The sequence below is a fragment of the Hylaeus volcanicus genome, unplaced genomic scaffold, assembly GCF_026283585.1.
Source record: "Hylaeus volcanicus isolate JK05 unplaced genomic scaffold, UHH_iyHylVolc1.0_haploid 12182, whole genome shotgun sequence".
Classification (NCBI taxonomy): Eukaryota; Metazoa; Arthropoda; class Insecta; order Hymenoptera; family Colletidae; genus Hylaeus; species Hylaeus volcanicus.
In genome coordinates this window covers 46,475-118,563 of record NW_026533133.1, presented here as the reverse complement: position 1 = coordinate 118,563, position 72,089 = coordinate 46,475, and the positions used below count along the sequence as shown (strand labels likewise).

The window sequence follows — 72,089 nt, the reverse complement described above, 5'->3', positions numbered from 1 at the left end:
ATTAAAACGTATCTCGAGAAAAAATACCTCTATAACAATCAAAGTTCTGATCGATCAAGATGACAACAACAAAACATCACCTCAAGAAATTACTAACCATCTAGCTGAAACTTTTGCAAGAAATTGAAGCCACGAAAATCTTGAAGAAGGCTTTCGTATTCACAAACAGAAAACTGAAAATTAGATCAATCTGGACGGAACAGATTATGAAGACCAATTAATAATCAACTCACTCTCAAACAAACACGAAATTCCGCACCTGGCCCTGACAACATTCCCAACGAACTCCTTAAAAATCTACTTACATCAGGAACAAATTATTTATTGTCTGTATACAATCTAATTTGGACTCAAAAAGTATTCCCAAAAAGATGGCAAAGCGCAATAACCATCCCAATATTAAAACTAGAAAAAAACAAGCAAAAAGCTCAAAGCTACAGACCTATTTCATTAACTTGCACAATGTGCAAACTTGTTGAGAAAATGATAAATCATAGACTACGGTGGTACCTCAAAAGCAATAATATCCTGACTTCAGTACAAAGTGGTTTCCACAAATATCACTCTACTATGGATCACTTTATAAGTCTTGAAGCTAATATATGCAATTCATATACAGGATGTCCCAAAACTCGCGTAGGAGCAGGAAATGGGGGGTAGCTGAGACGATTCTGAACAACAATTTCCTTTGCAAAAATGTCGGATGGGGCTTCGTTAAGGAGATATTAACAGAAAACCTCGACCAATCAGAGCGCGCGTATATACCGTTGGTGCGGCCGTGGTAGCGAAGGCTACGCGCTAGGCGGCAGCGTCAATGTCCTTCGATGCACGTCGAGTCACTTGTTCGCGTACAAGTGTGGCCGCCTAGCGCGTAACCTTCGCTACCACGGCCGCTCCAACGGTATACGCGCGTTCTGATTGGTCGGGGTTTTCTTTTAATATCTCCTTAACGAAGCCCCATCCGACATTTTTGAAAAGAAAATTGTTGTTCAGAATCGTCTCAGCTACCCCCCATTTCCTGCTCCTACGCGAGTTTTGGGACACCCTGTATATCTAATGAAATCATGGGAGCTGTATGTATTGATATTGAAAAAGCATATGACATGGTATGGCGCACCAGAGTATTAAAAACCCTAAAGGTGATCGACATACACGGAAATACCTTCTATTTTATTAAAAACTTCTTGAGCAACAAAGAAATTCAAGTTAAATGCAACGGAGTGTTATCTAAACCTACAAAAATCATAAATGGAATACCTCAGGGATCAGGGATAAATACTCTTTTCCTAATTGAAATCAACGATATTATTAAATATATTCAACCACCGATTAAACCACTATTATTCGCAGACAACCTAGCAATACTATGTAGGCGGAAAATTCTAATACAATGATTGAACTACTCCAAGCTACCTTGAACAGGTTAAAAATATAGTCCAATAAATCTGGACTTAGAGTATCAACAAATAATACAAAGTACATTATATTCTCGAGGAAGAAAATTTATTTCCAATTACCAAAATTATACTATGGCGGAAAAGAACTTTTAAAAGTAAATAACATCAAAATATTAGGAGCCTTTTTCGATACTTAATTAACTTGGCAAACACATATTAAACATGTAAAAGATAAATGTTTGAGTAGACTAGATATGCTCGAATCAATAGCCTATACCAAATGGGGTGCTGACCTACTAATGAGAACTTATAAAGCCATGTAGAGTTTAATGCTTTCCACCTTGCGTGTGTGTGTGAGAGAGAATGTGGCGCCATCTGGAAAGATGGAAATGCTGGAGGAAGATGTGTGGTGCTGTGTGAAAATGAAAAGAGATATTTTGTATCAGAATTATTATAGTGATCTAAATATATACTCATATAATATTAAAACACATCAGTGAATTAACTTTTCCCACTAAGGAACAACAAGCCATTATTAGACCAGTAATTGACTACGGATATATAGTATACAGTTCAGCCAAGAAACAAACATTAAAACTCCTGGAAATAATACAAAATAAAGCACTAAAATTATGTATCGGAGCTTTCCACATAAGCCCCATAAACAGTATATGAAGCATAGGAAATCCCTATAACATTCAGAAGAATGCTACTTTGCGGTAGATATGCAGCATTCATAATAACTACTCTAAACAACCCAGCGTACCTAAATATCATTAGCAACAAACTAATGACTCTATACAAGCAAAAGCCAAGACTACCAAAACCCTTTTACGTAAGGCTGGATAACTTTCTCCAAGAACTGCAACTTAAATTTCCACGTATAGAACAGTGTAAAGAATATAAAATCCCACGTTGGAGCATATGCAATCCAGATATTGACCTCACCCTTCCAGCAAATAAAAAATCCGAAGTCAGCCCAATAGAGTTCAGAAGCCGTTTCTATGAGCTTAACCAATATTATATCAACTATGAACACATATACCGATGTGTGTGAAGTTAGCCCCTCACTATTCGAATTTTTGATTTTTTTAAATTGTGCTACAGTCAGTGTAAAAAGTATTCGTACAGCAATTAATTTCAACAAAAACGTTGTGTAATATCATTTATTAGCCAAATTTTCACAAATAAAAAGTACAGACACATTCTTTGATCTCTCTAGAAGAACTTTCATTACAAACAAAAATGCGATATCAATTTTTATGGTGAAAGTATTAACAAATATATTATATAAATATATATAAATTATAACAAATCTTAACATGGGCCGAAAATGTACGGAGACTACAGAAGAACAACGGAAAATTATTATAAATTTACATAACAAGTGTAAATCACTTAGTGAAATATCATCAATTGTTGATTGACCTCGGTCTACAATACAAGGGATCATTGACAGATATTGTTTACGAAAAACAGTAAAAAATAATCGTAGAGGAGGTCGCCCAAGGAAGATAAACGAGCACACTGGTCGATTAATAATTCGCAAAATAAAACAAAATCGTAAAATATCAGCTCCTAAAATCGCTGCCGAACTCAAAAATGATTTGCAAAGAGTCATCTTTACAGATGAGAATAAATTCGAAGTCTTTGGTTCGAATGGATCATCTAGAGTATGGAGGAAAAAAATATGCAATATGATCAACGAAATTTGCTAGCCACTCTGAAGCATGGCGGAGAGTCTGTTATGGACTGTGGATGTGTAAGTGCTCCTGGTGTTGGATCCCACCACTTTATTGATGGAATTATGGATCATAAAATGTACATAGATATTTTAAAAAATAATCTTCAACAAAGTGCTGAAAAAATGGGTTTAAGGGACAATTTCATCCTGCTACAAGATAATGATCCGAAACACACTGCTAAGAATAAGCGAGAATGGATCTTATATAACGTTCGAAAGCATTTAAAAACACCTCCACAGTCGCCAGATATAAATATTATCGAACACGTATGGGCCCACCTAAAACAAAAAATGCGATCTCATCATACTTCATCAAGAAATGATGCAAGAAATGCGCTTCTAGAAGAATGGAACAATATTCCCATTCGTGTACTCACTAATTTGGTGAATTCAATGCCGCGGCGGCTTCAAGCCATTATCAAAGCAAAAGGCAACCCTACTAAATATTAAAATAATTAAATGTATTCATTTACTGTCATTAAATATAAAATTTAATTATTTTTTGTTCATTAAACTGTAACTGTACGAATACTTATTACACGTATATTTTCGTCACTTTGTATATATTTGTTAATACTTTCACGATAAAAATTGATATTGCATTATTTTTGTAATGAAAATTCTTCTAGAGAGATCAAAGAATGTGTATATACTTTTTATTTGTAAAAATTTGGTTAATAAATGATGTTACACGACGTTTTTGGTGAAATTAATTGATGTACGAATACTTTTTACACTGACTGTACATTGTGCTACGTCTGTGCCTTATTGTGGCGTAAACCGCAACTCTGTAAGTCAAAGCGTACTCAAGAAAATGAAACAAAACAAACTTTTTGATAGCCCCGCACTTTTGGAATTTGGAGTTTTTCTTTTTTGTGTAGTATTGTGCTATATTTGTGCTGAATTTTGCCGCAAATAAGAGATCGATAACATCAATAACAATTAAGAAAAGAAATAAAACCAAAATTATACTAACCCCGCACTTTTGCCAAAACAAACTTTTTTTTCTATAGAAAGATGCATACTAACTTGTGCTACATTGTGTCATTGATAGAAACTCGATATCCCTATTCATGTTGCAAATGTTACAAGCCGGAGGGGGCGGCTGCGTAGCCGGGGCTTTTCTATTGGAATATGGTTTTGTTAATGACGCGGAGACGAACCTACGTATGGCTAACGTAGGGAGCTCCAGGAGGTTGGTTATTGAGGACGAACCCACGTATGGCTAATGTGGGGAGCCTCAGGAAGGTGATATGCGGACGAACCCGCGTATGGCTAACGCGGGGAGCCGCAGGAAATGTTAGTATTAGGCCTCGTAACAGTTTCTGATGTACCTCGAGCGGCAAAGGTACACCTTAGTGGCTACTGGACCGGGTATTATAATTGATCAACACTAATTAAAAATGATTATACATATATTCTGATATGCACCGGACTTACAATTGTTATAACAGTAATTGTCGCGGCGTACTCATGGTAATGTAAATTGTTACAAATATTAACTGTGTTAAAAGTATAGTTTCGATTCCGCAAAGCAAGAATCTAATCCTTCTCAGTTTTCACGAACGCGAGCAAACGGGGGACAACTACAACGATAAAATAATGCCTAACACTAGACTACGTACTGTATGGTTAAGATTTGCTCGGAGGGGACTTGAACCCAATTTCACTAAGTTTCCTCGTGTAGAAAATTCGTAAGAGCACGTACAGACTAATGGTACGTTAGCACGTACAGACGTGTACAGAACCCTTTCTGGACTTCGACTAGACCCGATATGCCTTCGTCGTCACCCTTTTTATACCCAAAAATCATAGGCCAGGGGTGGCGGGAAAGTACATTGCATGATTCCGAGATTTCCGAGGGACTACGCCCTAGCTTCGCATTGGTCTCGAATTCCTATGCCTACGTGAAGAATACCGGGTCCGACTCCAAATGAGGAAATTTAGAACGGGAACGTAACACAGGTAAAAAATGTGTTACGAGCCAGGGCGATAGCGACACCCGTGTGAGCCCAGCGAGTGGGATAGATTTGAGAATTGAACCAATACGATTAATTATTGTGTATCAATGGTGCCGAAGGCTGAGGATAGATTAGACAATGCAGACGACTCTGACGTGAAGTCAGATAGTTGCAGAAATCGGTATCTTCCAGTAAAGGGTAACCGTAGGGTAAGGTTCCAATTGTGAGATTGTTGGAAAAAGTGCAGCGACTCTGGCGCAAAGTCAGATAGCTAGCAGGAATCGGTATCTCCCAGTAAAGGGTAACCGCAGGATAGGTTAAGTTTAGGAGTTCGGGTTGAGTACACAATTACTAAATCGTATCGTTAAAATGTAACACGCGTCGTTAATAAAGCCTCGCAACTTGTTAATTTAATAGAATAATAACTCGAGCGGTAAAGTTATTATGTTGTGGGATCGTTACACTGGCTAGGATTGGTGATTTCAAAGTAAAGGTTTGATGATTGATCTTACAGACTTTTAAGTTTACACAAAGAGTATATATTCAAAAATAACTATACTAATTACATGTGTCCAGTGTCGTGTTGTCGCGGTTAGTGTATGAAGTTAAAATTACCTAAGTGTTGCGTGGTGTTGACGCACTGGCGATGCGGGGGTCGAGAGTACTTTTATGGCCGTAATAGATTTTAAAAACGTCTTCGCGGATCTATATGGTAACGATGATCGAAAGGAACTGAAGCCCGATTTCACTAGAGTACTATTCTACAGACGATCAATGTGTCTCTAACGAGTAACTTTTTCGTACTAGCCCCCGAGCAACGAAAATCGTGGGTTTATATACCCCTAAATGTTGGTGGGGATCCGTCGGTGATTTCCATATTTGGAAATCTGACGGTTAGGATTTTCGTGGCTCTGAGGTGAGCAGCTGCATTCCCTGGGAAAGGGTAGATAAGAAGTCTTCCCACGCAACGCAAGTCGAAGATGATGTTAAGAGTATGCAGCTGCAGGATGCACTCCAGGGAGACCGAGCTCCAAATTCCAGGAGGGTAGATAAAATAAAATTGATGACCGCGAGCTTCGGGAACAAACAGCGAGTTTCTGTATACGTAACAAATGTTGAATTTTAAGGAATAAAAAATTTAATATGCGCACAATTTGCGAACGGCGACAGATAATCGAATTTTGCAAGTTGTGCTAAATTGTGCTACTTAGAATACACGAGACACTTGCGTTAAAAATTGAGATTAACTCGAGGATCAATAAAAATTAACAAAAAAAGGTGGGGGGTGGTTAAAAATTTTTATATTTTCGAATTTTCTTTGATTGTCTCGGATTGTACTAGACTAGCACAACAACTTTTCCTAATTACAATATCTCACAAAGTTAATTTGGTTATTTAATTTTGGTTATTAGTTAACAAAGTTAGGAATCAGAATATTCGGCGAATATGTTAAAAACGTGTATTTCTCAACTGTAATGAATAATTGTATAATAAAATATATTTTGTATATCTAGTTTTAATATACAGTGGGTGTAGAAAGTATTCGTACACCGATCAATTTCCAAAAACACTATGTAAAATTTTATTTTATTAACTTATTTTTTATAAACAATGACATTCTACATATTCTCGGAAATCTCTAGAATAGATAGATTACAAAAAATAGGTATTTATGTGACTTGCGAAATTAACAAAAAAAAAGCAATTAATCAATAGAAATATTGAAGCAATAAGTATTCACACAACTGTTTAATTTTTAACTCCATTAAAAAAGAAGAAATTTACATTAATTTATAAGTCTGTAATACTTCCTTCGTGGGATTTCCTTTTGATTTTATAATTATTGTAACTCTTCTAAGCATTAAATTACCTAAATTGTTAGTTATTCGAAGTGGGATCTTTTTTCATTCCTCTGTTAGAGCCATTTTTAAACGTACTTTACTGGAAATTTGATGTTTTCTAATTCGTATGGAGCCATAAACTAATGTGTTTATGTTATAAACTCTACTGTAAATGGTTCGTCATAAGAATCGTACAATTACATATTGATTCTATACTTTTACCCACTTTTCGCATTTTTTTGTCAATTTCACAAATTATATTAACTAGTAAATGTTGTTTGGGCTATATCTATCTTAGAGATTTCTGAGAATATGTAAAATATCATTGATTATAAAAAAAGAAGTTAAGAAATTGCAATTTCACACAAAAATTTTTTGGGAAATTGGTCAGTGTACGAATACATTCCACACTCACTGTATGATACCGATAAATAATATATGTAGGATTGGTTCTGAGGATTGTGCAGAAGACAATAGGTGTTACAAACTAAAAATTTAGTACAAAAAAAAAATGGAGTCTAATATATCGGTAATATACTACATCCGCACACTTTTGAAATCAAGACGACATAATTGGGAACATATTTACTTGTAACAACTTATTATGTATCAACAACTGAAAAAAGATGCATGGTAAATATAATCCAAATTATATCGTGTTTTGTCTCATTTTATTCAGAAAGATGTCATAAATCTGTTGATAAAAGTTTCATACTTGCATTAGTATTGTTTCGTTCCGTGCTCTTTTGTTATTCACCGTCCTTTTCTACGTTCGAAGCTGCTGGCAAAGATCAAACAATGTAGGAACTCCATGATAAATGCACACTTTCAATACCGAGCTTGTGCATTTATCGAGGGACTACTGTACTTCGCTACACGCGAGCGCGTGCGAAAGCGAGTGCGAATTCTTAACGTCTGATTCATAACTCTGCCAACGCTGCGAAATTTGGCGATCTGACGAGATATTGTAATTAGGAAAAGTTGTTGTGCTAATCTAGCACAATCCGAGACAATCAAAGAAAATTCGAAAATATAAAAATTTTTAACCACCCCCCACCTTTTTTTGTTAATTTTTATTGACCCTCGAGCTAATCTCAATTTTTAACGCAAGTGTCTCGTGTATTGTAAGTAGCACAATTTAACACAACTTGCAAAATTCGATTATCTGTCGCCGTTCGCAAATTGTGCGCATATTAAATTTTTTATTCCTTAAAATTCAACATTTTTTATCTGCAAAATGAATAGGGATATCGAGTTTCTATCAATGGCACAATGTAGCACAAGTTAGTACGCATCTTTCTGTAGAAAAAAAGTTTGTTTTGGCAAAAGTGCGGGGGTAGTATAATTTCGGTTTTATTTCTTTTCTTAATTGTTATTGGTGTTATCGATCTCTTATTTACGGTACTATTCAGCACAAATATAGAACAATACTGCACAAAAAAGAAAAACTCTAAATTCCAAAAGTGCGGGGCTATCAAAAAGTTTGTTTTGTTTCATTTTCTTGAGTACGCTTTGACTTACAGAGTTGCGGTTTACGCCACAATAAGGCACAGACGTAGCACAATGTAGCACAATTTAAAAAAATCAAAAATTCAAAATGTGCGGAGCTAACTTCACGCACATTATATACCGACGCATCTAAATACGCAGAAAAAGTGGGATTAGCCGTTATCCACAATGACGAAATAAACAAACATAACATATCCCACGAAGTCAGTATATTTACAGCAGAATTATTAGGAATCCTAAAGGCACTTGAAATTATAAAAACAAAACAATTTAATAAAACCGTAATATACTGTGACTCAAGAAGTGCAATTGAAACGACTCAAAATAATCTAGAACAAAACGAAATTGCTCCGAATTATATTCGGAGGTAACAGAAAACAAAGAAACGAAAATAACAATAGCATGGATACCATCTCATCAAGGTATTGCTGGAAACGAAAAAGCTGATTTAGCAGCCAAGGAAGCAACAAATAGTAGCACCAATCACGAAATACCGATCCTTCTGCAGGATGTTAAAAGACACTTACACGATTGCATCAACAAAAACTGGAGCATTATTTGGAAAACAGAAAAGACACTAAAAATCCATAGAATAACAGATGACTTTTTCGAACAATTATCCACAGGACACCTCAACAGACTAGAACAAGTCAAAATTACGCGCATCAAAATTGGACATACAAAATACACGCATAAACACCTACTTGAGAAAACCATTAGACCCACCTGCCGTACGTGTAACGAAATTCTAACAATAGAACACATAATATTTACCTGTAAAAATACGGAACCACTCCGCATACAATACGAACTACCCACTAGTTTAAAGGAAGCGTGGAGCACGAAAGAAAACTTAAAACAATTCAGCTTGTAACCGTGTTAAAATTTAGTCTCTTAATAGACACTAAATTTTAACTTCAGCTCGGATGTTTGGAGTAAATGGAAGAAATTGAGGGCTCGTGCCTCCAGGTACTGGATAGCGAAGTGTTCTGAGGGGTGATTAAAGAATTTGGAAACTCTGATATATCTGGTAATTAATGAAATATATTCTGTAAAATTTAGTAACGACGGATATCACGATGACTAGTATCACAATGAGTGATACTGACCATATATATATATATATATGGTCTATACAGATATGAAACTAGAGACACTCGTCCGTTGATTTATCGCAAATTAACGATATTTTGAAATCAATATTATCTATGGCAACGCGAATAACGGGCTTGGAACGCTTTATCTATCAATGCGAATATGACAGGGCAACGATTGCGAGATATATCTTAGGAAAACCCCAAAGTTGGTTGTACACAGACGTCTGAATGCCTATCCGCATTCACACGAGATTGCACGTGTTTCTTAAGAGACTGCTACGCTTGAAACCGAATACACACGGTTTGGAGAAGTGGTGAGCGCGTTCAGGATTCACTTCGTGATCAAATGCACGATTGTGGATTTGTCGCAGCAGCTTCCCACTTGGCCGATTTCTCGGAGGAGATGTTCAGGTGGAGACTTGTACGAAGCCGAAACCAGGTTGTGACACCTAGGAGTTCACCAAAGGGCACGAGTGTGAGCTATAGGTGTTCTCCGGTGACGGACGCCTGATTTCAACAGTGCGAATCCGATCGTGATTTCCGCGGAATCCTACTGTGACAACTTACCCGAAAACGCTCACCTCTCGCCCGTTTCCTTCAGCAAAAGACACAGACTCGCTCTCGTTGCATGCCTTCGTGAATTTACTGCTTTTGACTACTACGTGGTCACGCCGGATTGGGGGTCGTTACAAATCACAATGCAGCAGTGCCACGGCTCGGTTTGTGCTCGTAACTCCTCGGTTTGAGGCGCGTATGCAACGAGAGTAATTTAGGCGGTTTGACTAAGTTACTTGATCGGTTTGATCACTCGATCGGATACCGGTTTTCGCTGAAGAAATTGTACGTGCTGTCGCGGTTGCTTCCAAACGTAGAGTGCCGGTCCTAGTTCTCGCATCGAGCTCCTTCGATCCAGGATCGAGTGGGATCGATGCGCACGCATCCTCTTTTGGTAGGGTGCTTCTCCTAATTTCTCCTCCTCGTAGAAGCGATTCCCGGTTTCTGATAAAGAATACCCCTTGACTAGCTCATAGTACGCGCGTCGATCCCCCTTGATCGGATATCGAGTGCGGATCGATGCGCGCGCGTGTCAAATGCTGCGACTATCCCGAATTCTCCTCTTCACGAAGAAACGTAGGATTCAGGCCTTCCATGAGTGGGGATTGCCCCTTCATCGTCTATGTGATCGTATGTAACCAGCATGGTTACAAGCTACTTAAAGATGCACATATATGGACCAACATCTAACATTGGAGAAAACCTCATAAGAAACTGTCGCTAATAACCAAAGGTTGATGCGACGTTAAATATGTGATAAAAAAAAATGTATGATGCTTGGAGACATTTTCTTCTTACATTTCTACTCCTTTACGAGATTCCAATGTCAGCGATTCTAAATTATAACTTTCAGTTTTGGATTTTTGCCGATTTGGACCACTGTGCGTCGTTTCTTTTTTTACTCCCCGTAGGTGCAATTTTACGTGACGAGTTTGGATCAGTTGATCGAAGATTATCGAATATAAAATTATCATAGACAACTCTGGATGATATCAGTTTCATCGTAACCGTGACGAATTCTCGTTATCGTAATTTTCAGGGCAAACGTGGCGCGACAGAGGTGAAATTGATCTCCATAAAAAACTTTAAAAAAGTAAAAAAATTACGCCAAGTACATGGAAAAGTGGAGGACTTAAGGAGTAATAAAAAAAAAAAAATAGAAGATCTCCATAAAAAAACTACAAGAAAGAAGAAAAAGATATGAAATCGAAATGAGCTGCCAATACATGAAGGTGCTTTCCAGCAAAGTGCAAAGGCGACACTGTGTAACACAATGTAAAATTCGGTGATTTCCAACCATGAAGACTGTATAAGGAGATCCAACTCCCTAAGAAAGTTACTAGAAAACTGTTAACAAAATCCCGAACTTGAAGTTCATATTTCGTCCACTCACGGCGCAAGTGCGCACAGACTATAATATATATATTCGCTTTCGTTATCCCCTCTCCCTTTATTTTACTCTATTCAATTAAAGAAACAAATAATAATTTAGACTTCTTATGTAGAGTTTACAGAAATATCAATTTTATTTTTATAAATTTAAAATAGATTCTATATAATAAATTATTTGTAAGAAGAAGTGAGATCCGATAAAAAACTTCAAGAAAGTAAAAGAATTACGCCTAGTACATGAAAAAGTGGAGGACTCAAGGAGTTATCATTGAAAAATAGAAGATCCCCATAAAAAACTACAAGAAAATAGAAAAAGATGTGAAATCGAAATAAACTGACAGACGATTTGTCTAGATTTCCGCGGCTTGAAAGTCAAATGCTTGGCGTGACCAGGCAAGGCATTCTTAGATTATCAAAACCCATACTTTCTCTCTCACAGACTTTCAGATAATTTGTCAATTTAAAACTCTGACAATATTATGAGTACACTTTTATTGTTTTGCGTTCTAAAATAATTCTTATTCATCGACACCTTGACCTCGCCTGCCCACGCCAAGCATTTGACTTCCAGGCCGCGGAAATCTAGGCAAATCATCTGGCAGCTTATTTCGATTTCACATCTTTTTCTATTTTCTTGTAGTTTTTTATGGGGATCGTCTATTTTTCAATGATAACTCCTTGAGTCCTCCACTTTTTCATGTACTTGGCGTAATTTTTTTACTTTTTTGAAGTTTTTTTTATTAGACGTTAGTTATAGCGCAAATTGGTTAAGTCGTTTTCAAAATAGTTACGACGAGATTCATTACAAATATGCATTGAGAATTCTAAAATATTTGTATTTGACCAAAGAATTAAGATTAACTTATAAAAGAAATTTGAATGCTGATGTCATGGATTGTTTTGTTGACCCTGACTGGACTGGGAATAAATTCGATAGAAAATACACAACAGGATTCATAATACGATTATTTGGAAATGCAATATATTGAAAAGCCCGAAAACAGGGCAGTGTGACAAAATCGTCAACAGCCGCGGAGTATGTAGCTTTATCAGAAGCAGTAAGCGAAATCAAAGTTATACAAAAGTTCCTGAAGAATTTTAGTGTAAAGTTAGAAACACCAACAAAAATTTATGAAGACAACTCTGGAACCATTGCGATAGCAAAATTTAGGAACATGACAAAGAATTCTAAGTACATTGAAGTACACTACCATTTCGTAAATGAATGCTACGAAAATAAAAAAATTGAAATTGTAAAAGTAGATTCGGAAAAGAATATTGCCGATATTTTGACGAAGGCTCTAGGGAGAAATAAATTTGAAAATTTCAGATCGCTTCTAAGAATAATTTAAAAGGGTATGTAGCAAAAAATTAAGGAGGTGTGTTAAGATATGTGTAATTTTTGTATGCTAGCCTTTACGTAAGCATGCGTGCGCATTTCCAGATGTGACAAATGGGAGTGCGCATTAGAAAAAAAAGGGCGCCACCAGGACAGAGAAGAAGCGTGTGTAGACGCGAAGACAGAAAGGTCTTTCATGTATCGTAAAATATCAATATAATCCAATATTGTCTAATAATGTTTAATACAAATATACTAATATTAATAGTATCTAAATGATACAAGTGTTAAAGACTTTTATCTTCTCGAGCCGCAAACACATATTTTAACATCATTTTGATACTGGAGTGCACATGTAACATTGATCGCAACCACGTGTACTACGTACGACTACATTCGTGTAATAACTGCAATCGTACGTTTCCTCTTCGAAAACATATACTAATATTTCGCTAGTATACTATGCGCTTCAAGTTTCAGTCATTCCATTGAGTCGCGAACTTCTCAAATATAAACAAATCATACAAAATACCGTATAAATCAGTTACGTTTCAAAGCTTCCGAGCGATTAAAGCAATTAAGCAATTACAATTCTAATAAATACCAATTACAAAGCTTGCGATTCTAATTATCGCTCGCGACAGTACTAATGCTATGAAAATTGATTCGACGAACAACTCGATAGTTCTTCGAATTTAAACAAAATATAAAAAAGAATTTATTGGCTTTTAAACTGTATCAACGTATCGCAAAGTAGTGTTCAATTATTACAGGACCAGATAAACATAAGGTACATCCATTTTCAATTGTTGTCACTCAATATATTCTCGAATATATTCTTAAATATTAATGAGCAAATATGAAGAATTATGCAAAATGTGTAAATTAAAGAGCACATTTGTTTGGAGATGAAGGTGCTGGAGCAGCCTTGACGAAGGCTTGGACTTCGAGGTTTCGGTGGAGTGAACGATTAATACACTTGTATTCGGTTCGAGTATTTTACTCGAAGAGTCTGTATTTGTAATAAATTTATCTTAAAACACACACACGAACGGTACTTTACACTAATTTCCTAGAACTATTATTTACAGAAGAATATGATTATTAATAAGCGCACTGCTCGTAATAGACAAAGAAAAGCGGTTAACGGTAATTGTACTGGTTATAATCACACTGATTCGGACGATAGTCAAACAGGTAATGACAAAGGTCGATCGTTCTAACGGTGCGGTCGCTCAGGAGAACGGCGCGATTGTCGCAGTGACGCCGTGACGAATTAATCGGGTGTCATTGGTTACCGATCGTAGCCTGCTGACTCGCTTACAGGGCCGATAGATGGTATTACCATGGTTTTGATTGATTGATATGTTTATTTAAAGTGCCGGGAAGAACTCCCATTCTGCACTGTCTTTGTTTACATATTTTACATTTTTCTTCTTATAACTACTTTAAACTTATATACTATTACATTTTTTAAAGTTGATCTGAATATAATGGTCTGATTATTATACGACTTACTCTTACATCATATATTTATATAACACAATAACTTGTATTTGACTTCTTTTATATACTATCCCTCTGTTTACCGCGTTTGTACTGATCGTACTATCCTAGTTACACTATATCTTATTATTACTATTAATACTTTTTGACAATTCCTGTCTCGACTGTTACATTTTATCTTCTATCGCTGTGTTCGTTCGTTATATTTTACTTGTACTCGTTTAATAATCTAAGTATCGTACATTTAGTATTATCGTATTCAATTGCATTTCTTATTCTTTGTTATCTACTTCTTATACTTATTTTGTTGTTGGACGGTATCCTATTTATCACATCCCTTGATCACTTATGTTACAATTCTAAGCGCTAACCTAGGTTCTACATTCTTTCTAATTCTGTTTCTTTATAAACCCCTTTTGTTGTTATTGTTTTTCTTAGCTTAGTAAGCGGGTGCCCTTTTTCTTTATCTTATATCCTATTTTATTTTTAACCTTTGTCCTTATGCATACCTTTTCTTTTAATTATTGGTATTGACCTATTTTTATTTCTATATATTGCCTATATGTTAACTTTTGCTAACGCGTTAATTCAGTCTTTCCGTTTATTTGTTGCTTTCAGTCTTTACGTTATTTGTCTTTACAGTCTTTTATTAATCTCATTTACGAATTTGACTATGCTTTTGTAGATTTTCTTCTTGTTTAGTTTAATTAGTTCCATCACGGATTCTCCCGTAATTCTTAATTCCTCTTCTAGGGTTTCTTTGAGCTTCATTCTTTCCACGTTATAGAGCACGAACTCGAATAGAACGTGATCTATGGTTTCTTCGTTCTGTCCGCAGTCACACATACCGTCATTTATTATGTCTTTTCTTGCGAGTCACTCTTTGAGGTTATAGTGATTCGCCCTAATTCTGGATATTCCTCTTATGGTTTCTCTGTCGAGGGATCTTCTAAACTTCTGGAACCATGGTTTGTATGCTGTTCTGTTGATATCTGGGCCTATTTCCTGAAAGAATTTTACTCCTTTTTCCTGTCCTATTCTTACCATTTTTTCTCTAAATTTATTCCAAAACTTCTCTTTTATCTGGATGAGAATTTCCTTTGCTGGTACATTGTATCTTTCGTCTGGTTCCTCTTCGGTGGCCTTTTTGGCTTGTCTATCTGCCCTCTCATTTCCCTCTATTCCTATGTGTCCTGGAATCCAGTCAAGGATCACCTTTTTTCCCTTAATTTGGTCCATTAAATGCCACGTCTTATACGTCCACGGATTGTCTCCTTTGTCCTCTCTTAGGTTTACCATGTTGTCTAGAGCCTTAATTGCTGACATTGAGTCCGTGAGAATTATACCATTTTTTATTTCCGGGTTTCTTTAGACTGTTTCTAGCGCTCAGTGTATTCCGATCATTTCTGTCGTGAAGATTGTGCATCTGTTTTGAATTGCTCTTTTGTTTTCCGTCCATACTTGATCTTTATGCTCTATCAGGCCAATTTCGTTGGCTCTGGCATTGGGTATTTTGCTGCCGTCTGAATATAACGTTGTTACACTTCTGTTATCGATTTTATACCTGTCACAGATAAATTTTGTTATGCTTCTTTTTGGAATTGCTCCATTTTCTACAAGTCTACCTGTATCTGTATCTAGTATAATGTCCCTGTTATTGTGATTGTCTGGTGTTACTTTTGTTGCTTTTTTCCATTTCTCTATTTTTTCTTGTATGAATTGTCTTTCCTCAATTTTATATTTGGCCTTCCAGATCTCATAGAAAGCTGTTTCTGATGCGTTTGGGATGATTGTTATTTTATTACTTCTCTGTCTCCTCGTTAGGTTTCGAAATTCTGAAATGATGTTACTGAATAGTTTGAGAGTTGGATTGTTGTTTTTACCTTTCTCGAATTGCTTTACTCAATATCTTTCTGCCAGGTAGGCCGCTTTTTCTTTTAGTCCTATCCATCCTGTTTCTATATATATCACATTTAATGGAGTTGAGAGTCTATATCCCATTGCTGTTCTTATAGCTGCCGTTTCTGCTTTTCTCAGTTTTTCATATTGTTTGTTCTGTCTTTTTTGTGTCATATATATTGACGATCCATATTCTACTACCGATGACATAAGTGCTTTAACTAACAGTATGGCCTGACTTTGCTTGATACCTTTATTTCCATGACATAGATATTTAACCACACTATGTCTCTTCCGGAGTTTGTTACAGACCATCTCCATATGTTCGTTGAAATTTAATTTATTGTCTATTATAAGTCCGGGGAAGGTGTTGTTAATGTTAACCACTTCTACATTTTTTTCTGTGTTTTTGTACTTTATCTTGATATTGTTGGATTCCGGTTGCTTACCGAAAAACATGATTTTTGTTTTTTCTTCCGAGATTTCTAATTTCCTTGAGTCCAAAAATTCACTGAGTATGTATATACCTTTTTCAATTGATTTTTTAATTTGTTCCGTTTTCTTCCGTTCTGTTAATAATGCCACATCGTCCGCGTATAAGAGGCATTTTATTTTTTCGGTCTTTAGCTTTTTCTCCATACCTGCTATATATAAATTAAATAAAATTGGGCTTATTATGGCCCCCTGTGGTACCCCTATTTTCCATGGTATATTATAATTTACCCCATTACTGTTCGTGATATTAATCCTTCTATTTGTTTTAGCCATTCCTTTATCCACCTGACTATTTTTCTGGGGCATCCTAGTTCCATTAGGATGTCGATTAGCGTACCGAGATTTACATTGTCATACGGGCTTTTTATGTCCACGAATGCTGTGACGGTGTCTTTGTTTTTTAGTCTGTTATACTTAATTTCTGATACTACTCTGTTTAGGTTATCGGTAGTTGATCTTCTATTTCGGAAGCCCGACTGCGACTCATCTATCTTGTTGGAGGATTCTGCCCACATAGATATTCTTCTGTTTATGATTTTCTCCATTATTTTTCCTGTACAGGAAGTTAGGGTAATGGGCCTTAACGCCGCCTTGTTGGGCTTGTTCATGAAGCATATTCTTCCTTCCTTCCAATCTTGTGGGATTTTCTTTGTTTCCCAGCTTGTCTTGATCATTTCGCACAAGAGGTTCTTCATATACTGTGTCAGTTCGTATATTGTTTTATATTCTATCCCATCGTCTCCTGGGGCTGAGCATTTATTTTTTTGCGATGTTATTGTTACCAGGATTTCTATATTTTCTATTTTCTGGGACTACATCGGGTCCTCTTCCACCTCATACTCCGTGTTTCCTCCTTCGGTCCCTTCGAAGGGGTCGTCTATGGTATAGTTTTTCTGTTTTAGGTTTTCTATTTCTATTTTCTCTAACTCTTTTCTGGTTTTGTTATTCATAATCGCCTTTTCTTTGGTATAGTAGTTCTTGATAATTCTCACCTTATCCCAGATTTTTCCCAGATCATGTTCGTTTGCTATCTGTTCCGTGAATGTATTCCACGCGATTTCTTTTTTCTCTCTTTTCATTTTGTACCATTTCTGCCTTATGCTTTCCATTATCACAAAGTCTTCCATTTTTCTTGTTTTCCATACTTTTTTACAACTTTCCATCCATGTTTTCCATGTTTCTCTACATTCTTCGTCCCACCAGTATTTTTTCTTTTTTGCGTGGTTTTTCTTGCTGTTTTTCTTTCTTCCTGTACCTTGTAGATTATTATTTATGTTGTTATCTTTAGTTATATTCTTGTCTAGGGAATTTTTAATGGATTCCTTAATCGCGTTTGTCCATACCTTATATTTGTTGTTTATGTCCTTTGTTTCTCTAAATCGTCCTATTATTTCCTCTTTTCTGTTTTCTTGTCCCATTCTAATTTGTTTCCAATTAATTCTATCTTTCCTTCCATATAGTCTTCTAGATTGTCTGATTATCCTCTGATCATTTTCTTCCGTTCCTATATTTGAGTTAGAAACCAAGATTATATTCATGATTTGGTGGTCCGATCCTAGGTTTACGTTGGATTCAGAGAATATTACATTGCTTGCTAAGAGTGGATTTGTTATTATCAAATCTATGTTGGTTTAGTATTACGTCCTATTCTTGTTTTTGTTTCTGTGTTGAGTACTTCTATTTCCCATTCGTCTAGGATTTGAGCCAGCGCTCGCCCCAATGTGTCCTGCCTTTCGCAATTCCATGCAGAGTGCTAAAATTGATTTCTTCCTTTATTATTATTAGCATTCCAGTTCCTGGTGTACCCCCTTTTCTTTTTCTTTCAAAATCGGGTATTGTGTTGTACACTACTATATATCCTTTAATATTTTTTTCCGGTATTCTATCTATCCATGTTTCGCATATAAATAACATGTCATATTCGTCTATTACATTAAATACATCCGTTATTTTATTTTTCAGACTGTTGGCATTCCAAAAGCCTATTTTTATATTACACGACATAATCTGTAAATGGTGTTAATTGTAATTTAATTATAGTATTTAAATTGTTTGTACCTATTGATCTGATTATTACCTGATTTGTGTCTTATATGTTCGCTAAAATTTATATTATTAGTTTGTATTCTAGTTTGATAAATCTATCTGGTTAAATTTGTGATAGTTTCTTTTTTTTTTAATTTTCTTTTCTGTGTTTTTTTTTCTTTTTAATTTTATAAAATGCAAATTTACTCTTATATCTATATATCTTTGGCGGGCAACCGCTTACCTTTCTCTCCTGATCTCTACTTCTTCCCACTTCTCTCCTTTCTCCGGATATTCCTGTTTTTCTTCTCTTGTTTCCTCTGTTTCGTCTTCGCCTGGGTCGCTTATTTCCGTTTCCATTCTATTTTCCTTTACTTCTACGTTCGCTCCTATTATTTCAGATATGACTAATTCTTCTGTCTCTTCCTTTCCATCTTTGCTCTGAACTTCGGTTAATTTGTTATTTTCCTGCGTGTTAACTGAACCTTCCCATTCCTCCTCGGACATTATGTTAACATCTTCTGTGGTTGAGGGCTCTGTTTTATCGTTTCCGTGTTTCTTTCCCTCTTCTCTTTCCTTTCTGGTGTACCCTGAGCTGTGTGTTGGTTTTAAGGTCTCTATTTGTTTAGCTATTTCCCTTTTCTTCCTTCGATCTTCTTCTTGTTTGTCGAAATCTTCCGGCTTTATATTGGGGAATCTTGGCCTCCTTGTATACGTCCTCCCAAATCTCTGTTCCCTGTTTTGCGTGTAGTTAACTATTCCCTGTTTTGTATTTGTGTCCCATTTCTCTGCTCTCCTTTCTTCCTTTACCGGTGCGTTTTTAGGGAGCGTATTCTCATTGCTGTTGCAGTTATGTTCTTACCAATTTCTGTTGCCTTGCCTATACAACCTCCTGGCAGCTTCTACATTGTATCCTGGGTCTGATGTATCTATTCTGTCAGGGTGGTAAATTCTCCTACTTTTATTCATTCTGTTTATAAATGTGTCTTCCATGTCTACGCTCCTTATCCATGCTATCAGTTCGTCAATATCGTCGTCTGTAAAGATTCTTCTGTTTACACTGGTTTTTTGGACAGTTTCATTGAAACTGGGTTTCTGTGATGTTGGGGGAGTCTCTTCCCATTCACCAACGCGAACGTTATCATCCCTTATTTGTATTTTGGTCAATGAATGATTTTTCTTGTCTTATGTTATTGTTTCTCCAAATGTTTGGTCGGATTGGGCATGGACGATCATGTCTCCTCCCTATATACCCTCTTTTTGTTTGGAAGAGGTGGGAAATTGTTATCATTTTTCCCTTCCCTTAATCCCCTTTCCTTTCCTCTGGCACTTTTTTCTTTTATGTTCAGTTCAGCTTTCGCCATGGTTCTCGCCTCTGTGAACGACACGTTTTTATGTGTCATTAGTTTATTCGTTGCACTTTCTAGTTGCCAACTGATACAATTTCTACTCATTGATCCGTGTTGTTCTCCACAGTTAACACATTTCGGTGGTAGGTTGCATTTTCCACGATACTCGTTTCCACAGATAAAGCAGTTTTTAATATCCGCTCTACAGTTATTTTTAAAATGTCCGAATTTTAAGCAGTTGAAGCATTGCTTCACTCCTTTCACGTATGGGTCTATATTCTTATAGGGGTTAACGCTCCATCATACATGCTTATTTTAGTAGGGAGGCATTCCCCGGCGAATTTGATTAATATTAACATAGACTCCTTATAGACTATTCCTCTTTCCGTCTTGACTCTTTTTTTTAGTCTTTCCGCGCTGATTATGCCTTGTCCGTCCTCCGCTAATTCTATTAGCTCCCTGGGCGAATACTCCCATTCTCTGCATACACCCCACCGTTCCTTAGCCCTTCTTGGGATTCTGTATATGCACGTCTTGTCTTCCTTTTCTTTGATTTTTTGGAAGATGTCCATTCCTATATCAGCGTCTCTAAACGTCACTTCAGCTATCCGTTTGTTAATCATCCTTATGCTTTTAATGTAGTTGTTGAATGCCTGTAAGTTTCTAAAAATACGTATATAGTTTACCCTTTTTTTAATTGATGACACTTTATAATCTAACACTGCATCGAAGAAGTTCAAGTGTTTCTCAGAGTTCTCTAACAAATCTGCTTCTTTTATGTTATTTTTGATTAGTTCTACTACTGATGCTTTGTGTTTACCAATATAGTTTAATTCCGTTACCTTGATTGTTTTTTTCCTACTTTTCGTTTTTACTTTCTGTTTGTGGGTATTCCACGTGCACGCTTCCTTTTCTTTTGTCCGTTTCCTCTTTGTTTTCTCTTTCGCCTCTGTCTATGATAACTTTTTTCCCTGTGTAATCGACTGATTCAACTATTTTTGGCCTACTGTTTCGTATTTGTGATTTCTTTTTACCTTCCGATATGTATTCTTTATAACTCTCTACTCTGTCTTCAACGCTTTCTCTTTTGTTAATGACCGTTAGATGCTCCTCGTTATTTACCTCTCCCTCTTCGCAGGACTGCAACTTCCTTTTCTTCATTTTCCCTATGCTATCTTGCCTGTACATTTCCTTGGACGGAACGTTTATTAGCGTGGGGAAATTTTTCCCCCCGCTCTGCCTGCCATCTCTTGGCCGCTTATTCTCCTCTTCGTACTATGTACTCCCTGGCGAGAGGAGATGTATTTTCCTTATTTCTCTTCCTCTTCTCTCCTCCCGACTCCGCTTTTCAGCCTCCCGATTCCCCGTCTCTCCACTGCACCCACTTCACCAGCCCAGCACTCCCAAAACCGCCCCTAAACTTTCCAAAACCCGCTTCTCTCTGACAACCGTCCACCGTCCTCGCGCCACCAACCGGAAGTCCTTATTACCATGGTCTCGTACAACATTATAATAATCGTTTTCCAATAACATCCTGTAACAATACGCGTTTACATTAACATCCGCCACTTAATAATACTTGTAATGTTAACTTGTGTACTTGTAACGTAAACGTTCCATTGAAAATTAAATTAAATAATTGCTTTGAGTAGTTAATAAAAAATATTTCAAAGAAAACTTGTAACAGGAAATCATGAATATTCGCATGGAGATTTTAACCTTAAGTTCATTATCAATCCATAACTTTTCGGGACTGTCGTGTGCTTTTATCTACTCGTTCGTACACGTTTTTAAATTATTATATTAGTTTTATTTGTATTCACTGCCGCTACCACCGACAACTAAATATTCGTCACAGTTGTTTTGATAGTAAACATTCATTTTAAAAATGTTTATTAACTTAGGTATTCAACAGTTTGTCGTACGAAGCTGTACGAAGTCAAAGTTCTAATTTTTTTTATTAAAATCATTTATGAAATAATCAATTATGAACGACTAGTGGCCGCTATCAATTAAATGAATAACTAAAAATACAATGGAAGAATAATTTACTATAAAAATAAGTCATTAATATGTATAAAATTACGAGGTTGCAATGACAAACGTTATTTTGTTATTTCCATTGAATTTTCTCATTAATTGACTGTCATAGATGAATAGATGTGCTTATTAATCGAAACACCGAATCGAAGGCACTATACTTATTCTCAAGCATGTATTTATCAAACGTTTCGACTACTGTTTTTGGATTCTATTTGGTATTAACAAACTTCTAAGCATAAATTGCAATGTAAACAGATAGAAAACGAAAGTAGAATTCGTTAATTTCTTAAAATGGAAGTGGTCGTTAAACAAGAAAGAACAATACTCAAAGCGTCGAGTCGCATAGCAACATTTTCAATTATTAATAATATTGCTTGCTGAACTAAAGCAAAAAGGTGCTAAGTTTCACGAATGTTCAATTTGCAAAACGAAATTCGGTAACTATGCAATCGAGAGCGGCAAGAATGAATCGAATGTGAAATTGTAACGTTACCTGCAACTTCCACGCCCATAATCCTGCCAACTGGAAATAGATCCTCGACTCATGTCATCGATTTCCGGTTACTTCGATCGAAGGAACACCGATCCCGTGCAACTTGTAACGTGTAACAAACAAATGCGTCACGTGAACCGGCGAGAACAAACGAAAAATTTGCGACCAGTCGACTTTTCTTTAAATCAATCTTTGCGACCACAAAGATGTTCCTCGGTCGTCCAAGTACAGTACAATTAGACCGATCGCAAACGGGCGCAACTGATCAGTTTCAAACCACTCTGAAACTAGTTGCATGCGACCGTGGATCTAGGTAAAACAAAGATAGTGGAGTAAGTAAAACAAAGAGCGCAAGCGGTTTGCAACACTAATTTAAAGTCGGTTGCGCCCGTGTGCGTTCGGCCTTAGTCGTTCCACCGGTAATGCAATGCATTAAGGTCGATTCAGACTATACGACACCTACCGTCATCGACACGACAAAACATTAAAACACGCGTTTTAATGGAACTAATCACACTTAACAGACACCGACCTGAACGTTCAGTTAACGGTAATAGTGTGAATAGTTCCATTAAAACGCGTGTTTTAATGTTTTGTCGTGTCGGTGCCGGTACGTGTCGTTGCCGGAACGTGACGGTCTGTGTTGTATAGTCTGAATCGACCTTTAGTCTCAGCAATGTGAACTTGACACCCGACTTTTCAAAAATTAATTTTTTTTTGTAGAAAACGATAGTATTTTGTTAGTATCTGATTGTACCTGCAATAGTTTCGTTTGTACCTCCACCAATTAATAATTAAAAAAAATTAAAAAAATGGCCGGTACCTGACATTGAGATTTTTGAAATCTGTTTTTCCCGATTCTTTAGAATCGTTAGTACCCCTTTGTACCGCTTTTGGTTTCGTTAGTACATCAATAGTTTAAATTTTACAAGCAATTGTTTATACGCGTAAGAGTGACGTTCGTTAATTTTCAAGATTTTTATGTACAATAAATAATGGCCTGCTTATATATCTTTTATCTTTAGCATTATTAAATGGTGACCGTGCTTGTTTACCGTTTATACAAGCTTCGCATAAGTTATCATTCGGAATACCTTTATGTATTAACTCTGTATCATCGACCATTTGTTTGTTCTTTAATTCTATAAATTTAGATCTTCCCATGTGGCCCAAATGCCTATGCCATAATTCATAATTATTAACTATTGTACTGTTATTTGTAAATTGCTTGCCGATTCGTGTTTAACTTAAAATTGACTGCAATTAAATTGTTCAAGAGCTTACCAGTTATGATGATTTACCATTTTTTATTACTTTCACACCAATTTTGTCGAACGATGCTCATCCCAGCATGCTGCATTTTTCTAACTGATAATAGGTGAAGAATATGCTGTCCAATTCTTTAAGAATGTCTATTGCTGTGGTTCCTGGTTTTTTTGCAAATCCACTCAATGGTTAGCATGTCCGCAGATTCACTGTTAATTACTTGCATCACGTCTAATTCACTCATTAACCCGCGCACTCTAAACTTCCATACGCTGTACCGTTCGCCGACAAAAGGTACGATGTTCCTTTTTGTTTTAAAATTTTCCAGTTTTCTTTATTACACTAACTTACTCAAAATAAATTTAACTAAATTTAATAAACTGTTATTGGATACACGATTCGCTAAAGTAACACTTAATCACTATTTAGCTTTTAACTTATAGCCACTAAGTATTATCACTAATTGTCTATTACTAAATTATTATAACTAAATCACTTAATAGTGTCATTTGTTATTTAAATAGTAGACGCACAATAAACTATTGGAAACGGGTGGAATTAAAGTCCGTTTTTATATTTTATTTTAAACGTCTACTTTATTCAACGGCTTGGAAGGACGTGTTGACCGTTTAGAGACCACACGAGAACTAAAATAAAAGCTCAGGCCTACGCGAAAGAAAAATTCTAACATCCACTTGAAGAAAAGAAAATTCTGCCTGCGCTCTGTGTTTATTACCCTGATCTACGACGACAAACAGGCAGGGGTCCTCAGACCTGGTGGTGCCAGTCCGATACTTTAACAGACAAAAAGGGCAGTACCTCTCAACACTAGACTTATTTTTGGTTAACGCAAATGTATCCGTATATAATTCAACAGGTACAAACGATTCTAAAAACGATGGAAAAACAGATTTTAAAAATCTTGAAAATTATCGAACATCACTCTTACGCGGTTTAACAATTGCTATATAATTTAAACTATTGAGGTACAAACGAAAAGAAAAGCAATTCCGGCGGGTACAAACAATTCTAAAGAATCGGGAAAAAACAGATTTCAAAAATCTCAATGTCGGGTGCCGGACATTTTTTGAATTTTTTTTAATTATTAATTGGTGAAGGTACAAACGAAACTATTGGAGGTACAATCAGGTACTAACGAAATACTATCGTTTTCTACGAAAAAAAATTAATTTTTGAAAAGTCGGGTGCCAAGTTCACATAGCTGTTAGTCTCAGCAGTCAGAATGCAGTTTGTAGCTCCCCACTTTTTTCAATCGTTGCCTCGACGTTGTGCCACTCATTGCACGCTTCTGTATATCGTACATAATCATTCAGTCTTCCTGTTTCCCACTTCCATAGGTTTTCTTATCGTCGAAAGTATTTTCAACAATCGTCACGCAAACGGTTCTTAAATCAGAGAAGTGGATATACATATTTCGAGGGGCTCGAAAGGAAAGCGGTACAAGCGATAAAATCTTTGGATTGAGAAAATAGTAAGGGAAGTTAAAAGCTAGGAACTGCATAATACTCTTCTCTGATTGTTTCTCTTTATTTACGTTCTTAGGAAAAAAGAAAGCGAAAACTTGAACGAGTAGATTTTTAAACGAGTATGTACCACGGGAGATGCGGTCCAAATTGTTTTGTCTTAGTTACAAATAAAAGTCATTTTTTCGATATAAAATACTTTTATCCCTATCTTTGTATCTTTGCTATGTGAGTAGAGTATTGAATTTTTCTTTAATCTAACTAATCAAATAATAATTTTAGACGAAGAAGGTACCAGAGTTAAGTGTAGTAGACTGTGTAGTAGGAATAAGAATACCAAATGTTAAGTAATTCATAAGAGAGGAGAATTTAGGATACAAATATCCAACTAGAATCATTATTGTATCTCTTCCTTCCCATTAGAAGAGAATTATTTTTATCTTTTCTTATCTCTGTTACATCTTATTACTTGTAATATCACAATATTACATTTAGCCACGTTTTATTTAATCGCAGATCTCATTTCTAATGCTTCATATTGTTCTTCCATTGTAGTATCGTTCGTTTCGTATTTTCGTAAATATTCTAACACGATTCTAATATTTTTATTCGATGACTACCTGCGCCCCGCGGTTTCACCCGTGTGGAATGCTATTCTTATTCACGTAGGTGCAATAATTACTGTAGCGTTTATATAAGTATGCAGTTAAGTACTTTGTAACAGCTGAACGCATTTAACTGGGTGTAATGTAGGGATAGATTTTTAAATGTAAATGTTAATGACGAATTCGGTCGTGTGATGAATGACCTAGTAATTCATTTCTCTGTTCACAAAATAAAAAAAGAAATGTACATTCAATGCCACAATTTTTTTCTGATGTATTTTGGCCTGCTAAACTCGAAAATCGCACTGAAAAATGTTTCTATTAATACGTTTTTTTATATGAATTTGTGAATTTTTGTTTTATTTTTTTCTGAGATACCTTCACATTTTAGGCCATACCTCAAGTTAAAAACATCCGATTGAGTTGTGCAAGATGCCATATTAAAGATAATCGAATTTCCAACAATTTTTTTTCGCATTGTTTTCCAATCGGTTTAATAGTTTAAGTGTTACGGGCCAATATAATTGAAAAACTTAGATTTTTTCGGCTAAAATAGAACACAACAATTTCTTTCATCGCTATGCAAAAATAGAGACTGTCAAATTATGTCTAGTTTCTTATTGTTTACGTATAGATCCAACATTCTTTCATCCCAATATCTTTGATAGCGCTCCTCAATAGTTTTGATATCTTGGTGAAATCTTTTTCTTATTCTTATTCTTATTATAAGAAAGTTGTTGAAGATTTGGTGATAAATTATGTAAAAATGGGTATGGAATATATATTGTTATTCTATTTGATTTGACAAAATGAAAAAATTTGTATGTTTAATTTCCATTTTCATTTCAACAGACATAAATGTCTCGCTCAAAATTCATATTTTACATTCTGACTTGGATTTTTTCCCGAAGAATCCTGGCGATGTAAGTGGCGAACACGGTGGAAGGTTTCACCAAGATCAAGGATATTGGGATGAAAGAATGTTGAGAGACAACATTTGGTTCTTGATCAGAGAAACGGACCCAAAGATGAAAAGAAGACAAAACAAAGGCCAAAATTATTTCTAATCGAAATTAATTAAATAAACGTGTCCTATATAAATAGGAAAAAATACAAAAAACAGAGTAAAATTGGAATTTTTGTACCTTAAATCAATCGTTCCTAACTCCGGTATTTATCCATACATTTTATTCAACAAAAGTTTGTTTTCTTCATAAAAGTGCGATGGAAGAAATTTTTGTGTTCTATTTTAGCCGAAAAAAATCTAAGTTTTTCAATTATATTGGCCCGTAACACTTAAACTATTAAACCGATTGGAAAACAATGTCAAAAGTAATTGTTGGAAATTTGATTACCTTTAATATAACATCAATCGGATGTTTCTAACTCGAGATATGGCCTAAAATCTAAGGGTATTTCAGAAAAAAAATCAAAAATTCATATAAAAAAAATCTATCCATAGAAAAATTTGTCATTAGGAGTTTCGAGTTTAGTAGGTCAAAATACATAAGAAAACAATTGTGGCATTGAATGTACATTTTGGCTGTAAACTAGTGATTATTTTCCTCTTTCATTATCTCCTAAACTATGCGACCAAATAACATGCTGTACAGGGCAAATTTTATTTTCATGAAATTTTCTAGATAATAAAATGATTCTTTTTTATAATGATTAATATATTTTACCTAATAAGTACCCTTAAAGTTCACCTGATAATTTTCAATTCATATATATCACAAAAAACGTTATTGTGGTTTAAATATAAAAGCTAGGTATATCATGTTCTTGACTTTTTTTTTAGATCAATTGATAACCAATATTTCTGCATTACATTATTTTCACGTATATCCAACCATTTGGTCAACGTACGCCGATAAAGTAGTCAACCAACGCTTTTGTTCCGACTTGATTTACAAATTTCGAGATTTTAAATTGAAAATGTATTTTTATCAAAGTAGAACATAGCCTATGTTACTCGGGGTACCTTTGTTAATTATTCCCTACATACAAGCAAAAAACAAACAAAAAAAACTTTACCTCTTTATAATATTAATTATACAGTATGTCCCACGAAATCCTAGACAGCCGATTATTTCGTAACCTATTAAAGATACGAAAAAAGTTTCTGATATGAAATTGAATGGCAATAGGGGGCCGATTTATTGTCCGTAACAATTTTTTTTTATCATTACTGTTTACAGAGATATGAAAGTTACGTTTGGTTTTTCAAATGGGATTATATACTTTTTGTTTGATGAATATATAGTACGTTTCAAGACGAATTCAGGAAGCTTAATGTAAACACCCTTTTACAAATAGTTTTTAAGATATTACGCGTAAAAATTTACTGATATTCGGTACAAGAAAATCTGCGAGATCAGGAAGCACAGTAGGGAGTCTCAACTCTCGACCGCACTTAAAATGCTACGGCTTAGACGGTGCCTCTTGAAACCGATACGAAGAGACTGCGGTAGGAACGGCAGGCGTAAATTCTACATAATAGTTTTTTTCACAACCGTTACCTTTACGGCATGCAGAAAAATGTCGCCCATGTTTTAGTCATGAAATAAAGCTAACGGATAAAGCTAAAGGATTTTTAGGAGAAAAAAATATGAAAATATAAATTAATTTGAGATAAAAATAATATTTTATTTTGGAATCCCTTCCACATGGCCTCCATCATTTAGTATACAATTTTTTATTCATTTTAAAAAATGTTTTTCTACTTTTACAAGAGTATCTGTTGGAACGTTGCAATACGCGTTAACAATGCGTTCTTTCAACTGTTCAACAGTTTCTACTGGGGTTTGAAATACTTTTTGCTTAATATGACCCCATAAAAAAAAATCGCAGGCCGAGCATCCCTATTCGTTCTATTAGCTGAATTGATAATTGCCTTGTGTAAGAAAAATAAACTTCAAGTAGTTTGCTGTTGGAGGGTATGGAGGTTCATTATTAGAACATAGGCGACATTTTTCTGCATGCCGTAAAGGTAACTGTTGTGAAAAAAACTATTATGTAGAATTTACGCCTGCCGTTCCTACCGCAGTCTCTTCGTATCGGTTTCAAGAGGCACGGTCTAAGCCGTAGCATTTTAAGTGCGGTCGAGAGTCGAGACTCCCTACTGTGCTTCCTGATCTCGCAGATTTTCTTGTACCGAAGATCAGTAAATTTTTACGCGTAATATCTTAAAAACTATTTGTAAAAGGGTGTTTACATTAAGCTTCCTGAATTCGTCTTGAAACATACTATCTATTCATCAAACAAAAAGTATATAATCCCATTTGAAAAATCAAACGTAACTTTCATATCTCTGTAAACAGTAATGATAAAAAAAAATTGTTACGGCCAATAAATTGGCCCCGTCTTGCCATTCAATTTCATATAAGAAACTTTTTTCCTATCTTTAATAGGTTACGAAATAATCGGCTGTCCAGGATTTCGTGGGACATACTGTAGATATAGATTTGCTGTACGATTGTTTTCAAGAGTATATTACACCTGAAGAGTATCGTAACATGTAATCGTTGAAACGTCGTCATGTTAATATGGTAACAATACTAGTTCGTTGGGGAGAGTCTAAGTGGGTGAATTGTGACGCACGTTCGGAACGACAACAACATTAGTAGGAGCTGCGGAACAAATCGCCGCTCTGGATCGTCCGACACAATTCGATCAAAATGACCAGCTTCCGAGAACTAGTCGGCGGAGGGTGCTCTTTGGGGCCTCCCCGAGAGACGTAAAAAAGATACCGCCGAATGGCACGAGTGACCCAGTTCTGGCGTAAGCCAGGCAAGAAACTCGTATACAAAACACTCTATCAGTTCTAAGTGGCGCCGAATCGGAAACAGACGTTGAGCCTGAATCTGGATTGGTGGCTTTTCATGCTTAAACTGGTTACAATGGCGCCAAGGATGGTACCAGGGGGGTGGGAGGTTCACCGAGTCGCTTGTGGCATCTCAATTTCCCATTGATGGTTTCGGGATTGGCTATTGACGCTGCGCTTCCCACCCGTCACCAGCGGACACCGCTGTGATTATGTCCTTTTGTGACGTCTGCCTGATGGAATTGGATAATGGACGATCTACAGATTACGCGGCTAAGTGGATCTAAACGGGTTGAATCCGTGCTTCGGACTCCAATCCGACACGAGGAACCACCGTCACATGGTCGTTCACGTTTTCTGTGCTCTTCTTTTCGTTTCTTTCTGTCATCGTTAGCCTCGTTCAGTCGAGAAGAGGAGTAAACCTAGGGGACAGTTCGCGAACGGCTGCGTACCTACGTGGTCCTTTCGTTTCGCAAGAGGAAATCTTTCGTATTCGGTCCACAGTATCAAGGTCAAACAACGGTGATAACTCGGATCAAAGTAGTCTTAGACGACGATAATTCGGGATTCTTAGAATAGCTACGTTCAGATCGTTTCCTACCGTATGCAAGTACGGACCTATTGGTTGAGAATCGCGAAGTACGTCACAGTGCAGCAACGGTGATTCCCGAAGCAGAATTAAACGATACCATGTAGTTCGTTTGTTGATTCTCGAATAATATCAGTGCCTTGGTAAAAGGCAGTCGTATTTAAACAAAAAAAGTAAATAGAGTGAAAAAACCGGGATATTCGATGGTTTGAATTTTTATTGCAATGTATTAGTTAGCAAATCATCATGCGAATTCGTACCGATTAATTGGATAGCTTTTGTTGATTCCCGAGTAATATCAGTTTCTTGGTAAAACTCAATCGTATCTAAACAAAAACAATAGGGTAAAAAACCTGGGATATTCAGTGGTTTAGAGTTTTTATTGCAATGTGTCAATTAATAAATCATGATACGTTTTAGTAAAACTCAGTCGTATTTAACCTCTTCAGGGGCGACTGTTTGTTTGTTATTATCAAATTTTTGTTCTTTTTATTATTGACAGTAATTAAATTGATAAAAAACTAAACGTCCACATGTGACCAAGGGCGTGAAGAGGTTAAAAAAAAGCAAAAATAAAAAATAAAAATAAAAACAGTAAAAATATTGGCTACTTGATGGATTCAAATTTTCGTTGCAGTGTACCATTTACCAAATACGGATTCTTGGCGTTTAATTGGATAGTCTTTAAATCAAAACATTCAATCTGTAGGTATACGTTATAATTAATTGAATCCTTTGTAACGCCCTTAGTTATTGAAATTTACTTTAATAATCGATTCGACTTACTCTGCAGGAATACTATGAGGTGGATAGGGCCAATTGCGGGACTTTTCCTTATTCTGGTACTGCCACAGAATACCGAAGCTTTCCCTCGGGTATGTGATAAATTTCTATACCGATTTTAACACGATTAGATACATCTCTCCCTCAATTTACACGAAAGATCGGAATACCGTGTAAATCGAACAAAAATACGTACAATTTACTCAGTGATTTAACTAAATTTATTTATTTCTACGTAAAATGAAACAAAATACAAATAAAAATTTTAAAATATCAGCTTATTCGTAGAATAACAAATATGTACAATGGGTGTAGAATGTATTCGTACACCGATCAATTTCCCAAAAAACTTTTGTGTGAAATTGTAGTTTCTTAACTTTTTTTTTTTATAATCAATGATACTTTACATATTCTCGGAAGTCTCTAAAATAGATATAGTCCAAACAACATTTACTAGTTAATATAATTTGTGAAATTAACAAAAAAATGCGAAAAGTGGGTAAAAGTAAAACAGGGGTGACCAACCCGCGACTCTTAATTTTGCATCTATATATTCATAAATTAGCTGTCGAAATTTTGAGAAAAAATTAACTTTGATTTTAAAATAATATTGCGTACCAGAAAGTTTTCACGAAACACGATCGAAAAATGCCAAGGAGCCCGATCGCGCCCTGTCGATTACGTGTCAAAAAAAGCTGAAGAGCTGAAGAGCAAAAAAAATGTCTAATAATGGGTCTAAATCTGATATGGGGAATATGGGAATACATAATTGTATATGCGGCCCGCGAAGTTATGATATATTTCGAAAGTAGCCCGCGAACTCATTTGAGTTAGCCACCCCAGGTATAGAAGCAATAAGGATTTGTACGATTCTTATCGTACATTACGTTCATTGCTCCGTACCAATTATAAAACATCAAATTTCCAGTAAAGTACTTTTAAAAAAGGTTTTAATAGAGGAATGGATAAAGATTCCACTTCGAATAACTAATAATTTAGTTAATTTAATGCTTAGAAGAGTTACAATAATTATAAAATCAAAAGGAAATCCCACAAAGGAAGTATTATATACTTGTAAATTAATGTAAATTTCTTTTTTTTTAAATGAAATTTTAAAAATTAAACAGTTGTGCGAATACTTATTGCTTCAATATTTCTACCGATTCTAGAGATTTCCGAGAACATGTAGAATGTCATTGTTTATAAAAAATAAGTTAATAAATTACAATTTTACATAGTTTTTTTGGAAATTGATCGGTGTACGAATACTTTCTACGCCCACTGTAATTCTACATGATGTCCGGTAGCTAACACATCTTGCTTATTATCTTCTAACAGAATAAATGATACGTTTACCTTAGAATGGCACAGAATTAATTTTTACGCGTGATACGTAGAAATTTGAAATATTATAAAAACCAAAATGGGAAAGATGTATAATAGTTGAAGTATGAAAAATGGCATAAATTATATGATTGTTCGTGAAACGGTGTTTTGTTTATTAGTCGCAATGGAAGCGAAGTATAGACCTAAACGACGTATACCACTTCAAAGTGCGTCAACACACGTTACTGAGGACGGTTGTGCCGACTAGCTATCACCTGGAACTTGAACCTTTTGTCGGAGACAACAATTACAATGGTCGTGTTAAGATAAACGTCACTTGGACGGATACGAGCAACCTAATTGCTTTGAACGTTCAACCGGACCTTACAATCACAGATTGCAATGTTAGAATCATAGAACCGTCGCTAGAGGAGAGGTAAGTTATCAACGTCACCGAATATTTGGAAAATAGATCGAAATAAGAATAAACTTTTCCATATACTTTCATTTCTACATAATTCTTACTTTTTAACCGATTTCGAAAAGGAGGAGGTTACTCAATTCGACATGTATATATTTTTTTTTTATGTATGTTACTCGATTACGCCCAGACGGCTTGACCAATCGGGATGAAACCTGTTGCATCTTGTAGAGCATGTCTCCGGGGTGGTCCCATTACCGAAAAATTTTCTGTTTCTTCTTATTCCGAAATGAATTGACCAATCGGATTGAATCTTTTTGCATCTGGTACTTATTGGATTTTTTATCGCAAACTTGTAATATTTTACGTATGTTCGGCCTGAATTCGATGAAATCGATGAAAGCCTTTACATTTTAATGCCGGACAGGTTTTCGAGTTGACCACTTTGCAAAAATGATTTTTTCTATTGTTTATAACTATTGTCATTGCAAAATTTCTATTCTTTTATGTAACTCGGCAAGGAATTAACCAATTGCGATGGAGCCTTCCGCATTTCATGATAAATGGATTCGTGATGTTCCCATTTGCAAAAATTTATGGACACATAGCAATAAAATTGCTATGCTCTGGTGTAGCGCGACAAGGAATTTACCAAACGCAATCAATCCTTTCACATTTGGTTGCACATGCATTCCTGATAATCCCATTTGCAACTATACAGGGTGTCCCAAATTGTTGGATGTCCTTGAATGGCGTGTTTCGGGGGGTGATTTGAAACAATTTTTTCTTAGCGAAAATGTTATTCGAGGCTGCGTTAAGGAGATGACAGAAACCCTCGACCAATCAGAGCGTGAGTATGCCGGTGCAGCGCCTGTGGAGCATACGCTACCGCAGGCGCTCCACTGACATACTCGTGCTGTGATTGGTCGGGAGTTTCTGTTTCTGGAATATCTCCTTAACGAAGCCTCGAACACCATTTTCGCTAAGGAAAAATTATTTCAAATCACCCCCCCCCCCCCCCCCACCCGCCCCGGAACCACCCCTTTCAGGGAGCTCCAACGTTTTTGGGTCATCCTGTATATTGCTCCTAACTATTGTTATTGCATGAAACTTATTAGTTATAGATTGTCACTAAAAAGAGTGAAATAAAATAATTTTTGGAAAGAAAATATAACCGACTTCGAAAAAATATTAAAATTGCACTAAAAACTATGAAATAATTTCTATTTCATTTATATTAAATGATATTCAATAATATATTACATTTCTATTCCCTTTATATTAAATTATGTTAAATAATCTTTTCGTAGTCGGCGCAAAATTAAAAATTACCAAATTTGGTTTAACTTTCTGTCGGTGGGACAAAACTTATGCCCTTAAATTATTGCTATCATTATATTTACTTTAGACATCGTATACATTAACACTTTTCACGCCAAACTACTCAGACAGAACTTTCACGTAGACATTTATTGTCTGCCTGAGCGTTCCATAGGACAGTATCTCGGCTATATGGTCATACCTGCACCCACACGAAGGTGATGGGTTTGTAAAACGACAAACCAATGCCTAATAACTGATTATTAGTACCAGTGACCACTGGTAGGGTTTCTTATTCTAACGAACCCTCACACAGCCGACCAGGAAAGAGAATGGAACGACAATGGCCCACTCCATTATTACATTTCATCGAGGCAAATACTCGGAAACGTCGTAAAACTCTAGTCTTGAGTAATTGTAAGGAGTTTTGCTTGTGGGTCCTCTATTTCTGGGGAAGTCTATTGGCATCAACAACCCCAGGGGACCGACCTGGACTTTCACGTAGACAGTATACATGTATACATTAATAGCATTCAACATTGCCGCCTTCGCCAAAAACTAATTCAAGCAGGAATTAAAAATTTTTAATTTTGCGCCGATTACGAAAAGGTTTTTAACATAATTTAATATAAAGCAAATAGAAATTTAATATATTATTCAATATCATTTAATATAAATGAAATAGAAATTATTTCATACTTTTTAGTGCAATTTTAATATTTTTTCGAAGTCGGTTATATTTTTTCAATGTTACTCTCAACATTCAAAACCTCTCTGAGATTTTCCTCTACCTCGTACTGCTTTTCTTTATACCAAAGTGTAGGCCACTTAATTTGCAGGTAGGTGTATATTAACTGTAATTATTATTAAACGATATTGGAATCTCTATTACTCGTAGAAGATAGCAAGGAAAGCTTTTACAACCCAGTTGAATTTTTACTCAGAATGTAGATTATAAGGAAGGTCTATAAATAAAGATTTTAATATAAATTAAAAAAAATATATAAAATTACATGTATATACACTGTAGCTCAAAAGCATGTGGACACTTCCTGAATTGGAATAAGTATCTCAATAAAGTTACGAATCTATTAATGAAGATCACTTATGTTTGTATATTTAGTTTGTGGTGCATTAGAGAATAAATTATATTTAATGTCTCAATAGTGATAAGAAAAAAACAATTCAATTTTCTTTTCATTAATCTATTCACCGTGTGCTTTTAAAATTTCTGTTAGCAGTCTTAGTAGATAAGGTATTAATCTAGCTAACTAGTAATTTCTTCGTTGTATCCGAAGTAACATTGCTCCCTCTACTTCTTAATATCTCATCGCAAATGTTTTCAAAATATTGTTTCTAAATGATTCCATAATTCCTCTACAAACTTAACATCCCACTGAAAACTTTAATATTATAAAATGTTACCAAATACACATCCGAAACAGAATACGGTGACAAAAAATTTTCTACCAATAATTCACAGTGTAACTATTCATTGAAATGGAAAGTGTCTTCATATCTATGAACGGGGGTTTATCTTGTTACGAGCCAGGGCGATAGCGACGCGCGTGTAAGCCCAGCGAGTGGGTTAGGAGGATCGATTAGATAATGCAGACGACTCTGACGCTAAGTCAGATAGTTGCAGGAATCGGTATCTCCCAGTGAAGGGTAACCGTAGGGTTGGGTGTTTGGTTGTCTTGGTTATTGGAGACAAATGCAGACGCCTCTGACGCTAAGTCAGATAGCTGCAGGAATCGGTATCTCCCAGTAAAGGGTAACCGTAGGGTAAGGTTCGAATTATGAGATTGTTGGAAAAATGCAGCAACTCTGGCGCGAAGTCAGATAGCTAGCAGGAATCGGTATCTCCCAGTGAAGAATAACCGCAGGATAGGTTAGATTAGGAGTTCTGGTTGAATACACAGAGCTTGAATCGTATCGTTGATGTATATTACGCGTCGCGAATAAAGCCTCGCAACTTATTAATTTAATCTAATAATAACTCGAGCGGCAAAGTTATTATGTTGTGGGATCGTTACACAGGCTAGGATTGCTTATTATATCGTGAAGGTTTGGTAATTGACTTAGGAAACCTTTACTTTTAAATAAAAGATAATATATTCAAAATAACTATACTAATTACAATTGTGAAGTGTTGTGTTGTCGCGGTTGTGTGTATTGAAAGTAGAAGTTACCATTAAGTTGCACGGTGTTGACGCATTAGCGATGCGGGGATCGAGTGTGGTTCTAATTGCCGTAATAGATATAAACCGTTTTCGCGGATCTATAAGGTTAACTTGATCGAAAGGGAAACTGAAGCCCGATCTCAGTAAAGCACACTCTACAACGATCGACGTGATGTAACTCGACGTAGCCCTATCGTTCTAATCCCGCAGAGCAACGAAAATCGTGGGTTTATGTACCCCTAAATGTTGGTGGGGATCCGTCGGTGATTTCTATATTTGGAAATCTGACGGTTAGGATTTTCGTTGCTCCGACATGGGCAGCTGTGTTCCCTGAGAAACTGTAGATAAGGAGTTTTCCACGCAACGCGAGTCAAAGATGATATTGAGAGGATGAAGCTGCAGAATGCACTCTAGGGAGACCGAGCTTTAAATTCCAGAAGGGTATATAAAATAAAATTAATGAACGCGAGCTTCTAAAAAACGGAGAGTTTCTGTATACGTAACAATCTACTAGCTCCAAATCATGTGTTACCCCATTTTACGGTTGTATCATTTTTTTGTTTTCGTTTTCATATGTATAATGAAAAACATGAGAAATATGAAAGTCTAACTGAATCTGTATTACTAATTCGAGGAATTCTCAAACTCTATGGCTGGATGATTTTTATAATATACAGGGTGTCCTAAAAACGTTGGGGGTCCTTGAAAGAGGTGGTTCGGAGGGTGATTTGAAACAACTTTTTCCTTTGCGACAATGTTGTCCGAGGCTTGGTGAAAGAGATATTAACAGAAAACTCCAACCAATCAGAGCGCGAGTATACCAGTGGAGCGCCCGCAGGAACGTGTGAATGTGAACCTGGCACCCAACTTTTCAAAAATTAATTTTTTTTATAGAAAATGATAGTATTTCCTTTGTACTTGATTGTACCACCAATAGTTTCGTTTGTACCTTCATTAATTAATAATTAAAAAAAAATTTTTTAAATGGTCAGCATTAGACATTGAGATTTTTGAAATCTGTTTTTTCCCTCGTCTTTAGAATCGTTTGTACCCGTTTGTACCGCTTTTCGTTTCGTTTGTACGTCAATAATTTAAATTTTACAAGCAACTGTTGATACGGCTGAATTATAAAATTTAAACTATTGAGGTACAAACGAAACGAAAAGCGGTACAAACGGATGCAAACAATTCTAAAAAATAGGGAAAAAACGGATTTTACAAATCTCAATGTCGGGTGCTGATCATTTTTTTAATTTTTATTATTTATTAATTGATGAAGGTAGAAACGAAACTATTCGTGGTACAATGAAGTACACACGAAATACTATCATTTTGTATACAAAAAATTGATTTTTGAAAAGTCAGGTGCCAGGTTCACATAGCTCAGAGGTCGGAATTTTGTCCACGCGGCGGCCATTTTTCGAGGGTTACGTCTACCAGCTTCACTTTATCGCGCGGAGGACCAACAAGCTGACTGAGGCGTAGGACCGACGCATGTTCCGAATAGTGCGGCGGGCCCATTTACTAGATGGGAAGTAATGAAGAACCGGGCCCGCCGCACTATTCGGGATATGCGACGGTCCTGCGCCTCGGTCAGCTTGTTGGTCCTCCGCGCGGTAAGGGGAAGCTAGTAGGCGTAGCCCTCGAAAATCAGCCGCCGCGTGGAAAAAATTCCGACCTCTGATATAGCTCATCGAAGAACGTTAAGCTAACGCATAATCTACGCTACTGCAAGAGCTCCACCGGCATACTCGCGCTCTGATTGATCGGGGGTTTCTATTAATATCTACTTAACGAAGCCTCGGACAACATTTTCGCAAACGAAAAAGTTGTTTCAAATGACCCTCTGAACCATTCCTTTCAAGGATCTCCAACATTTTTGGAACACTTTGTATATGTCATTGATTTAGTATGAAGCACTTTTACACTTGAACTTGAACCTACATGTTCCAGAAGTGATCAGTGGTCAGGGATATAGGAAATACTTCTTTAATTCAATGCAAAATGTAAATTTTTCTGCACTGATCGAATCTGTAGAAATTATTCCGAAGAAGTATTCGTTAAATCCCATGAATTGTTACATTATTGTTAAAAAAAAAAAGGAAGAAGATCTGTAGATCTATAAAAACAGTTCCGAATAAATATTCATTAAAACCAATGAATTGTTGCATTATTGTTAAAAAAAAAAAAGGGAGAAGGGCTTGCCTCTGATGGACGTACACATCGCGCGGGTCGTACAGTCTACCTCAACGAAACCTTTATTCGTCTTCCACCTGGAGCAGATATTGAAGGCAGGCAGCAGTTGCGAAGTGTATATGAGTTTTACCGGTAGCCTCGCCACCAATGCGACAACTGGTTTCTTCAAACGCGAATACGTCAACTTCAACGGGGAGAAACAGTAATTACAATTAAAATGCTATCACCAAATCTGGAGAAATTGTAACATCTTCTACATTGTTGTTTTTTCTTCAGTCCTATCGTGGCTATGAATCTCAGGTTAGACCATGCGCAGAGGGTGTTTCCGTGTATGGACGAACCTCCTTACAAAGCAGCCTTCAAGCTAAGCGTCCTACGCCCGAAGAATATGACAGCACTTTCGAACACCCCTCTAGAAAAAAGTACCGAGGCGTAAGTAACGCGTAATGTTCATTTCATTTAAATTTAGGAAACAGTTCATCCCATTGATTTTCTTATTTTTTTATTTTCTTAGTTACTTATTACATTCATTATCAACAAACTGATTATGTAAACGCGTTCCTATCATAGAAGTGTGAAAAAAATGATTGTCGTAACAATTCTTTTTGTTTCTAGCCTTACTCTGTTACTACACTAATAACAAAATATCTTGTATTTCTTTAAAGTGATTAACTATACAGGCCTCAGAAAATAAAGGTTAACACCATTACACGACAAAATTTTTGTGGCCGTTGAATAATAAATAATTTACTTCAGAGGCCATTTCATCACATTTCTTAACTTTCTGTTCTATGAAGTTAATCGATTCGTGCAATGAACGCCTCATAGAACGAGAAGAAATGGCATCGATTGAGTTATTATTTTTCGAAATGAAAATCCTTTCTGTGTTTTTCCAAAGCAAAATTACCTTATTACTCTTTGTACAGTGACGGGAAGCGAGACTTAATCTGGGATCACTTTGAAAAGACACCGCAAATATCGACTTATCAGTTGGCTTTATTGGTATCCGACTTTATGAGTATCTCGCCCACAAAAGAAATGAACGAAATGAATGGAAGAAAACTCAAGATTAAGGTGTGGGGCCCGAAGGAAAATCTGGAAGCCTTGAAGGACGTGCCTGACAAGGTTGTCAAAATTATGAATTATTTACAAGAATATTTCAACAGCTCGATCATCTTACCGAAACTCGACTTGGTAGCGGTCCCCTCGTACGGCTCCGCTACATCCGACAGTTGGGGTTTGATGCTATTTGAGTATGTATATCTTTGATTACTTTTCTTAACTATACATACGGGATTGTTCAGAAAGTTCGTGCAAATGTTTAAGAAAAATTCAAAGGCACGTTTGAATTTTGATATACATATATTTATTAAATTACATAAGTATTATTTTATTCCACTTTTTAAGGGATGCATGTCATTCGTTTTCAACAATCAATTTTCGTAATTTCTTTTTAAACTTTAAAGAAGAAACAAATAAGTTGAGTGTTCCACCCATGTCCTATTGGATTCAGGTCTGGGCTGACCACGTACGGGTGCAGAACCTCGGTAACGTATACAGGGTGTCCCAGCCTAAGTGATACGGAGCTCTAACTCCAAAACTATCGGGCGAATGCAAAATTTCAAATATGGAAATTGCATGGTAAAATGGGGCTCATGTTTCAGCGAGAAGGAATTTTTGTTAACTTTGTTATTTAATGAGATATGATGGTTAAGTTTCGTTTTTCAAATGGAAATATATATTTTGTTTTGTGCCACACGATAGTACTTTTCAAGTCGAATTCATTAAGCTTTAATGTATTTATCCGATTTTTATTAGTTTTCAAGCTATAACGCTTCAAAGTTTGCTAATTTTCAAAAAAAAATCTCGGTTCAGCCTCGGGCGGTCCCATTGATGCAATAAGCATATGCGGTTCTTGAAATCGATACGGAGGATCTCGCTTGGTATTCTAGCCCCAAGGAAGGAAAATGGGAGGAATCCCAATATTCTGAGCCTAGAATCCCAAGAAACCTCCTAACTCGCCGCGCGCCTTATTAATACACGCGGTTTGCACACTCCAGCAGTGAGAACCAGCGTGGGGGTCGCAGCCGCTTGGCGGCCATGGTATGCGGCTACCAAAGCAAAGAATACTATGCGGGTGACGAACGAGTGCTCTATTCGTGCTGGTGCACACGCTATGAATTGTGAATCCGACCGTACAACCTCCTCGTGGTACACTTCGGGTAATGCTAATGCCGGCGGTATTTTATCGTTTTTGTCATTGTAAAGAGATTGAACAAAGTTTTTTCTTTAATTTTTTAAAGCCTTTTTTTGTACGTTAAAATGACGTTGAATTAAGAAAAGAGAACACGCAATAACCATTAAGACGCTGCAAGAACAAAAAATCGTTTTGAATGAGACGGAAACGTAACGTAAAACAAGTGATCTCTCAAGTTTTCAGATCATGTTGCATGTTTCGCCATCGAGGACATAAAGTAAAAAAAATCAGATGAGTTGGGCCTTTGGCACAGAGTTTATGGGCACTCTTAACTCAAAAATTCCAAAACCAAAAAATCGAAAATAAAGAGAAAAGTTTACTCTATAATACCATTCATTTGAATTTGCCAAGAAAAATTTTGTTCGTACTGTGCATACCTTCAAAGTTGACGAAAATGTTTGAACATTCGTTCGTTGCACTTCATTTAAAAAAAAAAGTGACATGGCCAGGCAAAAGAAAGTGTTGATCTCCTGATTCGAAAAATAGAGATTTCGGCCTACAAAATGGCTATTCCAAATATTTTTTATGACCATTTGTCGCGAAGATATAGTCACTTGAATATGACCAAAATTTTCGAAAAATTTTAGTGATCCCTGAATTTTGTCCAGCCGTGTATATTCTGACCTGTACCACCCATCAAAAATTGACATGGACTTTCCGGACAACCCAATATATACCATGCAACAAAATCGTACAAATAATTATCTACAAATTAAAAGGAAAATTGTTCCGATGCAATGAAAATTGACAGAACTATGCACGTTTGAAGAATGGCAAACTTTGTTTGGATAATTTTGTTACGTAGTGTATTTATTACAGTTAAGTGCATTACTGGTTAAGAAAACAACGATAATTGCGTAGTTTAAAGACTACCTTACCAATTCCAATGATTCCAACCGATAGGTATTTTTCGATGCAAATAACCAGAAATTATCTGCAGAAAAAAATATTTCCCGTTTCGTTTAGCAATTTTTTATTTCATAAATAATCGAATATCGTAATGATACAATAAAGAAAGTTTAGTTTTCATAAAGAGTAATACGACACTATCACGAAAATGTCAAAAAGTGTATCAATTGATGAAATCCTATTGGACATAAAGGCAATGTTACTTTAAAAACTGTTCAAATTCAATTTTATCGCAGGGATAGCGAATTAAGCAGATCTTCCCTATGGAACACAGCCTACGAACTGATTTATCAGTGGATCGGTCAATACATCACTCCGTTCAGCTGGAGCGATGCCCGTGTTAACAAAGCACTCAACTCATTCTTAGCTTCGATGACGACGGTTGATGTACGTAACACGACTCGTCGAAACAAAAAAAAACATTCTCGAAAGTTGATGAAAAATAAAGGAACTTGTTACAGATCAACCCAGATGAAATGGAAGGAAAATGGCCGATGACAATGTTGTATTCTCTTTATTACGAATTTGGAAAAACTATGCCTTTCTCGAGAGTCGCGGGAATTCGAAACGAAGCTACATCGGCAAAAAGTACGTTACGATAAAATAATCCAATATAATTTTACTTTATTATATATCATTGTCCATGCACTCGAAAATATAAATACGTACTGTGATTTGTTAGCAACATATATAAAAAATATTACACAAATTTAGAAACAAAAAGATACAGTTTGTCTTTATGTACTTTTAAACAATGTTTCCATAGATTATCGTATAATTTTATTACTTGAGGAGCTAGACCAGTGTTTCTCAACTTTTTTGTGCTATGCCTAACCTAAGCTTTTCTAAAATGCTTATACCCCCCCCCCCTCCCATAATATATACATAATTTTGAATATTTAAAAATGGAAATGTTTAATAAAGAAACTTAAATGATAGGTTTTAAGAGGAAATCACTAGGAAATTACTGAGCAAACACAGCGAGTAAATTTCCAAATTGCCCGTCTGTGAGGCTTGGGCTTCACGTTGGGAAGCACTGAGGTAGACAATCTATTTCTAATTCAAGAAAAAGGAATATTATTTTATCACCTCGTTATTTTCCGGTGGCTGTGCCAATCATTTTCTGACTCATTGTAACTAATTCGGAAAGATTACTTTTAATTGTACAACGTCTAATTATATAATTCGTTCTCCTTGCAGCGGAACTGGTATTCCGGATGTTCAACTACACTCTCGGCAAGGAACTGTTCCAAGAGGGCGTTAGAAATTTCGTTCAACAGGAATCGAAAGAGTAGTAATTGCTTCCGTTAGTTAGCCGGGAAGCAGGCGAAAAATGCAAGTGCAAAAGAAAGATCTCATAGCGTATTTCCACGAACGAGCTAGAGACCATATTGTAGGAGTCTCTTTGAAAAATAGGGCACGGAGATTCGGACCCGCGATCTTCGGATCCACAGTCGACCGCTTTTCCTACACAACCCATCCCGCACCCTATAATTCGTGTTCTTTTTTTTTTTTTTTTTTTTTTTTTACGTGAGGAAATGCGTTTACGCGCGCCCCCTCATAAGGAGGGGGTAGTGTGGGACTCGCCCCTTGATTTGATATCAAGGGGAATACCCACTAAAACCTCACGGCGGCCGGCCACGGCGCATTGGGGAGGGGCACCGGGATCTCTTACGAACGCTACCGGTGCCCGCCCCCCCCCCCCCCAACGAAGGGAGGAGTGCCATATCCTGTGGGGAGTGAATACCTCCCCACCTGACCGCGGTTGCCACAGCCCGCGGTCTCGCCTATCCCTTTTAGTCGCCTCTTACGACAAGCAGGGATTACTGTGGGTGTATTTTGTTCCCCGACCCACAGGGAAAATAATTCGTGTTCTAGTGTGACTCCTTATTCTTGAGTATGGGGGGGGGGGGGGTGATACTACAATATATTATATGTATTTTTCCTAACAGCTTTTTCTACTTTCACAATCAACAATTAGAGATTAGAGATTAATATACAATTAGAGATTATGTCGTGAGTTAATTTTTCGTTGTCTCGCCGTTCATTTTTAAACTGAACGCCTGCGACTTCTTTGATATTGTGCTTTTTAAAATCGTTCAAAAATATTGCTTCCCGGCTATTCGTCTTTTGCGATCGATCCCGATCCGATTTTGTGTACCTGTTGAATACGTTGTTTCAGAAATCTACGGACGTTCTTCGCGGATGACATCTACAGCAGATTAAACGACGTCGCGAATAAAACGGACAATTTACCAGCGGGAATGACGATCAACAGCATCGCGGGGCCATGGATCAATCGAGATAGAGTGCCTTTGGTCACGGCCATTCGCGATTATGAAACTAAAACGATTATATTTAACCAGGTATGTGTACCTGCATACGTAATCTTATCGAACAAAAACGGTTTCCCCCAAGGGTCGTAAAAACCGAAACAATGACGTGATTTTCCCACGGATAAAGCCCCGACTTGGAGGAAACACTGTGCAGAAGTTATTCGTGAGCTGTTCGAATCAAGCTCCTTTTGCATACTCTCTTATGGAATAGTAGATCAATGGTTTTGGAAGATTTTCAAATGCGCACAATTATATTAAACATTCTACAAAATCCAACAGATCATCCCAGATTACCAATTGATCATCCAAACAACAAAAGTACAGCGATTTGTCCTCAATACACTAATGAAATAATTAATCATTCAAAGCGTGAAATTACTGTAATATGTTCATGTTGAATTAATTCATCCTAGCTACTCGGTCAAATATTCTCAAATTTTATTTTTACATTTTACGATATTCGATACATTTGCACATTTTCAACTTTATAAAAGTTGCTCATTTTCTACGTGAACACACATCGTTGCATTCTTCAATAAAAGAAAAGACATCTTTTCGATGAAACCTAAAGCTACATGTAAGTGTGAACTAAACCGGACGGATGTGCAATTTCTTAAACGATCAGGATAATTGAATGAAAAGATGTTTGCCCTTGAAGGTAGAAAAAAAATGCCGGCTATCTTTAGAAAACCTATTGCAGTCATTTTTAATTAAGTATACTGGAATCGAAATAAAAATTCCACGAGTGATATAACCTTGATTGTGAGTCAAATTTACATATCGTATTAAATATTAAATTATTATTAGTATTAAATTATTAGTATTAATAGTTTTAAATTAATTAGTTTTAATTTAATTAATAGTATTAAATATTAGTATTAAATTATTAATGAACATCTTTATAGAAAGTCTACCTCAGAGAAGCTCCGCCAGCCTCCACTGCTAAAGTTTCCTATCAGTGGGACATACCAATAGTCATGATGTCGCAAGACAAATTACAATTTCACAAGCCTTGTCCTTTATGGTTGACAAAGGCAAATGAACCGAAAAATTTCACTATTCCGGATATCACCGACGAAAACAATTTTATAATCGTGAATCCTGAGGAAATAGGTACGTAGACACGAAGAAATTTATGATTAAACATTTTATTTCTACGTTTGAAACAGTTATTAAATCTATATTTATAAAATACAAACAAGAAATACAGCAATTACGAAATCGTTCGAACAGCTGCAATTAATACTACATTTCAATGAAAACGTATACATATATTAATTTTAAGTATTCGAATTGGTATCATAACCCTTTGACTGCGAAGGGGGTATATGTTGTATACTCGAGAAATGGGCTTACAGAGGACGGTCAGGGTCGTGCTCTCGCTTTTGGAACTCTCGCTATTTTTTACATTCGTCCATAAAAATCAAAACATATTATGTTATAAATACACGTTTCAGAATAATGAGCGCAAAAAATTATGTGACATATATACAAAAAAAAAAAATACATGAAGTATCAGGAATGTTATTCTAGGATTAAAAATTAGTAAACAATGGAAAAAGAGGAAAAAAATCTATCCCAACTACGAAGATTCGAACTCCACTCGGCGGCGCGTGACAAGCTTGTTCTCAACCGATCACCCACCGATCATTTTTTTTTTTAAATTATTTATTGCACATCTATATTCGCAATACAAATAGTGTCAGTATCCCCAACAAACAAGGGATAGGACTTATATGGTAGACTATATGTGAAACTTAATGGCCTATTACTAGGCTTCTCTAAATTATAAACAATATTCGTCTTAATAGTATTTTGTACGATGGGTAGCAAGTATTAATGAGGTACGTTTGTAGCCTGAGCAGTTTTAATATTTAATCCAGGGAAAGTGTTTTTAGAGGTAGATATGTAAAAACCTGGACGCAGTCTTTTCGTGGGGGGGGGGGGGGTGACCTTAGAACTAATATTTACAACTATTTACAATTTACAATTTACAATTTACAAGTAGTATCTTTTATACAGAGGGTGGTTATAGTTATATAGTTATAGTTATATGGTATAGTTATATATAATAGTTATAGTAATTGTGATAATAGTAATAAATGATAATAATAGTAATACTAAAAAGAAGAATAATAATGATATAAGCAATAATATTAAAGTAAATAATATTACAGTTTGGAAATTAGGAATCACGGGGCTGCCCCAGACGGCTACTGTAACCAGTAGTATTTTACCCACCGATCACTCTTCGACTACGGTTTCACAGAATTGAATTACTAAATGCATATCAAACTTTAAATCAAAATATCTCGAAAACCAGGGTTCATTCTGAAAAAAGCCATTAGGGTTTTGTTATGCTACGTGAGTACTACAACTTCTATATGGTGTGGTTTTAAAAGCGGGAGCATGACCCTGACCGACCCCTCGATTCGTTAAATCAATTTTTTAAAAATATCAACTTATAGAGGATGAGGAGACAAAACTTTTTCATATTTACAATTTATTTATAGGACGTTTAGTTTCGAAAATAAAAATTGAAAAGTTAGAAGTTCGTTGGAAAAATTGAATTTTAGGAAAGAAGTCTGTATAAGTTTTAAATTTGTATCTATGAAACTAAACGTCATATAAGTGAACTGTAAATATAAAAAAAGTTCCGTCTTATCATTCTCTATAAGCTTATATTTGTTTAAAATTCACAACTCTACGCCTCTCAGAATTTTCAGCAAAAATTGTCCTACGGTCAAAAAGATAATAATGATTAAGAATACGTACCGAAGTTTTACATGTAAAACTGGTATCAAAGATGACGCGTATAGTATTTGTAAAAGACAAGTCATACGTCCTCAAATAAGATCGCAAATACGATCATAAATCGAGATAAATAATTTTACAGGAATATTCCCGGTGAACTACGATTCTTGCAATTGGGAAATGCTGTCGCAATTTTTGCAAGGTCCCAATCGTGAAAAGATTCCCGTTCTAACGAGAGCGAAACTCCTGCATGACTCGTGGAATTTAGCGTACGCTGGGGAGCTCTGCTTTGAAATCGCATTGGACATGACACTCTTCTTGAAAAAGGAAAGGAGCCATGTGGTTTGGGAACCCATGTTCATGATGATTGATCATATTGGAAGACGTATCGAGGGATCCGATGTTTATCCTAAATTTGAGGTAAACTTAACGCTTACTTCCTCCAACATGTCTCGATTACTAAGTCATGCCGTAAATTAGTTTGTAATTATATTGGGTTACTGTGAAACAATGAGAGAAAATCGTTGCCATTTTTAATAAATACAAATCGTTTGAACCAGAAGGCACCCGTGCTAAAAATATTTACAAATTTCGCAAACATGCAATACTTGGCAAATGATACACACCGAAAAGTTTGAATTTTTGTAGAAATAAAGTTTATGGGAACCTAATCACAGTGCCCTTTTCCATTTTGATCTAAAAACTTTTATTCGTTGCTTACAATTTCGATTATATTTAAATTTACAATTTCATTATTTAATTTCGAGTTCTACGACATCGTGGCGAATTTTCTTCAATTACGATTTATGAGAAACCAATATGTATCTCACTATTACTGCTTCAGGCGTATATTCGCAGCTTACTAGACCCTTTATGTGCGGAACTTGAAGAAACCATGCAACCTACCGAACCATCTTGGAAAACTCACATGCGTGATTTAACTAAAAACTTCCTCTGTCGTGCTGGTTACGAACCATGCGTTGCCGAAGCAAGAAATCGATACAAGAAATGGTTAACCGACGAGGATCCGGATAAAGGAAATCCGTTCGTATTTTTCCTATTAAATTTTCCTCTTTATTTTAACATCGATAAACTGCGTAAATGCAATCGATCAGAATATTATCATTGTTTAGTTTCAAATATTTCAAATATTTTCTTCCCTGTGACAGAATTAACATTTCAGTATTTACAGAATTTTTAATTCTTTCTATGACAAATACTTCGCCGAAAATTGAATATAAAATTAGACAAAATATCCATACCTATAGGTTCAACAATGCATTAATTTAGTGTTATCGAAAGCCAACATACACGACAGTCCTCTTGAATTTTAATTGAAATTCTCTTGAACTTTAATTCAAATTCTTTTGAAATTCTTTTGAACTTTAATTCAAATTCTTTTGAAATTCTTTTGAATTTTTTTGTCAGGATAAATATCCAGACTTTCATCGAGAAATGATCGTTTTATACGAGTCTCCAAATGTTGGTTGACCACGATATGTTACGAACGTCACAGTTCGTTAAATAGAATTCTTATATTAATAAAATTATATTTTTTAATATTCTAGAGTCGCCAATGAAGTTCTTTGTCCGGTGTTCAAATGGGGTACCGACGCAGAGTGGGAATTTGGACTTCAGCGTGTAATAAACTTTCCACAGAATAGTCCAGAGAGGAAACAAAATGAACGCACGTATCTATTAAAATCCCTAGCTGGTTGTCCTCGAGATACCAATAAAATTGAAAGGTACCGAGTTTTTGTACATTATACAATATTTTCTTTGTTTTATATTCAAGTATTCCAAAGTATTCGTAATATTTGTGAATATAATAGAGCAGATTGTTGGATATCATTTTTTTTTAAACCGAAGATATCCTCGATTCAATCAACAAAATTATCACTATTTACAACGACGTTACATAAACGAAACTTTTATTTAAATATTACTTACGCGTTAACCAACGCGTAATACGATCTTCTAACTGTATCTGATGAATATTATTAATTTTAATAATAACACCGTAGATTGTTGAACGTAACGATATTGGACCAAAATGGAAACTTTACGGACTCTGACATTCAGTTGATCTTCACTATGTTAACCGGTGGGACGGCTGGGTACACGACTCTCTTCAATTTCTTGAACGACCATTGGGATACTGTAAAAGAGAGATTTAAGACCAAGAGGCATCTCTGGGATGGCATAATAAATTCGGCAACGTCCTCTTTCAACACTCAAGAAGGTTTAGACATGGTTAATGATTTGTACATGGACCGCAACGAGGAATTTGACACGGCCAAGCATATTATTCAAGACGCTCTCATAATCATCAAGGAAGAAACAAAATGGAGCGAAAAGAATCTTCCAGTGATCGATGATTGGCTCACTAAAAATTTGCCAGAAGAAGAATTACTCAAAATTTGTTCAAAGAATAAGCTACATCCTGGAACAAATCCACCACCACCGCAATGATTTTGATTGTAAGATAAAAAGAATCGTTCGATTCAATTTGGAAAATGGATACAAAAAATGAACAACGTAGATAGACAAAATAGTTTACAAATTTCCGAAGCGTTTTTTTCAAAGTTATATTCCGTAATGAGTTTCCAATGGTTGGGGTTTTAGGTACACGAATAATTTTCAGTTTATTGTCAGGATCATTATTAAAAATCCGATTTAACATTAGCAAACGCTAATATTAATAAATAGATCTACTAGATGAAAATACGCTGTAATTGAAATTGGCCATTCTTGATACCGATCGTTGGGCTGCGAGGTATGGGACCCACAGGGTCAAGGGCGGAGGTGGCTGGTAGTGTTGCGTAGGAATACCCAGCTACCTCCAATTAGTCTAAGGCAGGTTGTCGTGTGGTGTTTAGTGGGTAGGGCGAGCCCTTCAGGCCACCTAGTCCCACATAACCCCGCCTCTCTCCCAGGAAAGGCGGGGCATAGGTAAAGCATTTTCCACACGTAAAAAAAAAATCCTTGTCCAATTGGATGTACTGGTAGATCCAGAGGAAACTGTATTGCTTCGCAGGCTTTCGCACCACCAAGGGATAGATCTGAATCTTTGTCTAGCGTCATTGGTAGTTCACCTGGAGGTGGCCAGTGACTATTCTACTCAAGGTTTCCTGGCGGTGTACCGAAAATTCTGTGCCAGAAGATGACTCTGGGACTCATCAACAATAAATTGTTGATGGGGGGGGGGGGGGGGCCGGAATGTTTGCGAATCGGCCTATAAATAAGGAAACGCCTTTATGGTGGTAGCGCCACTTGATCAACGCATCGATCAACAGTTGGCGTTCAATACCATCTCGACAATTTTCCGATTACTTCGGGAACACGTAACCGCCGCGTGCGCGTAGCACGTGCGCTACCGGCTTTCCTGGTTTAACAAGCCAACTGATAAGTCGCACATCTGTACGTCTCTTTTGCACGTGTCAAATCATTTTGAAGTAGTCTCAATCTATGTTTGAAGTACGCGAGTCATTTCTGTGAACCTCACCTCGTCCCTACTCAAGAGGTAAGACAACGCAGGGGAGAACTATTGTCCACAGCGCATACAGCGATCAGAATCGCCGAATCCAGACGTTGAGAGAAGCTCATCACCCGTGACTACGCATTAAAGTTCACACAGTTCTACTCATACATTAACAGTTATTGTGCCTTACATTATCCAACTCTTGTACAAACTTTTATACAAACAGACGAGTGAATAAATTATATTACCGATAATTCACAGACTCTAGTATTCATTTAATTCATAGTCCTCGAACAATTCCATCGGTACGCGAACACCGTGCTTACTTGAATTTTATGAATAAATCGCAAAAATCGAGGTAAAGGTCCGTGTATGATGTTCGTATGGCGTGTCTTAGGGATCCTAAGCCTTTTGATACGTCAACTACACTGCCCTTGTCCGATTGTATGTACTGGTAGATCCAGAGGAAACTGTATTGCTTCGCGGGGGAAGCAAGAATTGGCTCTGGGTACCGATATTCAGAACACACTTGAGAAGATTTACCTAATATAGAAACTTAACATATTTACAGCCATAACTCATTAATGGATATGCTTAATTACTTTATAATTTACCTTTTAGCTATAAATATAAATAAAATGCACCTTTTGTGCTTATTAGTATCTGAATGCTTTAATATATATGGATTCTCACAACATGAAACTTATTTCACGCAGTTCGATGTGGACTGGACTCACCGTATTCTAAAAGCGACTAGCTTGTTGAGCGGTTAAAACCAGGTGGGGTCAAGCTACCGTATTAAAAGTTGGTACAACGTTTGTAGCGCCACCTGGCTTTATAGGGTGTCCCAAAAATGTTGTAACACATTGAAAGGGATGGTTCGGGATGTGATTTGAAACAACTTTTTCCTTAGCGAAAATGTTGTCCGAGGCTTCGTTGAGGAGATATTAAGAGAAAACCCCGACCAATCAGAGCGCGCGTATACCATTGAAGTGGCCGTGGTAGCGAAGGCTACGAGCTAAGCGGCTGCGTCAATATCCTTCGATGCACGTCGAGTCACTTGTTCGCCTACGAGCGTGGCCGCTTAGCTCGTAGCCTTCGCTATCGCGGCCGCTCAACGGTATCCACGCGCTCTGATTGGTCAGTGTTTTCCGTTAATATCTCCTCAACGAAGCCTCGGACAACATTTCCGCTAAGGAAAAAGTTGTTTCAAATCACCCCCCGAACCACCTCTTACAAGGTGTTACAACATTTTTGGGACACCCTGTATATATAAGTAGTATAGCTAGGCCGGTTCTAACTCACGGGTTCCGAGGGGGGGGGGGGGGAGGCGGGGGGGCCGCGCGTGGTGGGAGGTCGGTAATTATTACCAGCGGTCGGTAAGGTAGGATGTAATTATTACCTACGGTCGTTAATTAGTACCGATGGTAGAGGGGGACACCACCGGTCGGTAATTATCAGTGATCGGTAAAAAAGAAAAACGCAAATTTTACATGTAACGAAATAAACGCGTAAGGGTGGGGGAAACCGTTGTTACGAGCCAGGGCGATAGCGACGCGCGTGTGAGCCCAGCGACTGGGGTAGATTTGAGAATTAAACCAATACGATTAATTATTGTGTATCAATGGTGCCGAAGGCTGAGGATAGATTAGACAATGCAGACGACTCTTACGTGAAGTCAGATAGTTGCAGGAATCGGTATCTCCCAGTGAAGGGTAACCGTAGGGTTGGGTGTTTGGTTGTCTTGGTTATTGGAGACAAATGCAGACGCCTCTGACGCTAAGTCAGATAGCTGCAGGAATCGGTATCTCCCAGTAAAGGGTAACCGTAGGGTAAGGTTCCAATTGTGAAGTTGTTGGAAAAGTGCAGCGACTCTAGCGTGAAGTCAGATAGCTAGCAGGAATCGGTATCTCCCAGTAAAGGGTAACCGCAGGATAGGTTGAATTAGGGAATTCGGGTTAAATACACTGAGCTTAAATCGTATCGTTGATGAATACTACGCGTCGCGGATAAAGCCTCGCAACTTATTAATTTAATTGAATAATAACTCGAGCGGCAAAGTTATTATGTTGTGGGATCGTTACACAGGCTAGGATTGCTTGTTATATCGTGAAGGTTTAGTAATTGACTTAGGAAACTTTGAATTTACACAAAAGAATATATATTCAGAATAACTATACTAAGTTACAAATGTGCAGTGTTGTGTTATCGCGGTCGTGTGTAGTAAACGTTGAATTTAATTGCCTAATTGTTGCACGGTGTTAACGCACTGGCGATGCGGGGGTCGAGTGTGATTCTAAATGCCGTAATAGATGAAAACCGTCTTCGCGGATCTATAAGGTTAACTTGATCGAAAGGGAAACTGAAGCCCGATCTCACTAAAGCACACTCTGCAACGATGGACGTGATGTGACTCTACGTAACTCTATCGTTCTAATCCCGCAGAGCAACGAAAATCGTGGGTTTATATACCCCTAAATGTTGGTGGGGATCCGTCGGTGATTTCTATATTTGGAAATCTGACGGTTAGGATTTTCGTGGCTCTGAGGTGAGCAGCTGCGTTCCCTGGGAAAGGGTAGATAAGAAGTCTTCCCACACAACGCAAGTCGAAGATGATGTTAAGAATATGCAGCTGCAGGATGCACTCCAGGGAGACCGAGCTCCAAATTCCAGGAGGGTAGATAAAATAAAATTGATGAACGCGAGCTTCGGAAACAAACAGCGAGTTTCTGTATACGTAACACCGTCTTCTTCGCACACAGGAGTGGGAGCGTCGTTGCGGGCCCCGCGGGTTCCCTCTCTCTCGCGCCCGAGTATTTTCTTCCTCGCACTCATGCCCCGTGCAACATATAATATTACATTACAATCTTTATAGAGCGCGCGATATCGGTAGGAACGTCTCGCTATGATGGCCTCGAGCAGAAGATCCAAAAACGCAAAGTTTGCAAATTACAATCCAGCAGCAAATCTTTTATTTACGCGATACAATTTCTCAAGGACTAGATATTAAAGAAACGGTAGAGGTGACATCATTCGTTGGCGATGAGAATACTGGAGATAAGGGAGGTGGGCATTGATTTTCACAAACATATATTCACAAATATTCTTTTTATTACATAAAAAATAAAAAAAATAAAAAAAAAATGATTGTATCCGTGCTGGTTACATATAACTACATAAACGATTAAGGGGCGATCCCCACTCATGGAAGACTTGTATCCTCCTTTTATTCGCGAAGAGGAGAATTCGGGATAGTCGCGGCATATGACACGCGTGCGCCTCGATTCCCACTCGATATCCGATCAAGGGAGATCGACGCGCGTACTATGAGCTAGTCAAGGGGTATCCCTTATCAGAAACCGGGAATCGCTTCTACGAGGAGGAGAAATTAGGAGAAGCACCCTACCAAAAGAGGATGCGTGCGCATCGATCCCACTCGATCCTGAATCGAAGGAGCTCGATGCGAGAACTAGAACCGGCACTCTACGTTTGGAAGCGACCGCGACAGCACGTACAATTTCTTCAGCGAAAACCGGTATCCAATCGAGTGATCAAACCGATCAAGTAACTTAGTCAAACCGCCTAACTTACTCTCGTTGCATACGCGCCTCAAACCGAGGAGTCACGAGCACAACCGAGCCGTGGCACTGCTGCATTGTGATTTGTAACGACGCCCAATCCGGTGTGACCACGTAGTAGTCAAAAGCAGTAAATTCACGAAGGCATGCAACGAGAGCGAGTCTGTGTCTTTTGCTGAAGGAAACGGGTGAGAGGTGAGCGTTTTCGGGTAAGTTGTCACAGTAGGATTCCGCGGAAATCACGATCGGATTCGCACTCCTAGGTGTCACAACCTGATTTCGGCTTCATGCACGTTTCCACCTGAACATCTCCGCCGAGAAATCGGCTGAGTGGGAAGGTGCTGCGACAAATCCACAATCGTGCATTTGATCGCGAAGTGAATCCTGAACGCGCTCACCACTTCTCCAAACCGTGTGTATTCGGTTTCAAGCGTAGCAATCTCTTAAGAAAACACGTGCAATCTCGTGTGAATGCGGATAGGCATTCAGACGTCTTTGTACAAGCAACTTGGGGTTTTCCTAAGGTATATCTCGCAATCGTTGCCCTATCATATTTGCATTGATAGATAAAGCGTGCCAATCCCGTTATTCACCTTGTCATAGATAATATTGATGTCAAGATATTGTTAATTTACGATAAATCGAACGGACGAGTGTCTCCAGTCTCATACCTGTATAGACCATACGTATATATAATTTATATCCTCTGCGAACTCATTGTGATACTAGTCGTCGTCAAGTTTGACGGAATATATATTCGCTTTTGTTATCCCCTCTCCATTTGTTTTACTCTATTCAATTAAAGAAACAAATAATAATTTAGACTTATTATGTAGAGTTTACAGAAATATCAATTTTATTTTTATAAATTTAAAATAGATTCTATATAATAAATTATTTGTAAGAAGAAGTGAGATCCGATAAAAAACTTCAAGAAAGTAAAAGAATTACGCCTAGTACATGAAAAAGTGGAGGACTCAAGGAGTTATCATTGAAAAATAGAAGATCCCCATAAAAAACTACAAGAAAATAGAAAAAGATGTGAAATCGAAATAAACTGCCAGACGATTTGTCTAGATTTCCGCGGCTTGAAAGTCAAATGCTTGGCGTGCCCAGGCAAGGCATTCTCAGATCATCAATACCCATACTTTTTCTCTCACAAACTTTCAGGTAGTTTGTCAATTTAAAACTCTGACAATATTATGAGTACACTTTCATTGTATTGGGATTTAAAATATTTCTAAGGTCATTCATCGACGCCAATACCTTTACTCTCGCAAACTTTTAGATAATTTGTCAGTTTAAAAATCTGACAATATGAGTACACTTTCATTATTTTGCGTTTTAAAATAATTCTTATTCATCGACACCTTGACCTTGCCTTGCCACGCCAAACATTTGACTTCCAGGCCGCGGAAATCTAGGTAAATCATCTGGCAGCTTATTTCGATTTCACATCTTTTTCTATTTTCTTGTAGTTTTTTATGGGGATCTTCTATTTTTCAATGATAACTCCTTGAGTCCTCCACTTTTTCATGTACTTGGCGTAATTTTTTTACTTTTTTGAAGTTTTTTATCGGTATGCTATACTCGAAACACGGCGCAATGCAGCCTATCGAGTGTTTTTCACTTATTTGAATTTGAATATTCAATCAATAACTTAAAATAAAAAACAAATTTTTAATAAACAAGAATATCATACATATTATTATATTATTAAATTTAAAAGTCACTTACCAAATTTAATCCTGCTAAAGGACTTGATACTAAAACGATAACCTAAAATAAAAAACAAGAAATTTATAGTAACCACTAATATCATACATATTATTAGTAAATGTAAACGTCACTTACCAAATGTAATCCTTCCAAATGGTTTGATAATAAAAAGGTAACCAATCCTTACAAAGAACTTGGTATTAAAACGAATTCTTACAACAAAAGTAGATAACGTATAAGAATACAATGTTACTAGATTCTTCTCCCAGTCGCACATGCGCGTCGAAAAAAGTTGAACGCGCAGTATTCTAGTTATATTCAAAGACGCATGATTCTCAATTCATTACTCTTGTCTTTTTCTTTACGGGCGACTAAGTGCGTCAGTATTATTATATATTATATTTATATTTTTAGTAGTCGATTCTGCTATTGTATACCGTGATTGGTCGCTAGCGCGTCTTTAGATTGGGACCACACATCGCTAATTATAACTATAGTACTGCAATGGTTGCCAACTTGGGGAGTTTGACTCTAGATTAGGTAAAAAACGTATGAGCTGGGATTATTTTAAAGGGACTTTTGGAGGCCAAATTTTTGAAATGAATCACTATCATTATTTTGCGTTTTAAAATAATTCTTATTCATCGACACGACCTTGCCTGGCCACGCGAAGCATTTGACTTCCAGGGCGCGAACATCTAGACCCTATATGGGTAACGTCCGGCCCGCAGGCCGTATGCGGTCGTTTTAAAATATTGCACGAAAAATAAGTAATTTTTGATTATTTATTATTACGTTTTACATGATCTTGAATACAATTAAATTTACAAAGATAATTTGCGTAGCGAATGACTTTAAATAATTTTTATATCACATGTATATAGTACTTTGTGTAGAGTTCCTGGTGCGTGAAGCTGCTTATTACGCTGAACGTATTGAACATTGAACTGTAATCACAAAATTGTAAAAAAATAAATAAATAGAATATTTCAGGGGGTTTTAAATAAAATTTAGGGTTTTTTTTTAACTTGCGTCTGGGGAAATCGTCCTGAACTGGTCGGTGATACTGCGCGTTCAGTTTTTTCATCACGCATGCGCGACTAGGTGCAGAATGGGCATCACAGTTAAATATACGGAAACAAATATCTGCCTAGGATCGGATCATCAAATATTAAATGTACAAATATATTCAGACAACGATTTTGGATTAAACGCAATAAACACAAGCAAAAGGATAAATAACAGATTATACAACAACAAGAAAGGACTAGATTGGAAGGAGTTCAGAGAGAAATTGGAAAGGAATAAAAGTAAGTTTATTAACGAATTCAATGCGAAAAATAATATTAACGATAAATACAGTCAGTGTAAAAATTATTCGTACAACAACCCATCTAAAATAAGTGGTTCCTGTACGAATACTTGTTACACTGACTGTATGTAACATGGAAAGAAACAATAACAGAAATTTTGAACAGAATGACAGCCAAAGACAAGGATCAATCAAGGAAAAGACACAGAAACCACCACAACCACAATAAGCACAAAAAGTCGTGGTGGGACGAAGAGTGTAGAGAACATTGGGAGAACTAGAAGAAAAGTATGAAGAAGATATGGAAGACCGATAACACGGAAGACTTTATAATAATGGAGCAAAATAGGAAAAAATGGAACGAAACAAGACAAAAAAAGAAAGAGACAGCCTGGACAAATCTCACAGAAGAAATAGCTAAGGAAAAAGATGTAGGAAAAATCTGAAGCAGAATAAGAGGTATAAAGGAATTCTTTGTCAACGAAAAATCGGAGCTCAACGAAAGTATCAGAATGGAACTGGAAGAGACGGAAATCAACAAATGGAAGAATAAAAACTTCCCAATTTCAGACATAGCATCGGATGACTCGATACCGAACAGCCTGAATCAAACCGGTCAAACGAACATATGCGAGAAAGATCTCGAAAACTATGAGATCCTGATGACGATAAACAGTACAAAAGGCAAAGCGTCAGCCCCAGGGGACGACAAGATCGATTATAAAATAATGTACGAACTACCATTGTTTATGAAGGAAGTCTACTGCGAGATAGTTAAAGAAAGTTGGAAAAAATCAATAATCCCAGACGATTGGAAAACAGGGAGGCTATGCTTTATCGACAAATCAGGTAAAGCTGCGATTAGACCTATAACACTGACTTCGTGTCCAGGTAAAATAATGGAGAAAATTATCAATAACAGGATGACACTTTGGACCGAGGAAAACAATATAATAGAGGAGACCAAAGCGGGTTTTAGAAAAAAAAAGATCAACAATAGACAACCTTAATCAGCTGATTACACAGGTTAAGCAGAATACAAGAGACAACATGAAATCAGCCACAGCCTTCATAGATATCAAGGGAGCGTATGATAACGTGAACTTTGGAATCCTCCTAAGAATTTTAGAAAACAAAGGTTGCCCGAAAAGGATTCAAAACTGGATCAAGGTATGATTACAAAATCGGATAGTTAAAATAAAATCCATGTAAGGTATCGAAAACATAATACCATGGAGAATAGGTGTTCCACAGGGATCCATAATCGGGCCAATACTTTTCAATTTATATATAACAGGTGTATACGAAGCCGTTAAAATAGAAGAGGTGAAGTTTGTCAAATATGCCGACGATATAGCGATTATTACACAGGGGAAAGACAATGAACAAACCACGATAAGAATAGAAGAGGGTATATCGCAATTAGGTGACTTCCTGAAAGATAGAAAACTCGAGTTATCCATCGAAAAGACAAAAACACTATTTTTTGGACAACAAACATCACAGTCAAATATTATGGTAAGATTAAACGATGAACTAGTTCCAATAGACGTAGTACATTCAGCTAAATTCTTATGAATAATTATTGATGATAGATTAAACTTCAATTCACATTATCAGGAACTTATGATAAAAACAGAGAAAAGATTAAGTATTGTAAATTACCTATGTCACGGGGAAAGAGGAATAAAACAGAACCAGGCTTTGATGATGACCAGAGCATTGATGACCTCGGTTATGGAATATGGAGCAGCGATTTACATGAACTCAAGAAAACAAATATATTTGCAAGAAGAACTCAGGAAATTGGAATCGAAAGCGATTAGAACGGCGATGGGTTATAGAATGTCCACACCGTTGAACGTAATGTACCCAGAGGCAGGATGGATAGGGCATAAAGACAGAGCACTCTTTCTGGTATGTAAATATTGGATCGGGCAATTAGAAAAAGGTTCAAGAATCAAAATCCGACTTTAAAACTATTCGAAGACATATATAACAGAACAAAATTCACACAGGACGGGATAAGAAAGGGCAACGTGAACATTACAAACAACCTTTCGGAGGAAGCTTTCAAAATGATACACAAATATAAAAATATGATATTCGAAAGAGACCTGACAAGTGAAAGGATCGACTATTGGAAGTGGTTCGTCAACATAGAACAACAACATATTGGAAATAAAGGATTAATCCTGGATACAACGACAGGTAGATTAATTGAAAACAAATACATCCCAATAGAAAGGACTGTAGATTACTTCAAATATGCTCATGACATAAAAAATGACGTAATCGTATATTTCACAGATGGGAGTAAAATACCGGAACATATTTCAAACGGTATAGGAATAATAACGATACACAATGATTCGGTAGAGATCGAAGGAAAAGCGATAAATAATAAGTTCACGATATTCACGACCGAGCTGATAGGTATAAACATAGCACTGAGAAAATTCCTGAACAACGGACAGTGTTCAAACTGCCTCGTCTTAACGGACTCAATGTCGGCGATAGAAGCACTAAGGAATATAGAAACCAATTATAACGAGTCAAGCGATAATCCATGAATCATCGAAACCTAGAAGTTAGGGAAAGAAGAAAGACCAGGTAAAATGGTAATAGGATGGATTCCAGGACAAATAGGTAAAACGGCAACGAATTAGCTGACCAGGAAGCCAAAAGACAAACGGTAAAAATCTCAGATGGAAGCTACAAAATGCCAGCGAAGGAAGGTGTTACAGAACTCAGGCAGAGTTTTTGGAATAAATTCAAAGAAAAAAAATGGTCGACATAGGAAGGGAAAAGGGAACTCTCTTCATGAATGAAATCGGACTACAACACGGAAGAACAAAATACAGGCCCTGGTTCCAGAAATTTAAAAACGATCTGAGCAGAGAAACGATAAGAACCATCTCTAGAATTAGATGCAACCACTATACCTGAAGGCGTCCTTAGCAAGGAAGTACATAATTGACAACCCTATGTGCGACTGCGGACAGGAGGAAGAAGATATAGATCACGTCATGTTCGAGTGCGGACTGTATAATCTAGAAAGAGAACTGATATGGGAGAAACTAGAACCAGACATAGACCAAGTAGGAAGAACGACGCTAGGGTTAATCAGACTTAACAAACGTAACACTCTCAAAACGATAGACAAATTCCTTAAAACGATAGACAAATTCCTTAAAACGATAGGGAAGAAACTATGACTTTAAAGACTGAGAAACGTTAGGGATAAAAAGACTGATTAAAACCATATGGTAGGTGCAATAATAAGCAACGTACAAACAGTGATATTAGTGAATAACAATATAGAGTAGAATATACGAGACGTACCGACGAGATAGTAAGGGAAAAAAATTAGAAGTAGAGATTCGAAAGAAAGGTAACACAAAACATGCCCGAAATGAACATAGAACAGAAAACCTAGTGACCTGTTATATTATAAATAGGATAAGAAAGTGTTACGTGCCAGATGGTGATGGTGCTGCGTGTCGCGTTTACCGCGCAAGACAGCTGAGAAAATTCTATATGTATAACTATATTCTAAAAGATGATAATAATAATAATAATAATAATAATAATAATAATAATAATAATAATAATAATAATAATAATAATAATAATAATCCGCGCACCTGGCCTGGGCGACCAGGTCAGGCGGGGAGGTGATACCCCGACGCGGCGCGTCCCCAGGTGGCGGATAGGGGAACGCTCGCCACGTACTCTTCGGAGTGCGTGGAGGGTAGGAGTGAAATAAAATAGCTCCCGCGGACCAAACACTAGGGGAGGAAACCCCGAATCAAAAACCAATCATGGAGATTTCATATAGAGAGGAGAGATCTACGGTGCAGGGGGTCGGATCCCCAGTACCGGCGTCCGTCAGGGGTGAACAAGCGGGCCCCGGGACGTCGTTATCTGACGACCGCAGTGCTACACAGGTTGACCACTTGGCCTGCGTAGCATTAAATGCTACAAGTGAAGGGACGAACGTCTCCGGATCCGTTCGGAGGACGAGACAGACGTCCACATCGTCGGACGGTGGCCGCCGGAGGCGACGCGGCACGGATGATAATCCATTCGTGCCGCCTCGGAGCCCTGTCCGTCAGGACGTGGCCGCGGTATCTCCCCAACTCAGCGGGGGAGATGCCGTGACACAAAGTGTTCCGGGCCAGGTATCTCCGCAACCTGGCATTCGTGGGCCAGGAAATGGGGCCAGTTCTGAACGCGCCGATGCCAACGACCACGGTGTTGGGGACCGGGCGTTTAGAACTTTGGCGACCCTTGAGCGAGCGGAGAGCTCGCAAATAGCGGCAATGAAAACCGTCCTTGAGGTCATGCGACAGGCATCTCTCAAACAGAGGAATGTCAGCATGGACATCAAGGACGGAATGCAGAAGCTGGCGGAGGCGGTGGACGCACTGGGTCACGGGCTAGTGGAGAGACAGCGTGTCCTCCACATGCTGCAGGCCCTCGGCACGCTCACTGCGCCGCCAGGCGGGAACACACCCGCCCCTCGACCACGGCCTGATCGGAAACGAGATAGGGCCGTGGTTTCCAGCCCAGAGGAAGAGGCTGCCAGGGCGAAAAAGAAGCCGGCCGTGGACCAAGAAAAATGGTCCACGGTGGTGGGGAGGAAGAAGAGGGCGGACAAACCGTCTGATCCTCCACTCCCACGTCCAAAGCCGCGTAGAGGCGAGAAGGGGCACATATCTGCCAAACCTCCGTCAACGTCGACGGCACCGAAGAACTCTGCTCCTCCAAAGGAGCAGCGTGCCGTCGACGAAAGGCGAAAGAAGAAGAGGAGGATAAGGCGCCGTCGCCCTAAAACTAGGCGGATGGCTGTCCTTCTAAAGCCGGCCGAGGGCGCGACGTACGCGTCCATTGTGGGCGCGATACGTCGCCAGGTCCGGCCGGAGGAAACGGACACGGAGGTCGCCAAATAAGGAGGACGGGGGAAGGGGCCGTCCTTCTGGAGCTTGGGCGATGTGGGGACAGCGCCAGGTTCCAGTCCGCGCTCCGGACGGCGGTGGGGGACACCGCGGCAGTACGGGGCCTGAAACCCCGCGCGACGATCGAAATCCTCGATCTTGATTGCGTCACGACCTCAGGAGAGGTCATGGACGCGGTCGCGCGGGTGTCAGGGGAGTCGCCGAAGGAAATCCGCGTCTCCGTTCTCGCGACGAACCCCCGAGAGCTGCGGAAGGCCGTGGTGGAGCTTGGCGAAGGAGCTGCCGTTAAGCTCCTGGCCGCCGCCAAGCTCAAGATCGGCTGGGTCAATTGCCGCATCCGGCGCTGGACGGAGGTTCAGCGGTGCTTCCGGTGCCTGGGCTACGGACACACTCGTAGAGAGTGTAAAGGCCCGGACCGGAGCAACGCTTGCCGCAGGTGCGGCAAGGATGGCCACAAGGCGGCGGCGTGCGAGGCCACCCCCCACTGCCATTTGTGTGCGGGGATAAAGGACGCGACGACGGACCACTATGCGGGCTCGGGGAAGTGCCGGATCTTCCGGGAGATCCTCGCCGCAAAGAAGGGTAAGCCCTCTTCGCGGCCACGGTAAGCATCCTCCAGGGAAACCTGAACCGGTGTCGACTTGCCGATGACTTGCTAACGCAGCTCGCTATGGAGAAGCGAGCTGCGGTCGTCATCGCAAGCGAGCAGTACCGCGATCGGGACTGCTCCACCTGGTTCAGGGATGATCTCGGCACCGCGGCAGTGTGGATCACGCATCCACGGAGAGTCCGTATAGACTCTCACGGGGCTGCCGCGGGACACGTCTGGGTCACCAGCGGTGTCCTCACCTACGTCAGCTGCTATCTGTCCCCGAATGATAGCATCTCCGAATTTCGGGGAAAGCTCGACGTGCTGGAGGACACCCTACGCGACAAGTCCGGTGGGCTTGTCGTGGCTGGTGACTTCAACGCCAGAGCCTGCGAGTGGGGGATGCCTCGCACCGACACGAGGGGAAGGTTGGTGGTCGAGATGGCCTCAAGACTGGGACTCGTCGTGTTGAACGTGGGGTCAACGCCGACGTACCGACGCCCTGGATTCGGAGACTCGATACCGGATGTCCCTGGTGTCTGAGGATCTGGTCCAGAGAGCGGCGAACTGGAGGGTGATTGGTGATTTCACCGGTAGCGATCATAGCTACATCACCTTCCAGTTGATCGGCGAGCGGCAAGCGCGGTCTCCGGGGATTAGACGCCCGAGAGGATACGTCACCTCTCACCTGGATGAGGATAGGCTCTACGCCACTCTCCGGGCGGGCGTGGAGGCCGTGCCGCAGACCCCGCGTGACCCGAAGCCGAGCAAGAGGAAACTCTTGCTCTCGCCAACCCAGAGCGTCCTGCTGTACGGAGCCGAAATATGGGCAGATGCCCTTCGGCTCCGTAAGTACAGAAGCTGCATGTCTGCCGTACAGCGCCAGCTGGCGCTTCGGGTGGCGTGCAGCTACAGGACCGTCTCCGAGTGCGCAGTGCAAGCGGTCGCCGGCGTAATACCCATCGATCTGCTTGCATTCGAGCGGAAGAACATCTTCCAACGCTCCTCGGAGACTGGGCGGGCCGAAGCCGTGTCCAACGAGCGCGCAGCCACGCTACGCGCATGGCAGCAACGCTGGGAGGCTGCCCAGCCGGGTCGGTGGACGGCTCGGCTGATAGGGGATCTGGCCACCTGGATACCCAGGACCCTTTTTTTTTTTTTTTTTACGTGAGGAAATGCGTTTGCGCACACCCCCTCATAAGGAGGGGGTAGTGTGGGACTCGCCCCTTGATTTGATATCAAGGGGAATACCCACTAAAACCTCACGGTGGCCGGCCACGGCGCATTGGGGAGGGGCACCGGGATCTCTTACGAACGCTACCGGTGCCCCCCCGCGCCTCTCCCCCCCCAACGAAGGGAGGAGTGCCATCTCCGGTGGGGAGTGAATACCTCCCCACCTGACCGCGGGTGCCACAGCCCCCGGTCTCGCCTGTCCCTTTTAGTCGCCTCTTACGACAAGCAGGGATTACTGTGGGCGTATTCTGTTCCCCGACCCACAGGGAAATATGCCGCGATGGGGCCAACGGCCCCCCGCGGCGCAAGCGCCGGGCATGTTCCAAAGGAGTGGGGGGGGGGGGGGGGGGGGGGGGCCGGCCCCCCCCCCCCCCCCCCCCCCCATGCCCGGCGGCCCTGCTCGGTGCGCTCCCGATCCCGCTCGTCATCCTCCTTCCGCGAGGACACCGCGTTCCAGGACCTCTCGCTCTCGACCATGGCCGAAAGGACGGCCGGGAGCGAGAGGTCCCCTCCAATAGCTAGGCAGAGTGCCCGCCTCTCTCGCGAGAAGGCCGGGCACTCCTCCAGCAAATGCTGCGCGGAGTCGAGCTCCGCGCCGCACTGGTGGCACGCGGGCGACCCCTCCGCCCCCACCTTGTGCAGGTACTTACCGAAACAACCATGTCCGGTGAGCACCTGCGTGAGCCGGTAGGTGAGTCGCCCGTGTCGGCGGTCCAGCCAAGCATCGAAGCTCGGCAGGACCGCCGCTACCGTCCTCTTTCGGGCGGCGCCGCTCTCCGGGAGCTGGCGCCGCCACTTTTCGCGGGCCAGCTGGCACCTTTGGCGCCGGTAGACTTCGACCGCCTCGTCCTGCGGATCGCCCCCGTTCCGGCGGAGATCTTGCACACGCCGATACACGTCGGCGTGTGCCTCTGCCTGAAAATCAAAGGGGACGACCCTCGCCAGGACGGCCGCCGCCTCGTGGGAGATCGTGCGATACCCGCGCGCGATCCTGATAGCCATATGCCGCTGCACGCGGCGCAGCAGGTGCCGCCCGCGACGGCAGGCCACCAGGTCGCGCGCCCATACGGGTGACCCGTATAGGGCCATGGATCGCACGACCCCCAGGTAGAGGCGGCGGACCCTCTCTTCCGGCCGCCCGAGATTGGGCAGGAGACGACCCAACAGGGTCGTCACCGCCTCAATTCGGGGGACCAGGCGGTCGAAATGCCCCTCCCAGCGCCACCGGCTGTCCAGGTCGAGGCCCAGATACTTCATCCGGCCCTCGACCCGGACAGCCGCATCACCCACGCGGATCCAGGTTTGGGGGTCCCGCCGCGTCAGAGGTAGCCCATGAAACATGACTACCTCCGTCTTTTGCGGCGAGATCCGAAGCCCCAGAGCCTGGATCCTCGCGACCACGATCGCGGCCGCTAGTTCCGCCAGCCTGTGGACCCTGGTCCCATCCCGACCCACCGCGATGATCAATGTGTCGTCCACCGTGGCCTCTCGGTAGACCTCATACAGCGCCGCCTCCCTCGGGGCATGGCGGCGTCGCACGCCGCCGTCAATGACTCCCGAAACTAGTCAGCTTCCCGATCGACGTCCGCGAGCGGTCCAGCCGGGGCATCCGGCCAGGACGCGGCGAGGGCGGCCGCCATCAGGGCGTCCTTCTCCAAGCGCTTCAGCGCCCATCTGCGCGGCGGTCGGCCCGTCGCGGGTCCGCGAGCAGGATGGTACTGAGGGGCAGCGGAGACATCCATAAGGATGTAGAGGTGGTCACTAAGGGACTCCACCTCCTCCGCTACCCCCCATCCCGACACGAGACGCGAGGCGGCAGGCGTCGCCCACGACAAGTCGACGATCGACTCGCCCTGCCACCGCACGCACGTGCTCACGGACCCCCGGTTAAGCAGCCGGAGGTCCGCGCTCGCCGCCCACTTCAGCACCGCCCGACCCCTCGCGTCCGTTGCCGGGCCACCCCACGCCGTGGACTTGGCGTTGAAGTCGCCCAGCACGAGCGTTCGGGCTACTGGAGAGCGGGACAATGCGTCCCGTATCCCGTCCAGCAGCCACTCGAACGCCGCGAGTGGGGCACTCGGAGGGGCGTAGACCCCGATCAGGCCCAGGCCGCCGCACTCCGTCCCGACGAACCCGTCGCCGCGGGCGAACACGCGGAGGGCCGCGGTGTCGCTGCCCACTATCACCACGGAGCCCAACGCGTCGGCCACCCAGTTCGGGCGGTCGGCGACGCGGTATGGCTCCGCGGCGACCGCCAACCCCACACCTAACTCGGCCAGGCAGTGGATAAAGAAGTCCTGCGCCCTGGCCGAGTGGTTGAGGTTGGCTTGGAGCATCCGGACCGGGGGCATGAACTTTAGGCCATGTCCATGGCCTCCCCCAGGCCGGATCCTCCCTCCATCGCAGCGGGCGACCTCGCCCGCAGCGCTTCAGCCGGCGCCAGCGCCGGTCGATTGACCGGCGTAGATTCGCCCGAACTCGGGGTCGTCACGCGAGCCCTCCTCCCCTGCTTTGGCGGTGGAGGGGCACATTTTTTGGCCCCGAGCCGGTGGTCGGCTGGCCTGCCCAGGTCAGAAGAGACCGGGCATCGCATGGGCGCCGTGCACTCACGTGCCCGGTGGCCCGCACCGGCGCACCTGTAGCACCGGTCACCGCGGACCGGATATCCAGGACCCATGGTGAGGTGAATTTTTACCTCACCCAGTTCCTCACAGGCCACGGGTACTTCCGTGCGTACCTGTCGAGGATGGGCAAGGTCGGATCCCCGGGATGCCGGTATTGCGACGCAGCAAGGGACGACGCGCTCCATACGTTCTTCGTGTGTGACCGCTTCGCCAGAGATAGGGCAGATCTGGTCGCCCTCGTAGGAGACGTCACCCCCGACAACATCGTGGGGGGTGATGCTGCGGGGGCCGACCGAATGGGAAGCGGTCGCGCAGTACGTGGAGCGTGTGCTGCGTCGTAAGAGAGAGGAGGGATGCCTGGATGATACACCGGGCTCGCCGTAGCTTCGGTTCTCTCCGACCGGCGGAGGCCATAGCGGGTCCTAGTTGCCACGCCCCCGGACTGTTATTATGCGAAAGCAGGTCTGGTCCGGGGGGCTAACGTGGGAAGCGGGTGGTTTTTTAGTGAGTAGGAATCTCACACTGCCGGACGTTGGCATCGTCCACCGGCGCTGGGTGCCTATGAAGGGTTTTCCACCCTCCCAAAAAAAAAGAAATAATAATAGTAATAGTAATGATAATAATAACAATTTTGTAGTGTATGGTAAAATGTAGCCAAATGGAAGCGGGAGGGAATTTATGGTGGAAGCGTTTATAAGAATAAGAAGAATTCATATGGAATTTGATGACTTGTAAGACAAGATTCCGACACCAGCTCAACTATCCCGAGGATATCGCTGAGGATGTCCCTCCCTCTCCCTCTCCCTCTCCCTCTCCCTCTCCCTCTCCCTCTCCCAGTTGATCTTCCAGGGAGAGAGTGTTATACGATGTTTATCTTTTAGGAAATATTTTAATCGTCAAAGACTAGGTTTGTGCTCGATTAGAAAGAATTCGGGATGGTAAACCATCTCGAACACATTCCTGCTGACGAAATAAAGATAAATAAAAAAAATTAAGTTGTCGGCACATAACAAAGAAGAAAGTAAAATTATATATATTTTTATATATTATTCATGAATTTAAAGTATATTCTTTACATTATCCTTTTATTGTTAATAGTACAAAGAAAACTAAAAAGTATTACAAGATGTAAGACTTAGAACATAAGTATAGATATAAAATGTTACAAAGAAAAAAATGATATATATTTTTTGATAATAAAAAAAAAAAAACTTTTATATACAATGTTTTTATATATGAGTATAAACAAAATACAGTACATAACAGTCTGAGATCTTACACAAGTTCGACTTACAATATTTAATTGTAACAACCCCAAACTTGTTCCCACCTAGAGTAAGAAGTGTAAAATGTAAAAAGAAATAAGAAAAATACCTGTGATCCCATTAATTTATAGATAAAAGTGCGTAGACAATGATAAAATAATCTTAACACAAATGTATTAATAGCTAATGTACTATATAGCTGCGAGGTAAAGTAAAGAATATCAATGTTATAAGACCGGGAGAATGAACGATCTATAAGAAAAGAAAGAATGAGTACAAATATCGAGCGAAGCATGAATGCAGTTTAAAGTCAAATATTCAGAGTTTGCTGAGGAATGAGAGTAGAATCTAAAAGAACATTGTTACTGGAATGGAAGAGTGAAAGAAAAATATTAATGATTAATATTGTTAATTAAAAAAAAAAGAGAAGTCAAAATTTAGAGAGTCAGGTATAATAAATAATTGCACGCAAGGGAATGAGTGGATTTAAAAGACTGTTAGAATGGAAGGATGAGAGTAGATAAAATCGGAAGAAAAGTAAAATGTCAAACGCAAAGGAACGAATGAATGAATGAAAGATTCGAAAGTACGCGTGTAGGGTAGGCAGAAGTATAGGTACGAACGAATGTGAGTGAGAAAAACTAGATTTGAACAACGCGCGCGGAATGGTAGGCAGAAGTGCGAATGGCATGGAAGGATGCGAGTTGACCGATTAATAGGCGATAAGCAAAAGATGGCGCAGCACATAGTTTAGTTTAGTTTAGTTTAGTTTAGTTTAGTTTAGTTTAGTTTAGTTTGTCTTTATTAAAGTGCCTAAGGTTTATACATTCCTTGTTGCACTACTATATGCTTCTTATATCATTGTTCGTCTCACATTCTGTTACGCTCTCACTCTTATATCGGCTTACGTCTCTCATTCTATTCCGCTCTTACATGTTCTCATCTTTTTCTCGCTTACACCTTACATTCATCCCTCCGTTCTTCAGAGATTTACAAAATAAATATATTTGCTCCCGTCATGCATTCCTTCAAAATTACAATTTTTCTTTTTAATTTAACCACTCTCATACTTCCTGGTCTCATTCTTTTTCCTTTCTTGCATCTCTTTCATCCTTTCTTAACATTTGATTTTTCCTTATTACTCTATCGCTCGCATGCTTTACTTTTTCAGAATTCAATTTTTGTCTAGATACGCTCATACTTTTTGCTCTCTTCTTTTACATTCTTGTATCTCTTGACTCATTCATCATACTCTCTGTCATGCCTTTAGAATTAAACTTTTTTCGCAATTTAATTTTGCACTCGAACACTCGCATGCTTCTCATACTTCTACTTTATCTTTTGTACATACTTTTGAACTTTCTTAACTTAAATTGTTAATATTCTACGTTTCTCTTTTTAAATTTTTCTACTTTTATTCGTAGACCGCTGCCCTTCGCTCGCTGGTACTCTAAGAAAAGATTAGGGGCAGCACATAGTAGTGAAACAAAAGATGTAATTACACCTTACCACTGTAATAAAGACGTACATACGAGCTTCAATGCCCTCTGATGAGTGGGTAACGTATTAAGCACCCCCCCTTTTTTCGTCTCACTCCGCAAATTGCTCCGTAGTTCTATAATCCCAGAAATTTCAGGTCACAAATTTGAATCCTGGGAACTTCCACCGCGGTGGGGACGCTTAGCGAATCTTTCGTGCCACAGCTTGCATTCTGTAATAACGTAAAAAATAATTTTTTGGAAAAAAAATTTAACCGACTTCAAAAAAGGTGCAGTGAAAAGCATGAAATAATTTCTAGTTAATTTATTAGAATACGCACTAGCTCTAGATATAATTACTTAAAAGTATGGGAAAATGCAGTGAAAAGTGTGAAATAATTTCTATTTAAACTTCATTGTTATTCACCGTCGTTTGATGAATTTGGATAAATTATTCAATACATCATATTAAATGCAATGCACATATTTCGGAGGCGGCGCAGATGTAAAAAATTTTTAATTCCGGTTTGGGTTAGTTTTTGGTACAGGCGGCAATATTGAATGCTGTCAATGTATACATGTTTATTGTCTATTTGGAATTAATAGTTAATGTATATAGTATGTACACAGAAATATAGTTTGAGTAGATTTGGGGCTTTTTTGGAAGGGAGGGGCGACAAAATTGATTACTGCTAATGTATAAACTCTCTCCATGGAAATACTGTATGGATATGAATACGTATAATAGCAATAATTACAGTTCATATTTTTTGTTCCTTCGACAGATAGTTAAACCAAATTTGGTACTTTTGTCTATAGGTAGCTGTTCGGTATCTTTGCTCGAACAGATTTTTGTCGAGTTGACAGAATTAACGTAAGAAATTTCCCAGTTCGCAGACGAAGCAAATACCGATGTCTAAAGGAAACAAAGATTTTTATGTGAAACTGGTGAATCACAAGAAAGTCAAGAAGTCTCGCAGTTCGAAACAGACGAAGCATGAAGCTTTGTAACATATTTCTCGCACGCGTCGATGACGATTACGTGACGTATGTCAGCGGTGACGCTCTATGTATTCCCATCTTCGGAGAACAATTTGGACGCCAAAATTTCCAGGCGTTTACGTCTCTCCGCACCACATCGCTCTCCGTGGTGGCCAACATTGTCAGAGAGACAGAAGAGAGAGAGAGACAGGCGAATCGTGTTGACGTATATCGATCTTTTTGGAATTCAGACAGTCCTCGATAATTCGCTAGGACAGTAATTTTATATTATGCTCCGCCTCCGAAAAATGTGCATTGCATTTAATATGATGTATTGAATAATTTAACCAAATTCATCAAACGACGGTGAATAACAATGAAGTTTAAATAGAAATTATTTCACACTTTTCACTGCATTTTCCCATACTTTTAAGCAATTATATAGAGCTAGTGCGTATTCATATACATTAACTAGAAATTATATCATGCTTTTCACTGCATTTCCCATACTTTTAAGCAATTATATCTAGAGCTAGTGCGTATTCATATAAATTAACTAGAAATTATTTCATGCTTTTCACTGCACCTTTTTTGAAATCGGTTAAATTTTTTGTCCAAAAAATTATTTTATTTCACTCTTTTTAGTGGCAATCTATAACCAATAGGTTTCATGCAATAACAACAGTTATTTCATGCAATAACGAAGCCTACGCTACCGCAGGCGCTCCACCGGCATACTCGCGCTCTGATTGGTCGGAGGTTTCTGTCAATATCTCCTTAACGAAGCCTCGAACAACATTTTTGTTAAGAAAAAATTGTTTCAAATCACACACACCCCCCGCCCCGAAACACTCCATTCAAGGACATCTAACATTTTTGGAACACCCTGTATAATTGGAAATGGGATTATCAGGAATACATCTGCAACTACATGTGAAAGGATTGATTGCGTTTGGTAAATTCCTTGTCGAGCTGCACCAGAGCATAGCAATTTCGCACCAACAATCGTTTTATAAACAATAAAAGTGTCCATAAATTTTTGCAAATGGGAACATCACGAATTCATGTATCATAAAATGCAGAAGGTTCCATTGCGCTCGGTAATTTCCTCACCGAGTTACATCATATAATAAGAATTTTGCGATAACAATAGATATAAACAATACAGAAATTCATAAATTTTTGCCTCTGTGATCATTGTGAAAACCTCTCCGGCAGCAAAATGTAAGGGGTTTCATCGATTTCATCGGTTTCAGGCCAAACATACGTGAAATAGTACGCTTTTTGCGATAAAAAGTGATATAAAGGGGTAAAAAATAAGACAAGGACAAATGTTTTGCTATGGGACCAAATGGCAAATGCTCTTCCAGATGCAAGAAGTTTCAATCGGATTGGTCCATCCGTTTTGGAGTAAGAAGCAAGACAAAATGTTTCTGTTTAAAAAAAAAACGGGTAAAAAATGACAAATCGCAAAAGTCTTGACACCATGATCACCGGGGGAACATGCTCTACAAGATGCAATAGGATTCATTCCGATTGGTCAAGCCAACTCGGTGTAATAGGTGAACAGACATTAAAAAAAAAAGAAGAAAAAAACATGTCGAATTGAGTAACCTCCTCCTTTTCGAAGTCGGTTAAAAATGCTGTAATTCTTGGAGGACAATGAAGGAAATGCTGAGTGCTGAATTTTCACACAAACTAGACGTGCATAAAGTGCACAAAGAACTGTCACGTCGTACCAAGAAGGAGACCGAAACATACCAAGAGTACATCTACAAAATGTTCAGTATAGCGAAACAAGTAAACATGGAAAATGCAGCGGTGATAACGTACATTATCGACGGAATTCAGGATGAAGAGTTGAACAAAATCATATTGTATGGTGCTAAGGATATACGTGAATTGAAAGAGAAATTTGCTCTTTACGAATCCATGAAGGAAAATGCGCGAATGAAGAGTGTGGCGAGA

The 72,089-nt window shown here is 39.0% G+C and overlaps 4 protein-coding genes and 2 long non-coding RNA genes across 11 annotated transcripts in view; 1 reads left to right on the top strand and 5 right to left on the bottom strand.

The window, feature by feature from the left end:
- Positions 1-15,927: 15,927 nt before the first annotated feature.
- LOC128882774 (eukaryotic translation initiation factor 5B-like) lies at positions 15,928-21,270 on the bottom strand. Its single transcript, XM_054134503.1, has 4 exons — positions 20,972-21,270; positions 20,537-20,772; positions 19,005-19,617; positions 15,928-18,742 (listed from the first exon to the last, which is right to left on the bottom strand). Exons 1-4 carry the CDS (start codon positions 21,268-21,270, stop codon positions 18,724-18,726), a joined length of 1,167 nt encoding a protein of 388 aa, XP_053990478.1. The 3' UTR covers positions 15,928-18,723.
- Positions 16,960-17,409, bottom strand: LOC128882775 (uncharacterized). The gene has a single exon (XM_054134504.1). The coding sequence runs from the start codon at positions 17,407-17,409 to the stop codon at positions 16,960-16,962; it is 450 nt and encodes a 149-aa protein (XP_053990479.1).
- Positions 21,271-30,160: 8,890 nt separating the features above from the next.
- Positions 30,161-49,625, top strand: LOC128882764 (aminopeptidase N-like). 5 transcript variants are annotated; one of them, XM_054134488.1, is made up of 16 exons: positions 30,161-30,337; positions 31,053-31,120; positions 31,209-31,290; positions 32,704-32,960; positions 38,640-38,846; positions 38,921-39,076; positions 39,571-39,897; positions 42,047-42,197; positions 42,272-42,398; positions 43,011-43,101; positions 43,993-44,176; positions 45,052-45,259; positions 47,043-47,320; positions 47,745-47,944; positions 48,469-48,645; positions 48,925-49,625. In XM_054134488.1, exons 3-16 carry the CDS (start codon positions 31,216-31,218, stop codon positions 49,370-49,372), a joined length of 2,886 nt encoding a protein of 961 aa, XP_053990463.1. In that variant the 5' UTR covers positions 30,161-30,337; positions 31,053-31,120; positions 31,209-31,215; the 3' UTR covers positions 49,373-49,625. The 5 variants fall into 5 exon arrangements, with proteins under 5 accessions (XP_053990463.1, XP_053990462.1, XP_053990461.1 ...); XM_054134487.1 differs by having other exon boundaries at positions 30,161-30,348; XM_054134486.1 differs by having other exon boundaries at positions 30,161-30,465.
- A 2,408-nt stretch (positions 49,626-52,033) lies between these two features.
- Positions 52,034-55,942, bottom strand: LOC128882763 (uncharacterized). 2 transcript variants are annotated; one of them, XR_008458546.1, is made up of 4 exons: positions 55,814-55,942; positions 55,697-55,738; positions 54,631-54,750; positions 52,034-54,552 (listed from the first exon to the last, which is right to left on the bottom strand). It is a non-coding gene; the product is annotated as an uncharacterized LOC128882763 (long non-coding RNA). The 2 variants fall into 2 exon arrangements; XR_008458545.1 differs by having other exon boundaries at positions 52,034-54,750.
- A 9,393-nt stretch (positions 55,943-65,335) lies between these two features.
- On the bottom strand, positions 65,336-66,109 carry LOC128882773 (uncharacterized). Its single transcript, XM_054134502.1, has one exon. It carries the CDS (start codon positions 66,107-66,109, stop codon positions 65,336-65,338), a length of 774 nt encoding a protein of 257 aa, XP_053990477.1.
- Positions 66,110-69,213: 3,104 nt separating this feature from the next.
- The window catches only part of LOC128882762 (uncharacterized), an 8,251-nt gene continuing 5,375 nt past the window's right edge, over positions 69,214-72,089 (bottom strand). Inside the window, exon 3 of the long non-coding RNA XR_008458544.1 lies at positions 69,214-69,373. This is a non-coding gene — a long non-coding RNA (uncharacterized LOC128882762). The remainder of the gene's footprint in view (positions 69,374-72,089) is intronic.

Bases quoted from the DNA above. Each gene is read 5' to 3' on its own strand.
- LOC128882773 (XM_054134502.1), bottom strand. From the start codon at position 66,109: ATGCTCCAAGCCAACCTCAACCACTCGGCCAGGGCGCAGGACTTCTTT.
- LOC128882775 (XM_054134504.1), bottom strand. From the start codon at position 17,409: ATGATCAAGACAAGCTGGGAAACAAAGAAAATCCCACAAGATTGGAAG.
- LOC128882764 (XM_054134488.1), top strand. From the start codon at position 31,216: ATGAGGTGGATAGGGCCAATTGCGGGACTTTTCCTTATTCTGGTACTG. The intron at 31,291-32,703 runs GTATGTGATAAA...TTTGTTTATTAG, and splicing joins ATACCGAAGCTTTCCCTCGG to TCGCAATGGAAGCGAAGTAT. The intron at 44,177-45,051 runs GTATGTGTACCT...ACATCTTTATAG, and splicing joins AAACGATTATATTTAACCAG to AAAGTCTACCTCAGAGAAGC.
- LOC128882774 (XM_054134503.1), bottom strand. From the start codon at position 21,270: ATGAAGAAAAGGAAGTTGCAGTCCTGCGAAGAGGGAGAGGTAAATAAC. The intron at 20,773-20,971 runs GTAGGAAAAAAA...ACGTATTTTTAG, and splicing joins ACAGAAAGTAAAAACGAAAA to AAACTTACAGGCATTCAACA. The intron at 19,618-20,536 runs GCATAATCAGCG...GAAATTGGTAAG, and splicing joins ATTAGCGGAGGACGGACAAG to AACATAACTGCAACAGCAAT.